This window comes from Schistocerca piceifrons, chromosome 3 (genome assembly GCF_021461385.2).
Source record: "Schistocerca piceifrons isolate TAMUIC-IGC-003096 chromosome 3, iqSchPice1.1, whole genome shotgun sequence".
Classification (NCBI taxonomy): Eukaryota; Metazoa; Arthropoda; class Insecta; order Orthoptera; family Acrididae; genus Schistocerca; species Schistocerca piceifrons.
The window spans coordinates 205,454,680-205,526,768 of NC_060140.1; the positions used below are offsets into that span (position 1 = coordinate 205,454,680).

Below are 72,089 nucleotides of genomic sequence, written 5' to 3' on the forward strand. Positions count from 1 at the left end.
GCTCCACCCAGAACATTATCAACATCTTCTATCCAAAGAAAACATGTGCTCATGAGTTTCCGAGACGCTGGTACCTCTCCACTCGGCAGTCACGACAATTGACGAACTGTGGGACAGAGATGAAACAGTATCCATAGACTTGCCGATATCTGTTATCCAATCTCAGTTCAACTCGATGCAGAGCTGGGTTGGAGCTGTTGTAGCTGCCAGAGGGGCCGTCTCTGTGTACTATATTTCGTACCCTCCATCTCCAAACCATCTATAAATTTAATCACTCATTATTCCTACTATGCTGAAGACGCATATCAAGAAAAATTTAGTTGCTTGTTGCCCTTCCTGGTGCTGCAGTTTCAATGGCCAGCAATATGAACAAACGTAGGAGGGAAGTAAAAAGCGTCAGACACAATCCACTTAAAAAGGGAAATATTTTATTACGATGAATACATTTAAATTCACAGTTTACAGCAGGTGCCTTCCAAGGTGTACACTATCTGATCAAAAGTATCCAGACCACCTACGTAATACGGAATTGACTGCTAGACGTCACGAGAAGCGGACCCACCAGAAAGAAAGTAGAGAAGCAGTGACAGTAGACTGGGTCACTCAGCACGGCTGTGTGACTTCGGATGTGGACCAGTCATTCGATGTCAGTTGGGTAACAAATCCATCATGCACATGTCAACTCTTCTAAAGCTGCCGATCTTGACTGCTGGTTTTGTGACTGCAAAGTGCAAATGCGATGGAACAACCACAGCTAAACTAAGACCTAATTGATCTCTTTTACTGACAGACACGGATGATTGTGAATGGCGTGAAATCAGCAGAAGGAATAACTTGAGAGTTCCAAAGTGCTATCAGCAGTCTAGCTAGTACAATGACTGTGCACAGAGAGTTAAAAATATTGGCATATCATGGCCGAGCAGCTCCTCACAAGTCACACATTTCAGCAGTCAGCGATAACCAACACAAGATGGTGCAAAGAGTAACGCCAGCAGACAGTGGCAGATTGGAAACGAGTATTTTGGGATGGTGAATCACACTTCACCCTGTGGCAGTTCGATTGCTGCGTTTGACTTTGAAGAATGCCTGCAGAATATTACTGTGTATCATATGTAGTGCTAACAGTGGAGTATGGACTATGTGATGTTAAGGTGTGGGCTTGTTTTTTGAAGTTAGGGTGTAATCCACTTACTGTGTTTAAGAAAACGCTAAATGCGGAAGGATATGGGCACATTTTACAGCACTGTGTAGTGTGTACAGTAGAGGAGCAGTTCCGAGAGGACGATTGTCTCTATCTGCACTACAATGGACCCCATCATAAAACAGCAGCTGTGAGGCAATGGTTTGTGGACGTCGACATAACCGAAATGGACTGGCCTCCCCAGAGTCCCAATCTGAACCCAATGGAACACCTTTGGAGTGAGTTAGAACATCTACTTCGCTCCAGACAGCAGCGTCCAACATCACTGCCGTCTCTGGTTTCGGATCTTGAGGATTAATGGACTGCCTGTCCTCAGCAGACATTCAGACACCTCATTGAAAGTGTCCCTAACAGAGTTTGCCGTCATAAGAGCGAAGGTTGGACAACCCCATATAATCGTCCTGTAATAGATGTCCATACACTTATGATCAGATAGTGTACATCGGCTGATATTTATTCCCACACTCCAGCCACACATAACCCATACACACACACACACACACACACACACACACACACTATATGTGTATCGACTTGATAAAGTCCCACACGTCATCAGCCAGCACTTTGGGTTCCTCGAATGCCGCGAAAAGTCCACCCTTGAAGACGTTGTAGCGTACCAGGTTGGGGTGGGCATCGTGAGCCATCGACTCGGGGGTGAAGAAGAGGTCGTTCTCGAACTGCGCCACGGCTGTCGGCGGGTACTTCTCGATGCTGGAACACAAGAGTACACACAGGCTGTCAACCCAGTATTGGACACTAATACGCTCACCGCAAACGATCGTTAGAGGACGCAAATAGAAATGCTTCAGTATTAACAAGGGGAGTTAAACAACGTCCCTTTCTCATTTCCTTCATACTTTGGAATTTCAAGGTCAGTGTACGCTGTCAACTTCCTACAGCAGTACGAAGCAGTACTAAAAAAACTCGAGAAAACCGCCTTTCAGGATTAGAAGATTTCCGAGCTCTGTTAAAATTTCATAATTGGTAATGGAATCCGTCGTAAGCTGAGAAAAACTCTTTAGCTTAATCAGATTGTAACACCAAGGTCTTTGCAACATTCTTTGTTATTTGAGTTCAATGTTTATTAACAAATGGAAATGTTAATTAATAAAGAGGAATCATAATTTTTTATAAAAATAATTTTTTTTCATTGCTGCTTGCATGCAAATTGAAAGTAAATTAAAATTTGGTACAAAAAATAAGAAACATCAAATAGAAAATGAATTACTTTTTATTTTTGAGACTCAACAGTATTACTGATGTATTCATTTAACAAAAAGGCATTTCGCGAGTCTGTATCAAATTTTAATCTATGTTAGCACAACCAGTAATTTCAAAAAGATGCTATTTCTGTTAAAAAGCTGAATTTATATTTGTTAAATTAGTTACAGTCGTTATTAAATATAGAATTTTTAAAAAAAGTAAATAAGTAGAATCCGACTGGAAAGATTCGAGCCGGTGGTCTATTGGTTACAACCAGATTAAGCTACGCTGTTTTTATACGTTGCTTTACTTTTTTCAAACAATTTACATTGGAATATACCAATTAACAGAAGTTATTGGTGCTGAGATACCGGCGAATGCCTCAACGGAGTACAGAATTTTGATGCTTAATAACGCTCGGAAATATTTAGGCTTGGATGGCGGCTTTTTCGCGTTTTTCATTCTGCGCATTACGCAGAAACAGAGGCGCCGTTGCCAACCTTTAAAGTCTAATATTTCACAGTGTATGAGGTTTACAACAGTGAAACCAAGTCTGGCATCTTTAACTGTACCTCTGGTTTTCATTTCTGTATGAAAAAATAGCCATATGCATTTAAAAAAACTTAAATATGTGTTGAAATTGATGTTCGTTGATATTTATTGGTTATGCAACCCTGCCCATTGTGTGAGCTCTTCACATAGGTGCATTACTGGCCAATTGCATTTTTCACACTTTGTTCCTTTTCGGAAATATGTGAGGTTTCAGAGCTGAGTGGGATTCCCCATATACTGGGTGGTCAGAGGCAGTCTGAAAAGCTTGTAAGGGTGTTGCAAATTGTCCTGCAGAGAAACAATTCTTACGAAAAGAATTCGACACATTCCACCGTTTCCGTGTTAATTAGCGCTGAAGTGAGCCAATCAGGGCGTTGTGCGAGAAAAACCAAGCGATTCGCCAGTGACGGTGCTGCCAGAAGTGTTCTTCATTTGGTTCCTAAAACCAAAAAAGAGAGCGACGGGATATAAAATGTAAACTGGCAATGATAAGGAAAGCAATTCTGAGGAAGAGAAATTTGCTAACATCGAGTATAGAATTAAGTGTTCGGAAGTCTTCTGATGATATCTGTCTGGAATGTACCCATGTGTGGGAGTGAAACATAGCCGGAAAACAGTTTGAAATATGGTGCTACAGAAGAATGTTAAAGATTAGTTGGATTGATAGCGTAATTAATGAGGAGGTACTGATCAGATCTGGGGAGAAATTTGTGGCACAACTTGACTAAAAGAAGGGATCGGTAGGTAGGACACATTCTGAGACAGAAAGGTATAAGAAATTTAGTACTGGAGGGAAGTGTGAGGGGTGAAAATTGTAGAGGGAGACCAAGAGATGAATACAGTAAGCAGATTCAGAAGCAGGTAGGCTGCAGTAGTTATTCGGAGATGAAGCGGCTTGCACAGGGTAGAGCAGCATGGAGTGCTGCACTAAACCAGTCTTCGGAATAAAGAGTGGCACAACAACAACAACAACATAGCACACTTGTCTGCATGTCAGAACAGTGAGATACTCAAGATTAACAAAACTTGTGATCAGCTCGTATGTACATTTCCTTTTAAATTTTTATCCGACTTTCACAGATTTCATCGACGGAGTTTCATTTAATGTGTGATGATTAATATCTAACGAGTTACTACTAGTTGTTAATCATTTGAACTTCCATATTCTTTGACTGTAAGATCAAGAGTCAATCTTTTTGTGTTGAACATATCATAAGCCAGTTCTACTATTATTGCGTCTGAAGTGTGTGAAATCTAAATAGCTCCGTAGTTAGCAAGAGCGCGTAATCTACACTTGAAAATAGCCGTTCTGTATTGATAAAGAACAGAAATGGGCCAAGTAAAGGTGTCTGAAGAAAGTCATACTTGACGTTCCTCAGTTTTGAGTATTACATTATTACTGCTGTGCTTCCCGTTAATTGGACTCTACATTTCCTGTTACGTAAGCAGGACTCGAAACACGTATGAGAGACGTAATCTGTGTCACAAAGTTGCAGCTTCCCTAAAAGAATGTCATCCCCTGTACAATCAAGGGCTTTGGCTAACCAGAATATACATCTCGTTTTTAGCTACAGAAATACGTTTGGCAAGAACTAACATTTGTAGAGAAGTCTATTCGGAACCAAACGTAGATTCCGTTAAGACTTTAGTTTCTCAAAGTACCTTTGTTCTCTGTCACAAACTACACTTTCAAACGGTCTTAGGAAAAGGGATCAGCCTTCTGTCAAAACTCGTGTGCTTACAGCTGTCCTTGTGGACAAATAATACAGGGTGACACAGAAAAACGGGTACATTTCCACATTCCAATAAAACTAGAAGCCATGAAGGAAAGAAATTTCATTCATGGTAATTGAAACCTTACAACTTTGCCATTTACGAAACATTGATGACATTTATCATTTTTTAGAAATTACGTCCTTAAATGGCGTCCTCCTGTACGAATACATTCGTGAAATCTTCTGTTAAGATTCCTCATTGACCGCTGCAACATCTCAGCTGGGATGCTGTGGATTTAATCCCGAATTCTCTGTTTTAACTCATCCAGGATTCTTGGTCGAGTCGTGTAGATTTTGCTCTTGAGGTACCCCCACAAGAAAAAATGACAAACGGATAAATCTGGCGATCTAGCTGGCCAGGGAATGTTACCGAATCTTGAGATCACACGGTTGCCAAACGGTTCTCGCACATATGCCATTGATTGCCGTGCAGTGTGTAATGTCGCTCCGTCTTGTTGAAACCCGGCTTCTTCAGCGTTTGGAAAGTTGTTCAATGCAGGTGTAACGATCGGCGTTGTGTTTCTCTGTCCATTTGCAAAAAAATACGGTCCGATAATCTCATGTGATGAAACGTCACATCATACTGTCTCTTTACTAGCGTGTAAAGGGCGCTCATGAACGTCATTGGGATTTGTGTTTGCCCAGTAACGATAGTTCTGTTTATTCACATAACCTGTGGGATGAAAATGTGCCTCATCCGAGATCCACGACTTGTGTAGAAATTCATCGTCATTGTTTAATTTTATCATTTGTTGACAGAATCCTAATCGTAACCGGTAATCGTTGTCCTTCAGTTGTTTGTACGGATGAAATTTTAAATGAAGATGAAGAATTCTGCCAACACTCTCCGGCGACATTCCAACCACTGCTGCTTGCTTACGAATTGAACGCCGTGGGCTCCGTAAGACAGACTCACGTACAACATCAATGTTCGCTGGAGAATGCACATTTCTTGGTCGTCCTGTTGGTTTCTTCTTGAGGGCAAATCCAGTCTCTTCAAAGTTATTAACCCAACATTTTATCGCGTGTGTGGACGGAACGGCATCATGACGTCCTAAATTATAAAACCGTAGAAATTACCTCTGCGCCGCTACCAAACTATAATTTTTTTATAAAACATTCGTATGGCTAACGCACGGTGTTGTCCGTTCCACTGGACCATGATTACTGAAATGGCGGACTGTTTACTCGCTAATTGTCACGAACCCGCAGTCCTGCCACCTGCCCGTGCCACTACTCATTTCAAACATTCTCGTTATTCTGTGTCACCCTGTATTTGGAAAATCGTAGGTTCGAGTTTGGATACGTACAAGCACAACATAGACGAATGATTTTCTGCCTTAAGGTGCTTCACAAAAGGGTAATAGCAATACTCACACTCTCTTTCGGCCGACTCTTGCTGCTTTCCCATAGAATTCAGAGTACAATCTTACGGCGGTGTTAATTGAATTGGTGACCCAGTAGATCATAACGTTATCCAGCAGGTCCGTCAGGTCGTACTTCTTTGTCAGACCTCCATCGGGTAGAGTCTTCCAAGATGGGTCTGTCCAGGTGGAGAATTTCTCCAGGATGTAGGCGGCCAGGCCAACAGGCGTAGTCTGCAGTACAATTCCTGGGGACACCACGAATTTTGAGTGGGCAGTAAAATATGGAAAGAACAGGATAATGACAGCAGTGGAAAATCAAAGTAGAGCAAATAAATAAAGAAAGTTAAATTAAAGAAAAAAGAAAACAAACACAGAAAGCCAAATAACAAATGAACTCAAATATCTTGACAGTGGTAAAGGAAATTTACATACTGTATTTCTCAGGAAAATAGAGATACTGTATTACTGGCTATCAGCAACAATTACTGCAATATATTCAGAAAAGTATTTTCACGGTACATGACTATGCACATCAAGACATATCTTAGAAACGCCAACAATATAATTAAAATTATGTGGAGCGTATTGAAACGACAGGCAGGAAACCCAACCACTGCACAACATACGAGGTGCATTCAAGTTCTAAGGCCTCCGATTTTTTTTCTAATTAACTACTCACCCGAAATCGATGAAACTGGCGTTACTTCTCGACGTAATCGCCCTGCAGACGTACACATTTTTCACAACGCTGACGCCATGATTCCATGGCAGCGGCGAAGGCTTCTTTAGGAGTCTGTTTTGACCACTGGAAAATCGCTGAGGCAATAGCAGTACGGCTGGTGAATGTGCGGCCACGGAGAGTGTCTTTCATTGTTGGAAAAAGCCAAAAGTCACTAGGAGCCAGGTCAGGTGAGTAGGGAGCATGAGGAATCATTTCAAAGTTGTTATCACGAAGAAACTGTTGCGTAACGTTAGCTCGATGTGCGGGTGCGTTGTCTTGGTGAAACAGCACACGCGCAGCCCTTCCCGGACGTTTTTGTTGCAGTGCAGGAAGGAATTTGTTCTTCAAAACATTTTCGTAGGATGCACCTGTTACCGTAGTGCCCTTTGGAACGCAATGGGTAAGGATTACGCCCTCGCTGTCCCAGAACATGGACACCAGACCGGATTGTGCGAGCCCGAGGTTGTTTCGGTTGGTTGTCACACGATGTTCTGCCTTCATTAAACTGTCGCACCCACGAACCCACTTTTGACACATTCATAACTCCATCACCACATGTCTCCTTCAACTGTCGATGAATTTCAATTGGTTTCACACCACGCAAATTCAGAAAACGAATGATTGCACGCTTTTCAAGTAAGGAAACGTCGCCTTTTTAAGTATTTAAAACAATTCTCATTCTCGCCGCTGGCGGTAAAATTCCATCCGCCGTACGGTGCTGCCATCTCTGGGACGTATTGACAATGAACGCGGCCTCATTTTAAAACAATACGCATGTTTCTATCTCTTTCCAGTCCGGAGAGAAAAAATCGGAGGCCTTAGAACTTGAATGCACCTCGTACTACAGAAATGAAGCCGAATGATTATAATACGACTGATAATTCACATACTGCATGTAAGTTTAATATTTCTTTTTTCTACATTTGTTAGCAGAAACAGGATCAAATAGTTCATTTGAGGAAGCAGACGGATACGATGAAGCCAATCCAAATTTTAAGCAACTAGAATTAGGACCAATCTCTTTGAAAAATTAATAACATTTATTAAATATTCCATCGGTAGTTGGAGCAAGGCGCGCGGAGTGGCCGTGCGGTTTGAGGCATCATGTGGCGGACTGCGCGGCACCTCCCGCCGGAGGTTCGAGTCCTCCCTCGGGCATGGGTGTGTGTGTTGTTCTTAGAATAAGTCAGTTTAAGTAGTGTGTAAGTCTAGGGACTGATGATCTAAGCAGTTTGGTCCCCTAGGAATTCACACACATTTTGAACATTTGAACTTGGAGAAACATAGATATATTAAAAACTGAAATACACGTTATTGGTGTTCCACAATAATATATATTTTATAGTTCAATATCATATAGTTTTCGGCTATCCTCAGACAACGTAGGGCTAAACAGATGTACCACTTAACACCAGTGAAAGTTTATAGCAGTAGAAAGATCGTTTTTCCATTGATATGTGACCTTTTACGACTGTGGTTTAATAAGAGAAACACAAGCATGTTGAAACAAACACAATAAGACGAATATGTTCCTGTTTAAAAGAATCTGACTGAAAAATGGGGTACCAGCTGCCTCATTCTACCTTCGTCAGCGCCCTTAAAAATTTTCCCAAAAATTTTGGGATGCAAACAAACTCGCGCTCTTTTTAACATCCAGCTCGCTTCTCATTCCCACGAGCACCACTAATTGTAACTCGTCACTAATACACTGCATAAGTCTCTCGTACTCATCTACTCCCACTTACCCATTCTCACTCACTCGTTCAGTTCAACTCAATGTCATTCTATCCTTGTGTTTAAGTAACTGTCACTGTCTCCGTGTCAGAGTCACTGTCTCCTCTCGTTGTCGCTGTCTTCCTCTTGCGTTATCTTACTGTTGCTACCTCATTCATTCCTTCCGACTGCTGCTGTCTCTTCTCACTGTCAACATCTCTTCCTCCTCGTTGTCATTGCCATAGGCTGTATCTCATCATCACTGGCTCTCACTCACTTCCAATTTCTCCTTCTCTTTTATCATGTCTCACTGACACTGTCTTCTTTACTCTTTTCGTAGTACTGTTTTGTCACTGTCAGCTATATTCCACTGTCGCTGTGTACCTTTCTTTCTCTCGCACTATCATTGTCAACTTCGCTCTTTCTACATCGCAATTACTGTCTACTATCTTATAGTATTTATGACTTTTCTGTCTCTTTCCCTCTGCTACTGTTTCCATATCAGCGTAAAAAGGCGCGAATATGTTCGTATGCCAAAATTTTTCGAAAAATTTTTAAAGCTGCTGAGGAAGGTAGAATGAGGCAGCTGGTATCTCACTTTTAAGTCAGTCTTCCAGTAAACATGAGCATATTCTCCTTTTTTATCCTCCGATAGGAGCTTTTTCCCGCTGGTTCCCTTCTTTTCCATGCCACGGCAGAGCATGTCACTTATATGAGAAAATCATCGGTCAGTAAAATTCAGATTGTTTGCTTACGTGAAACTGAAATAACGCAAAACTAATTTTACACCACAGACCGGATACTACAAGCACAAAAATTTTATTTGTACTTCAGTACTGCAAAATGGGCGTCCCGGAATCCTTGTGACAATAACAGGCACTTTCTAGCATTTTTCTCCGTGCTATGTCATTTTATAAGCTGCGTTTTCTCCTCACACCGTATTTTACGTGCGTATTTTACGCCTACAAGTAGGGTTCCTTTGAGCCTATATATCTCGGAAACGGACAAAGATATCAAGAAAATTTTCAACGTTGTTAGAGATCGGGGTTTTAGGAATATATCGTAAAAATTACACCCATTTGCTGTGCGTAGCCGTTATGAAATCAGCGGCTCGGTTTTGGTACCCAAAAACTATGTTTTTGGGGTGTTTCTCGATAGCGGAAAAATATTTTTGATAACGGAAAGATGTCACTTCTAGATAAATATAACGTTGAAATTTGAGCAATTTTCTGCGGTTATTTATTATTTAGATTTCGACTCACACAGGATTTTGTGTGCTTATTTTATGTGTACGTGTAAGGTAACTCTGAACCTCTGTAGCTTGGAAAAGGATAAAGACATCAGTAAAATTGTCAAGATTATTCGAGATCGGGATCTTACGAATTTAAGCGATTTGTTGTGCATAGCTGCCTCGGAATACGTGGCTCGGCTTTGGTACGAAGAAATTGTAAAAATTCCTTTTTTTTTGGTGTTTTCTAAGGCACCGCCCGTGGACTAATGCTGTTTCTACCTTAGACCACATCAAACGTAAAAAATAAAAAATAAAAACATTTTCTAAGAGCAGGAAGAGTGCAACCATATTTCCACTCTTTACTGTAGTATAGTGGCCCTAAGACGATCCTTCTATTAAGTATACAAATTATCCCAACCCCAAGGGCTATCCAAAACATTTAACTCTACCTTTCCATCGCCAACAGAACCCGAGGTACGAGTCCCGCAAGGATCCCGTTTTTATGCGCGGCGTTTTGGAACATATACTCATTAGACAGCACAAGCTGCCTCGTGCGTACCGATACATGAGGGAGCTATGGTAAAATTAACCTTGTATTACATTACACTAAGAAGTTAAAAGTATAAGAATGGAGAGGCCAAAACAGTACACAAGTGAGTACTGTTGCAGACTACTAGACTACTATGATATGTGGAAATAGATAAAAGAGGGGAGGGCAAAGGGGAGGGAGGACTCATAAGAATGCGGGTGAGGTACAGTTGTAGTATTTCAAACAAGCATCACATGGTAAGAAAAATATTAACTAGGTGCTGCTACGTTAGTAAGCGCAAATGATGAAGTGTATTTGTACCGAGCGGTTATAATTAAAGTGAAGCTACTCATAGAGTTACAGTGTGGACTGTAACTATCGTATGGCAACGAAGCTTCGTAGACATTCTAACGCATTAATGCGGAATCGATTTACGTTGGAAAAAAACATTAGTTCCAGTTGTGGACACCAGTTGGAAATTTCGCTCTGCGAATGCAAGAAAGACGTATAAAAAATTTTCCCTGTGAAATGGATTAGGAACGGGACGTGGGCAGAAAAGGTCAAACAATTGAGAAAGACATAGTGTTGGTTTCATTATTAACCACCGCTTACAAAATTTGTTCAAAACGAACACCGAAGGCGTCGACGACCTGCAGTCGCGAAACGAAGTGATCGACAATTGCTCGCAGCACTTCTGGTGGAATCGGAGCAATGTGTTCCTGTATACTGAGTTTCAGGAAGAGCATAAGGGAAAAATTGACAGGAATGGAGGAAAGAAATACAGTAGAAGAAGAATGGGTAGCTCTGAGGGATGAAGTAGTGAAGGCGGCAGACGATCAAGTAGGTAAAAAGACGAGAGCTAATAGAAATCCTTGGGTAACAGAAGAAATATTGAATTTAATTGATGAAAGTAGAAAATATAAAAATGCACTAAATGAAGCAGGCAAAAAGGAATACAAACGTCTCAAAAATGAGATCGACAGGAAGTGCAAAATGGCTATGCAGGGATGGCTAGAGGACAAATGTAAGGATGTAGAGGCTTGTCTCACTAGGGGTAAGATAGATACTGCCTACAGGAAAATTAAAGAGACGTTTCGAGAGAAGAGAACCACTTGTATGAATATCAAGAGCTCAGATGGAAACCCAGTTCTAAGCAAAGAAGGGAAGGCAGAAAGGTGGACCGAGCGAGGTGGCGCAGTGGTTAGCACGCTGGACTCGCATTCGGGAGGACGACGGTTCAATCCCGTCTCCGGCCATCCTGATTTAGGTTTTCCGTGATTTCCCTAAATCGCTTCAGGCAAATGCCGGGATGGTTCCTTTGAAAGGGCACGGCCGATTTCCTTCCCCATCCTTCCCTCACCCGAGCTTGCGCTCCGTCTCTAATGACCTCGTTGTCGACGGGACGTTAAACACTAATCTCCTCCTCCTCCAGAAAGGTGGAAGGAGTATATAGAGGGTTTATACAAGGGCGATGTACTTGAGGACAATATTATGGAAATAGAAGAGGATGTAGATGAAGACGAAATGGGAGATACGATACTGCGTGAAGAGTTTGACAGAGCACTGAAAGACCTGAGTCGAAACAGGGCCCCGGGAGTAGACAACATTCCATTAGAACTACTGATGGCCTTGGGAGACCCAGTCCTGACAAAACTCTACCATCTGGTGAGCAAGATGTATGAGACAGGCGAAATACCCTCAGACTTCAAGAAGAATATAATAATTCCAATCCCAAAGAAAGCAGGTGTTGACAGATGTGAAAATTACCGAACTATCAGTTTAATAAGTCACAGATGCAAAATACTAACGCGAATTCTTTACAGACGAATGGAAAAACTGGTAGAACCGGACCTCGGCGAAGATCAGTTTGGATTCCGTAGAAATGTTGGAACACGTGAGGCAATACTAACCTTACGACTTATCTTAGAAGAAGGATTAAGGAAAGGCAAATCTACGTTTCTAGCATTTGTAGACTTAGAGAAAGCTTTTGACAATGTTAACTGGAATACTCTCTTTAAAATTCTGAAGGTGGCAGGGGTAAAATACAGGGAGCGAAAGGCTATTTACAATTTGTACAGAAACCAGATGGCAGTTATAAGAGTCGAGGGGCATGAAAGGGAAGCAGTGGTTGGGAAAGGAGTGAGACAGGGTTGTAGCCTCTCCCCGATGTTATTCAATCTGTATATTGAGCAAGCAGTAAAGGAAACAAAAGAAAAATTCGGAGTAGGTATTAAAATTCATGGAGAAGAAGTAAAAAGTTTGAGGTTCGCCGATGACATTGTAATTCTGTCAGAGACAGCAAAGGACTTGGAAGAGCAGTTGAACGGAATGGACAGTCTTGGAAGGAGGATATAAGATGAACATCAACAAAAGCAAAACGAGGATAATGGAATGTAGTCAAATTAAATCGGGTGATGCTGAGGGAATTAGATTAGGAAATGAGACACTTAAAGTAGTAAAGGAGTTTTGCTATTTGGGGAGCAAAATTACTGATGATGGTCGAAGTAGAGAGGATATAAAATGTAGACTGGCAATGGCAAGGAAAGCGTTTCTGAAGAAGAGAAATTTGTTAACATCGAGTATAGATTTAAGTGTCAGGAAGTCGTTTCTGAAAGTATTTGTATGGAGTGTAGCCATGTATGGAAGTGAAACATGGACGATAACTAGTTTGGACAAGAAGAGAACAGAAGCTTTCGAAATGTGGTGCTACAGAAGAATGCTGAAGATAAGGTGGGTAGATCACGTAACTAATGAGGAGGTATTGAATAGGATTGGGGAGAAGAGAAGTTTGTGGCACAACTTGACTAAAAGAAGGGATCGTTTGGTAGGACATGTTTTGAGGCATCAAGGGATCAGAAATTTAGCATTGGAGGGCAGCGTGGAGGGTAAAAATCGTAGAGGGAGACCAAGAGATGAATACACTAAGCAGATTCAGAAGGATGTAGGTTGAAGTAGATACTGGGAGATGCAGAAACTTGCACAGGATAGAGTAGCATGGAGAGCTGCATCAAACCAGTCTCAGGACTGAAGACCACAACAACAACAACAACATACTGGGCGTTGGATCAGGTAAAGACCGAACGTGACCCTTGTAAACACGTTCTTCTACGAATCCCAGGGGCCAAAATTCACACCGATTCAGACCAGGTGATCTATCAGACCATGCCAACCTCTGCATAAAACACGTTCGTGGAAGGTTGCATTAATCAAATCCTTCACTGGACGAGCGACTTCAGGTGTGGCCCCACCTTGCATGAAATGAATGGTATCCACACGGTTGCACTCTTCCAAAGCAGGAATCACTTGCTGTCCAAGAGCTTGTGAATCCTCACCACACAGTCACATACAGCGAGTGCAATGGCTCTTCGTACACTACACGTGGTTTAACAGTACCCCAAATAGTTCCGTGTATTCACTGCATCCTGTAGTGTAAAATGTGTCTCGTTAGACCACCGAATACTGCCCGACCACATTTCATCAACTTCGATCCCTGCCAGAAATCGAAGAGCAAATTCAGAACGTTGCTGCGGATCATGAGGTTTCAGTTGCTGCACCGTCTGGATCTTATTGGTGGTTGATTGATTTGGGTGGTGGGGAGGGGGGAATGGGACTAAACAGTAAGGTCATTGGTCCCATTGGATTAGGAAACGATGGGGAACGAAGTCGACTGTGCCCTTTAAAAGCAACCATTCCGGCATTTGCCTGAAGCGATTTAGGGAAATCACGGAAAACCAAATAAGGATGGCCGGACACGGGTTCGAACCGTCGTCCTTCCGAATGCGACTGCAGTGTGCTAGATACTGCACCATCTCGCTCTGTCCTGGATCTTGTATGTGTTCCAGTGTAAAATAGACTGCAAACCTTTCCGTACTGTTGACCATGGGATGTACAATTCTCATAAAACTGCACGAGCACTAGCGCTATCCGGGACATGCGTTGCGCGGTCAGTTGTAGCAGTCAGCGGGATGCCTTCCTCTTCCAGGCGCCACACCAAGCTAACCCGTGTTTTCGAATTTCATTATAATCTTCTTTAAACCATTTAATGTCGTCGGCCCTCTTCTCAGACTTTTCAGTCGGCGATATTCTCTCAGTACAGCACTGTAATTGCATCCGTTCACATAAAACAGTTTCACACGGGCTCTCTTCTCGATAACCTCACTGCTCACTCATGTTATGGCTTGTCAAATGGCAGCGTGGGTGTCATACCGTCATACAAACAACGTTCAGCGCCAGCTCTGCACCTGGTGACCACAAGTGTAACTAATGCTTTTTTTTTAGCGTAAATTGGTACCGCATTAACGCATTTAGCATATCTACCAAGTTTTGCTGGCACACGATAATTATAGCCCACACTGGACCTCCGTGAGTAGAAGCGCTTTAATTATAACCGCACTGTATTTTATGATTAAAGAGTGAGTCAGGTTCTGTGATTGCTGTTTATTGATAGCTGGAATTTCAGGTAATGTTAATTTTCTGGCTTCATTTGCTCTATGGGGAACACATGCGCTGTTTCCTGGACTCAGGTAGGCTCGCCGGCCCTGAATAGCACCCGCCCGGCGGATTAACGACGAGGACCGGTGTGTGGGCCAGCCTGGATGTGGTTTTTAGGCGGTTTTCCACATCCCACTAGGTGAATACCGGGCTGGTCCCCATGTTCAGCCTCACTTAGACGACTTGCAGACATTTGGCAACGTTCGAACTATTTCCTGGCTTACACTAGATGCAGACAGCTGGGGTACAGTAACTCCATCCCAGGGGGTACAGGGTGGCGACAGAAAGGTCATCCGGCCACCCTCCGACATTAACATCGCCAAATCCATAGTAACAAGGCCGACCCCGCGTTGAAGTGGGACAAAGGCCCAAACCAAATGATGAAATGATGATTTGCTCTATGGAGATCAACATATTTAATCCAGTACAGAACTGCGATTCATCACTGAATACAATAAGACACTACTTCTCAACGGACTCTTACTTACCAGTCACGTAACCACGCCACACAAAGAGGTTTGTGTTGTGGTGTTAACACCAGTGTATGCATGTGATGGTACAGCCACAATCCGACTTCTGCTAGTCTTCAAACGATGGTGTGAGATGACAAAGAATGTTGGAAGGAGTTCATTACTTGCACAGACGTGATGGAATTACGACGTGCTTGGTGCACAAATACGGCGATTCTCTGCCAGCTGTAGACGAGGCAGTCCCACAGAGCATGGTATCTCCGTATCCTTCACAGGGATCACTTAACACTTGACGCTGTTCACGGCTCTTCTGCACCCTACCAGGCGTGTTAACAACACCGAACGCGGGCAACACTACTGCAGAATGAAATTTTCACTCTGCAACGGAGTGTGCGCTGATATGAAATTTCGTGGTAGGTGAAAACAATGTGGCGGATCGAGACTCTGTCTTTCGCAGGAAAGTGCCCTACCGACTGAGCTACCCAAGCACGACTCACGACCCGTCCTCACAAATTTGATTCTGCCAGTATCTCGTCTCCTACTTTCCAAACTTCACAGAACCTCTCCTGCGAACCTTGTAGAACAAGCACTCTTGGAAGAAAGGATTTGCAGTTGAGCACTTGCCCGTGAATAGAAAAGGTCCTGAGTCCGAGCCTCGGTCTGGCATACAGTTTTAATTTGCCAGGAACTTTCACTAGTGCATTCTGATGACTGTTCTACATGTCACAAAGAGTTTTTGAAACTTTAATCACTTACGTATTGACCGATGGTGTGTTCGTGTACGTAGTTACATTGACATCCGACCACGTCTTCTTGGTGTTTATTTTTTTATTTTTTATCTTTTTTTCGGGCAGTGTATATCCAGACGGTAATAGCTGGTTCCGAAATAATTGCCCTACTGTTATATAATCAATCTGAAGCTAGCTGTTGTCTCCAGGACTCTTCCATGTACACAATCTTCTTTCATGATTCTGAAATCAAGTGTTAGCGATGATTAAATCATGCTCTGTGCAAAATTCTACCAGACGGCTTCCTCTTTAATTTCTTTCACCCAGTCCACATTCATCTATTATTTTTTCTTCTCTTCCTTTTCCTACTATCGAAGTCCAGCCCCACATCACAATTAAATTTTCCTCTCTCTTTACTGATTGAATAGTTTCTTTTATCTGATCAGAAAGTTCTTCATTCTTTTCATCTGCGGAACTACTTGGCATATAAACTAATACTACTGGGATAGATGTGGACTTTGTGTCTATCTTGGCTACGATAATGCGTTCGTAGTAGCTTACCCGCGTTCATATTTTCTTGTTCATTGCCGCGCGGAGTGGCCGCGCGATTACAGGCGCCATGTCAAGGATTGCGCGGCCCCTCCCGCCGGAGGCTCGAGTCCTCCCTCGGGCATGGGTGTGTGTGTTGTTCTTAGGATAAGTTAGTTTAAGTAGTTTGTAAGTCTAGGGACGGATGACGCCAGCAGTTTGGCCCCTTAGGAATTCACACACACATCTTGTTCATCATTGAACCTACACGTGCATTACCCTTCTTTTGTGTTTATAAGCCTGTATTCTCCTGGCCAGAAGTCCTGTTCCCTCTGCCACCAACTTCACTAATTCCCACTATATCTATCTCCAGCCTATTCATTTCCCTTGTCAAATTTTCTAACCTACCTGCCAGATTAACGGATCTAACATTCCACGCTCCGAGTGTTTTTCCTGATGACGACATCCTTCTGAGTAGTCCCCGCCTAGGGATCCGAATGGGGGACTATTTTTCATCCGGAACAATATACTCAAGAGGGCGTCATCATCATTTAACCATCAGGTCCTCGGAAAAAATTACGGTTGTAGTTTCCTCCCGCTTTCAGTCGTTTGCAGTACCAGTACTGCATGACCGTTTTGGTTGATGTTACAAGGCCTGAACAGTCAATCAAGCAGACTGTTGGTCCTGCAGCTATTGAAAATGTTGCTTCCCCTCATCAGGAACCACACGTCTGGCCACCGAGCGAGGTGGCGCAGTGGCTAGCACACTGGACTCGCATTCGGGAGGACGACGGTTCAATCCCGCGTCCGGCCATCCTGATTTAGGTTTTCCGTCATTTCCCTAGATCACTTCAGGCAAATGCCGGGATGGTTCCTTTGAAAGGGCACGGCCGATTTCCTTCCCCAGCCTTCCCTAATCCGAGCTTATGCTCCGTCTCTAATGACCTCGTTGTCGACGGGACGTTAAACACTAATATCCTTCTCCTCCACACGTCTGGCCTCTCAACAGACACCCCTCCGTTGTGGTAGCACCTACGATATGGCTGTCTGTATCGCTGAGGCACCCAAGCCACCCAACCGACAGCAAGGTGCATAATTCAAGTGTGGGGGGTCGGGGAAGAGAGGGTGGAACAAAAATAGGTACACATTGCTAATGGCGACTCGATTAAATGCCAGAAAATACACTGTCTGACAAAGTTCCAACACGTACTCACCATCAGTGAGCGTGACAGGTAGAACAGACACAGCGCATTAGCGGTGTTCGTGTTTAGCGTTTCTACGGGGCACAATAGGGTATATAAAGCGCGTGAACAGCGTCGGATGTAGACTGATCACTATGAAGGACACAGAGAAGGCACATACTTGAGTGACACTGCGTCATGAGCACCTAACTGAGTTAGAAAGGGACCTCACTGTGGTTCTCTGTTTGCCCAGCTGGATGAATCGTGCAGTATCAAGATTTGTGTGGCGCTCAGAGTTGGATTGCAAGGGGATGAGGGCAGACATACTGGTCGTCCAAATTCTGGTCGATGACATCTGACCACCACAAGGAATGATCGCCGTATGTGCGCCAAACACTGCGTAGCCCTACTACATCTACTCCTGCCTTTCTACATCTACATCTACATGATTACTCTGCAATTCACATTTAAGTGCTTGGCAGAGGGTTCATCGAACCACAGTCCGAGACAATAAGTGGACTGTCTGCAACACTATGTGTCACCCCAGACCATATACCAGAGTACAGCAGCTGAAAGAATAGGAAATTACCGTCCCACACTTAGGCTGCCATTAACACGACACTGCAAGCGATTGTGAACAGCTAATGAACTGTTTCGAATTTAGCGATGAATCGAGGTTCTGCACCGCCCTGGTTCACTGTCGCCAGCGAGTACGGTGGCAAACTTGGCTGAGGACCCGTTCTTCCAATGTTTTGGGAAGGCACAGCGGTGTTAACTCGTGGAGTAATCATGTGGAGAGCCGTTCGATATGACTTGAGGTCATGGCTGGTAGCGATTGGTAACTGTGACGGCACAACAGTACGTCATGGACATCCTGCGATCTCTAATCAAGCTGCGGGCCTATGGGGTATCGTCTCAGTTGTGCGACTGGATTCGTGATTTCCTGTCAGGAAGGTCGCAGTTCGTAGTAATAGACGGCAAATCATCGAGTAAAACTGAAGTGATATCAGGTGTTCCCCAGGGAAGCGTCCTGGGACCTCTGCTGTTCCTGATCTATATAAATGACCTGGATGACAATCTGAGCAGTTCTCTTAGGTTGTTCGCAGATGATGCTGTAATTATCGTCTAGTAAGGTCATCCGAAGACCAGTATCAGTTGCAAAGCGATTTAGAAAAGATTACTGTATGGTGTGGCAGGTGGCAGTTGACGCTAAATAACGAAAAGTGTGAGGTGATCCACATGAGTTCCAAAAGAAATCCGTTGGAATTCGATTACTCAATAAATAGTACAATTCTCAAGGCTGTCAATTCAACTAAGTACCTGGGTGTTAAAATTACGAACAACTTCAGTTGGAAAGACCAAATAGATAATATTGTGGGGAAGGCGAGACAAAGGTTGCGTTTCATTGGCAGGACACTTAGAAGATGCAACAAGTCCACTAAACAGACAGCTTACACTACACTTGTTCGTCCTCTGTTAGAATATTGCTGCGCGGTGTGGGATCCTTACCAGGTGTGATTGACGGAGGACATCGAAAGGGTGCAAAAAAGGGCAGCTCGTTTTGTATTATCACGTAGTAGGGGAGAGAGTGTGGCAGATATACGCGAATTGGGATGGAAGTCATTAAAGCAAAGACGTTTTTCGTCGCGGTGAGATCTACTTACGAAATTTCAGTCACCAACTTTCTCTTCCGAATGCGAAAATATTTTGTTGAGCCCAACCTACATAGGTAGGAATGATCTTCAAAATAAAATAAGAGAAATCAGAGCTGGAACAGAAAGGTTTAGGGGTTCGTTTTTCCCTCGCGCTGTTCGGGAGTGGAATGTTAGAGAGATAGTATGATTGTGGTTCGACGAACCCTCTGCCAAGCACTTAAATGTGAATTGCAGAGTAGTCATGTAGATGTAGATGTAGATGTGTTACTGGTACCACCCATGTGCCATTTTTCGACTGGACAGTGCTTGTACTTACACTACACGTTTTTCTTTGAACAGTCTGCATGATATTGAGCTACTCCAGCGGCCAGCAAGATGCCCATGTCTGTCCAGGTGTGAGGCTTGCTTGTTCACTTAACCGAGCGAGCTGGCGAAGTGGTTAGGACATTGGACTCGCATTCGGGAGGACGACGCTTCAAACCCACATCCGGCCATCCTGGTTTAGGTTTTACGTGATTTCGTTAAAACGCTTCAGGCAAATGTCGGGATGCTTCCTTTGAAAGGGCACGACCGACTTCCTTCCCCATGCTTCCCTAGTCCGATTAGACCGATGACCTCGCTGTTTGGTCCCCTCCCCCAAATCAACCAATCAACCAACCGGACGCCACCTCCGTCCCAGTGTTTCATCGAGGACATCGAGGATCAGTTACAGGAGTTGTGGATCAGCTTGTCTCAGGAGAGACCCAACCGAATCAGTGCATACGTCCAGGTCAGAGAGGGTTCGACGTTGTACTGATGAGCGTATTCGTAATTTGGTTCGATATTGTAATCAATTTAATAACGTCATATACCTTTTCAACCCGTGAAGTTTCATTTCGTCACGTCCTCTCCTTTTGGGAGCTTGACTTTTTTTGTTGGGCAGTGTAAATATATGGAGACCTCAGTGTGAGAACTTCATCATCATCATCATCATCATTTAAGACTGATTATGCCTTTCAGCGTTCAGTCTGGAGCATAGCCCCTTTATAAAATTCCCCCATGATCCCCTATTCCGTGCTAACATTGGTGCCTCTTCTGATGTTAAGCCTATTACTTCAAAATCATTCTTAACCGAATCCAGGTACCTTCTCCTCGGTCTGCCCCGACTCCTCCTAGAAAGGGAAAACGAATCGCCAAAGTCCACTGCGGTGGCAAACTGCGTGTACATCACAGAGGCGCTGTCAACTGCTACTCACTGTATGAGTGAAAATCAGGACCACTTGTCGATTCGAAAGTGAACAACAAAAATATCCGGTGAAACTGTACCGTCCATAAGTACGTCCTCCGCATGGAGTACTTATTGTGATATAATTAAGTGGACCGGGCAGTATACTAACGGTTGTTCGAACTCATTTCATCATGATGGAACAACATTGCGTAGAACTGTTAATTAAAATGTGAGAGAAAGAGTGTCAGTACAAACGTGGACCACCCGCTACGAATATTAGTTCAGACGACTTATCTAGTTCGCACGTACAAATATACTCTCATTCCTGTTATTTGTAATTGAATCTCTGCACGAACATACACTGGCGCCTAGTAGCACCACATTTAAAATTCGTGCGAATGCCTGAGACAGAGTTCGGATCCACTGCTTCCGATGTACAAATGCAACACTATGACGACACAATGAGGACTGTCTACGCAGTTAGATGTGTGACGTTTGTAAATTGTGTGCAGTAGCGTTACAATTACACTGATGGCCAAGGAGTACCTGGCATTGAGACACGACTAAATTTGCTACAATTTAGCAAGACTCCAAGTCCTGATGGCATCTCTATCAGATGCTATGAAGAACCTACTGCTGAGTTGCCACCGATTTTAATAATAACGTGTCGTAGATCCCCTAAACACAAAACCGTGCCCATTAGTTGGAAAGAGGCAGAGATCACATCTGTCTTCAAGAAGACTAACAGAAGTGATTCACAAAACTACTGTCCAGTCTCAATAACATGCATCTCTTGTCGAATCCAAAAACATTGGTCATGCGAGAAAGTACTTGCGTTTTTCTCACATGGCGTCCTGAAAGCAATGGATCAAAGAAATCAGGCGAATGCATTATTTCTTGACTTCGAAAATCGTCAATCTTTAATAACAAAAGTACAGTCCTACAGGGTATCAAATAAAATCTGTGACTGGATTGAGGATTTCTTGGTAGGGAGTACGCAGCATGTTATCTCAGATGGACAGTCATCGACCTATTAATATACAGGCACACAGCATTAATAGCCTCAGATATTTCACTGATGATCCATTCGTCTATGATGGTGGCCTATTTGCAAAAGCTGCACAAATATTCAATATGATCTTGAAAAGATTTAGATTTGGTGCAACAATTTGCAGCTCGTTTTATATGTAGAGAAATGCAAAATTGTGCACTTCAGAAAAAGAAAAAAAAACTTAGTATCTTGTATAACCTCCCAACAGTTTAGTATTCCCCCAACAGTTTATTATTCCGTAACCTCGCTATAATAATGTGCGACTAATCTCTCAATAAAATTGTGGCTCACATATAACCCTTCAATAATTAACTGACTGTGAATCTAAACTGGTAAATTTGGACGTCAGCAAAAAAATGGCTCTGAGCACTATGGGACTTAACAGCTATGGTCATCAGTCCCCTAGAACTTAGAACTACTTAAACCTAACGACAGCACACAATACCCAGTCATCACGAGGCAGAGAAAATCCCTGACCCCGCCGGGAACCGAACCCGGGAACCCAGGTGTGGGAAGCGAGAACGCTACCGCACGACCACGAGCTGCGGACTGAACGTCAGCAGTGCTGCGTCATGGCCCTGAAAGATCATTCTGAATAAATTGAAAATTCTTACCTCAATGAAGTCGTCGGATAACGCGTATATATCTGCTTCTATAAGAAATTTTTCTGGCACAGCCCAGTGCAATGCTGGCCGTTAGATTTGTCATGTATAAAGAGAAACAACAGATTTTTCCTTACGATAATCGGGATGACCATGGATTGCAGAAATTAGCAAATTCTTTAAATTCAGATGAATTATTGTCAAAAAGTTAATTATATAAAAAAAATTACTATTAAAAGATTTTTTGAAACATTTACATGGGACTTGATATAACAATAGTACAAATTTAGTTTAACAAACTACATATGCGCGCGGGTGATTTTACGTTATATCACATCGCTCAGGCACCGCCATCCGTCCCCACGACCGGCCCAGCCAACTCCATGCACACGACTGCTCGCTACTACTACTTACTGCTACTGACACTGCTCTTACTGCAGCCAACACTGCTCCCTGGTCTGATTCTCTTATAGCTTACATATCGCAGGCAGCGCGTGAGCAATCCATCGAAATTACATTTGCTCGAGTGCGCTAGCAATAAATTCCTTAGTCATGGACCTCTTAACACTTGTAACTACATTATCAATGATTCTCATTTAGAATCAGTCAATTTGTGCGGGACATAGAATGGAATGGTCACGCACGCTCAATCGTAGGTGAGGCAGGTGGCAGACTTCGGTTCATTGGTAGGACACTAGGAAAATACAGTCAGTCTGCAAACGAAAATGTTTACAAGTCACTCACTTGTGCGTCCATCTTACATTTTTGGTCAAGTGGGTGGAATCGATATGATATAGGACTTAATATGGGATATTGAACATATAGAAAGAAGGGGCCACGAATGGTCACAGGTTTGTTTTCCTCACGGGATCGCGGCACGCAAATGTTGAAAAACTTGAATCGGTTGAGTCTTGAAGACACACGGCAATTATCCCTCGAAAGCCAATTTACAATTTTTAAGAACGAGTATTAAGAATCTAGAGGTATCCTTCAACTCAGTAAGTATCACTCTCGCAGCGACCATAAAGACAAAAATAGATTAATTTCAACATTCTCAGAGGCACTTACGCATTCATTCTTCCATCGCTCCATCTGAGATTTGTACAGAAAGGGATCTTAATATGTGGGAATTACCACGCCCAGTACTCTGTTCAGTGTATTTCACAGTGGTTTGCTGAGTATGTGTGTAGTTGTAGATGTAGATGGAAATGATGGAGCTACCTGCTAGCTGATAGTCGGTATGCTCTGGAACAGAAACGTTTTGCTTACCTATGGTGTCTGGTTTGGAAGCTTGAAGGTGCAAGTAGCCCATCTCCTGCAGAACCGTGTTGAGGATGTTCGTCCAGTAGGGAAACGCTTTGTGTGCGTAGCGGCGTTCCACGAACAGAGTCGGCCAGAAACTGCCGATCGTGCCTTTGATCATGGGCATCAGGCCTTCAGCGGGGCACATGTTTACATGTAATGCCAGTACTCTGTAACACACACATAAGCAAATATGTTATTGTTCCAATCAGTCACTTACGTTAGCTGACAAAATTGTGCTTGAAGTTCCCTTTTACTCTGTCTGGTCAAAATTATCCGGATATCCCTATGACTAGATGTCGAGAGGGCCATTCATGTCAGTATGAAAGAAGATGGGGAGTATCATGTTGCCAATATAGAGGCAGTAACGTCAGAATGGTTCGGTCAGGAGAGCTCAGACACTTCAAATGTCGACTAGATATTGGGTGTAACATGAGTAACAAATCCACCAGGGACATTTCAACCATTTTAAAGCTTCCCAAGCTGACTACTGTTATCATGATTGTGAAGTGGAAACTCGAAGGAACCAGCAAGTACTAGACCAAGACCTCATCTCCTGACAGCAGGGACCACCGAGAATTCCAGGGAGTAGTTGTGAAAAATCGCATGAAATCAGCAGAAGGAATCACTTTTCAGTGCGAAAGTGCTACCAGCACTCAGCAATCCATCTACCACATTGATGTGGGTAGGGAGTTAAAAATAATGGGGTACAATGGTCGTACGCTCCTCATGAGGGTTGGGTTGATTTGGGTGAAGAGACAAAACAGCGAGTTCATTGGTCTCATCGGATTATGGAAGGGTGGGGAAGGAAGTCGGCCGTGCCCAGTCAAAGGAACCATCTCGGCATTTACCTGAAGCGATTTAGGAAAATCACGGAAAACTTAAATCAGGATGGCCGGACACAGGATTGAACCGCCGTCCTCCTGAATGCGAGTCCATTGTGCTAACCACTGCGCCACATCGCTCGGTCCTCCCCAGGAGTGTCACATTTCTGTAGTCAATGCTAAGCGACGCTCAAGATGGATGACTGGAACGAGTGATTTGGAGTCATGAATCATGATATACCCTGTGGCAATCCCTTCGAAGGACTTGGGTTTGACAAATGCCTACACAACGTTACCTGCTATCATGTGTAGTGCCAGCAATGAAGTACAAAGGAGATGGTGTAATGATATGGATGATGGGTGTGTTTTTCATGGGTTGGATATGGTCCCCTTATTGCGCTTAAGAAAACGCTGAACGCTTAAGTATATGAACACATTTCACAGCGTTTTGTACTGCGTACAGTAGAGAAACTGTTCGGATGTGATGAATGTTTGTATCAGCATCTCATTGCTCCCTGTCATAAAGCAGCGTTTGTAAAGCAGTGGTGTGCGGAGAATAACATTGTTGAAATGGAGTTGCCTGTTCAGAGTCCAGACCTGTGCCCAATGGAATACCTTTGGGATGAGTTAGAACGTCGATTTTTCTCCGGATTACAGTGTCCAACATCACTACCTTCTCTGGTTTTGACTGTTGAGGAAGAATGGGCTGGCACTCTTTCATAGACATTCAGACACCTCATTCAAAGAGTTCCCACCAGAGTTCAAGACTTCAAAAAGTTGAAGGGTCAACACACGTCATATTAAGGCCCACTAATAGGCGCATGAATACTTTTGATCATGTCTCTTTGTACGTCCACCTTTTCAGAGATGGTTCAGGACCTTGGTTGTTTAGTACAGAATGTCAAATCAAACACCTTTCAGCAGTCTATTTCCAAACCGTTATTTTATTGGGGTACCAGCTTCAGCGAATTATTACGCCACTTTCAGACCCCCTGACCGACGTGTAGAAAGATTCTAACCTCGGTTCCAGTCAAAATAGGGGCCAGCGTTCAAAGACAGGTATCTGTAGATTTTCGTTACAGCGATCACTTCAAATGGCGTCTGCCGACTCTGATGACGTGTGAAGTGATTTCTGTAACGAAAATCTACAGATTGAATGTTGGCCCCTATTTTGGCCGGAACTGAGGTTGGAATCTTTCTACACGTCGGTCAGGGGGCCTGAAGGTGGCCTGAAGATTGCCAAAACTGGTAGCCCAGAAAAATAACAGTTTGGAAATTAGACAGCTGAAAGGCGTTTGATTTGACATTCTGTTTCGATCACATAGTGCATACCTGCTTCGACAGTCTTCACAATTTTGTTAAACATCGGGTACAAGTATCAAATACTCCCCATCACAAACGTTAAAGGTAATAATTACACTTGACACTTTTAGGACTAACGCTAATGATAGCAGTAGTAATAACCTCACGGGACAAAATATCGTACCAGCGATCATGTCACTCGCCACTGCTGTCGTAAGCCGTGGCAGTGAAGAGGTGTCTATGCAACAGGCACTAGCGAGGAATCAGTGCAAGATGATGGGTCGACTTGGACGCATGACAGAAAGGAGATATTGTCTTTGGTTGTGTACAAGACAACAGCGCGAACAAAGTTGCTCTATTTCTTGGTGGATCAACACTGGCTGTCCACCGTCTTTATGGGGAATGTTGCATCGCTCGCAGCGTGAGAATAGTGGTCCAAAAAAGGCCACAAGCGTCAAGGACTGGAGACGGGCTTCACGCCTTGTGAGAGTTGGCTCCAAACCAGAGAGGAAATGCTGCTTCAATGAATGCGTGTCCGTCTCAACCAGTGAACATTGCGAAGGGAACTGCTACATTGGACATTCGCAGTTGAGTCGCGAAGGCCGTGTGTGTTTGCCAGCCAGCAGCTCCGCCAGTTCTGGATTCTCCAACATGAACAGGAGGTCACAACAGAAATACCGACTACTCGCTTCAGGGAAACTCTGCCCCTGGTCTCAAGCTGCCGATTCGCTGTAACGTGCCAACCACCTGTCATAGAGTGCCACAGGCAACAGGCTACCGCACAGCCACCCATCCACACGTACCTTCCTTTCGAACTGTCCAGGGAAGTTGAGGGAAGTGATACAGGCTGTCACGTGACAACCGAAATAGAACGGTGTATTAAGGAGACCATGTGCTATACTGGAGATATTCAAGAAACTCGCTACACGACTCTACTCGAACTCGAGACATTCGAAAAACCCCTTCACCAAAATCTGGAAATTTCTCTCGCCACCATAGGGGGAAGGATAAAAAATCAAAGACACATTACCAGTGGCAACTGAACACCTATGTACAATTCAAAAACTGAGATAGACATCATAACGGCGAGCCACTGTACCTCAACAAGGCTGACTGGTTCTGACAGCTATACAGTCGAAACAACCAAACAACTGGTCACCACAGGGAAACTGGCAACACAAAAATCACAAACAAATTTCTCACGATAAATTACATTGAGTGGCTGATTTTGTAATCAAACTGACCACTCTGATAAAGGCCTTGGAATTTTACAGGATCGAGACCCCTACAGTTGGTCAAGGAGACGTCGTCTGCGCAGAGCAACAACCCTTGCACACTGAATGGACTGTCAATGTTAGCAGTACATGTCCACCGACAGTCCTACCATCCGTCCAGAACGTCGCAGAGGTTTAGTCCACGGCTCGCCGTGGCACTTTTTACCATCTGTCCTAAACTACTACCTTCAAACGTTTCTGCATGCTGTATCACTTACAGGACCATATTAATGGATCACCACATCAGACGTATGGGCAACATTGCAAACGTGTATTCTGCGATCCCCCGATTCGCAGAGGAGTCAGAGAGAGCTTTCTATGATGGTCACATGCAACCATGCAAGTGCAAGCCTAGAGGGGCTCCCCCTAAGATATTTTAAATGGGCGGGGGGGAGTCTGTTTTTCTAATTGTTTAGCCTTCAAATGACGCGGCCCGATACATAAAAGGACTTTATTCAAAATAAGCCACCATCTTAATTTCCACAATTTCGTCGTCCAAGCATCGCCCTCTCTTCTGTACCTTCATAATGGGCACCCTATGGACAGTCCCGTCTTCCAAGAACACAAAAGCCGTGTTCGCAAAGCTGGGTGCATACTTTCCAGATTTGACAAACACTCGGGCCTGCTAAATCGTACGATCTTGTCCCCATAGGAAGTGTTACGGTCTGCTTAGAGCAATGGGTGGAATGTGTTTGTGATACTCACTACTTGCAACAGGCGACTAAATGTATCTATTACGCATTATACAAATTATATTAAGTTAATTTTATGTTCTACTAAGTGTTAAATGTATATTTGCTGTGCATTTACAGAAATTCTGTTTTTTATTTTCAAATAACGACTGATATTTAGGAGAATGCGTGATGCCTCTGAAGACCGAACTATGCTGTCGATTGGCTGATCACCATATGCAGTGCGTCAATGGCCGTCGCTCCTCAGAGAAGAGCTCGTGTATTAGCCTTGTCACCCGTGACCTCCGATCATCGTCGTAGCACCAGAACAACGGCAATGAAACTTCCTGGCAGATTAAAACTGTGTGCCGGACCGAGACTCGAACTCGGGACCTTTGCCATTCGCGGGCAAGTGCTCTACCAACTGAGCTACCCCAGCACACTCATGCCCTGGGCCGTCAGTAGTGCTTGGGTAGCTCAGTTGGTAGAGCACTTGCCCGCGAAAGGCAAAATGAAAGCGAAATTAGTCCTTTCATTCAATGGTTAGCGTACTGAGAAGAAGCAAGTTTGAAAGCAGAAATTACATACGAGGGCTGCTGAAAAAATTCCGGAACATTCACAATTTCACGCCAATTGTGTATTGGATCGAAATGCGGTTGGCATCCCTGCGCACGGCTGTGTTTAATATGTAACTGCCGAAAGTTTTATTGTTGTGTGTTTGTTTGTTGTTGTTCTGTGCTGTATTAAGTAGAATATATCACACAGTTTGCGAATTTCGCGTTCGCAGATTTAGAGAAGCAATGTGCCTGTATTAAATTTTGCGTGTAACTCAAGAGACAGACCAAATGATGCAGGGAACCTACGGAGATGAGTGCTTAAGCCGTACTCGGTGTTACGAACGGTTCACACGGTTTAAAAATGGCCGGATGTAAGTTGAACATGACCCTCGTTCAGAACGCCTTTCGACGTCTAGAGACGACGCTCTTGCCAAGAACGTCAACGAAATTGTGCGTGGAAAACGAAGACTGACTGACCGAGAGATTGCAGAAGAATATACACTACTGGCCATTAAAATTGCTACACCACGAAGATGAGGTGCTACAAACGCAAAATTTAACCGACAGGAAGAAGATGCTGTGATGTGCAAATGATTAGCTTTTCAGAGCATTCACACAAGGCTGGCGCCGGTGGCGACGCCTACAACGTTCTGACATGAGGAATGTTTCCAACCGATTTCTCATACACAAACAGCAGTTGATCGGCGTTCCTGGTGAGCCGTTGTTGTGATGCCTCGTGTAAGGAGGAGAAATGCGTACCATCACGTTTCCGACATTGATAAAGGTCGGATTGTAGCCTATCGCGACTGCGGTTAATCGTATCGCGACATTGCTGCTCGCGTTGGTCGAGACCCAATGACTGTTAGCAGAATATGGAACCGGTGGGTTCGGGAGGGTAATGCGGAACGCCGTGCTGGATCCCAACGGCCTCGTATCACTAGCAGTCGAGATGACAGGCATCTTATGCGCGTGGCTGTAACGGATCGTGCAGCCACGTCTCGATCCCTGAGTCAACAGATGGGGACGTTTGCAAGACAACAACTATCTGCACGAACAGTTCGACGACGTTTGCAGCAGCATGGACTATCAGCTCGGAGATCATGGCTGCGGTTACCCTTGATGCTGCATCACAGACAGGAGCGCCTGCGATGGTGTACTGAACGACGAACCTGGGTGAACGAATGGCAAAACGTCATTTTTTCGGATGAATCCAGGTTCTGTTTACAGCAGGGTCGGCCAGAAATTCTGCATGCGTGCGGTGTTCCTGCACATGTGCCACTTCCGGGTCATAGCGTGCACGCCGCAGCCGTCAGCGTTCATGTAGTGCATGTTTCTACGCACAGATGTCGCTTCATCCACTTGCTAGGATACTCCGTACCGACGCATTCTAGTGCTCTTTCCACAGCTTGCAAGCCAACCATGGGAAGGTATTTCGCGTATTAAACACTTAAAATACTGTCACACTCTACTCATTGAGACATCTACTTTTATGTTAACAGTTTAACCCAGTAAGACAAGTAATACAGTTAACAACCGTGGGTTTTTATTAAGGCAGCTTGACTGACGGCTCGTAAATACGCGGAATGTTTTTGATGTAGTATTTAAGAAAGAGAGCAATTAGCGACTTCCAACGAACCTTATTCATGATTTCAAATAACATTAAAATAATGCAAGGTTTCCTATAACTAATTCTCGGGGCCCTCAGTTACACCCACATAATTTCTGTCTCACTGACCTCCGAACAGAATGATAACCGCAGACCTCTCGATAATCACCTGTTATTTCAATACCATTAGTGCTATATCTTTCATCACTTCCGTCTGAAATCTGCATAATAACCGACAATTAGATGAATGTTACGTTTTATCGACTTCAGCTGAGCGTAGCCCTTCACACATTAAAAAAACAAAAACAACCTAAATGTAAGTATACATTGGAACAGTCGGTTTAATGACCAGTTTTCCTGATAATAATGTAACATGGAGCAGAATGAGGCAGTAATGCACAGTTAGTAAACAATAATTTTTAATTATGAAAGGAATAAATCCAACCACGTTTATCATTGGTCATGAGAAATGATGTAGTTAATATCTGGCACAAAAGCACGGCTCATTGACAAACGCAAGCAGTTACGAAGATTTTCATCACTTATGCTTGATCGAAACCTTGATTTATTCATTTTCATCACCGAGAAAAATCTTTCACGAACGTATGTCGACCCGAACAGGGACATAACTCTCGCGGCTTCTCGGCGCAGACGTGGAAATTCTTGTTGTGAAAAATTTTCGTAGAATTCGTTTGTACTTCGCACTGCAAAGAACTTGTCCTTCTGTAGGTCGATCAGTTCCATCTGTAGATCATTCGGAGCATCTTCAACTGACGACGAGAACGGTCGAGCAAAGAGGCGAATGACAGGAGACAAACTCGTAACATCTGCAAATTGTGCTCGAAATTAATTTTTACAATTATTGACACGTATTCTTGAAATCTAGCACTTTCATGGACCAGTCCAAGAGTCGGGAAATATGCAGTGTTTTCTATCAATAGCCGGCTCTCCCAAAGCGCAAGCTCTCTTTCAAAGGCATTAACTTCTTCCAACATGTCAGAAATTAAATTATTTTCACCTTCCAATCTGACGTTCAGGCTGTTCATGTGAGACGTAATGTCCACGAGAAATGCAAGGTCTGATATCCAACAAGGGCCTTCCAACATAGGTTCACTTTTTCCCTTCTCGTGTAAGAAAGTTACTATGATCAAACGTAAATTAAAAAAAAAATATTTTCAGCATTTTACGTCGACTGAGCCAGCGTACTTCGGTATAGTAAGGTATGTCGCTGTACTCCGCTCCTAATACCTCCAAGAACCGCCGAAACTGGCGATGCGTAAGCTCATGTGCCTTCAGATAGTTTACAGTACGCACAACAATTTGCGTGACGTTAGCTAACGTTACTGATTTTGTACAAAGCGCCTCTCGATGAAGAATGCAGTGAATTCTATACAACGTCTCGTCTGTGCGCCCTAGCTTTTTGCGCATCCGTGCTATGTATGAGTCCTCTCTGATGGCCTTGCATTGATGGTGTTCCATCTGTGGTCACTGAGACTAACCGATTCCAGTCCATACCGACACCATCAATCGCTTGCTCGACAGCTTGGAGTAAGTCCGCACCTGTAGTAGTCCCTTTCAAAGGTACAAAGTCCAAAACGTCCTCTGTTACACAAAGTGCGTTATCGACACCTAGTATGTATATCACAACCTGGGCTGTATCTGTAAGATCTGTTGCTTTATCGAGCGCAACAGAGAAAGCAACAAAGTCTTTAGCCTTATTTATTATCTGCCTGTGCACATAGCCGACCATAGCACTGATACGTCTTGTCACTGTTCGTTTGGATAGACTGATTTCCTGACATCTGCTAACGTTCGTGGGACACACAAGTTCTGCAGCATCAGTCAGATATCCTTTCACAAACTCCCCTTCGGAAAAGGGCTTCCCAGATTGTGCAATTCTTAATGCGATTTTAAAACTTGCTCGCAGTGAAGATTTAGTGTGGTTGTCATTCTGGAAAATTGAAAACAGTACATTGTACAGCGTACAGTAAATTAGACATAAATGTAATACAAGAAACTAAGAGTTCAAGAAGTATCAGTTACTTTGACGTACAGTAAAATCGAGTTGATGTGTCTCATCCATTTTCTTAAGGACATTTAATTTTGCTTGCCGTTCTTCACTGTTGAGTACACTACACTCGTCTTTGTGATATGTATTGTAGTGTCTTTCAATTGAAAACTTACGCTGGCCGCCTATTATTCGGCGGAACAGCAAACACTGTGAGTTTTCACCAACGGCTATAAAAAAGAATTGTAGTTCCCAGTTGTTTTTAAACGACTGAGAACATAGATCTCCCGTCCTTTGCTTTTTCACAGAAGGCCTACCTGCCATTTCTCAATACTTCTCTGTTAAGGTTACGGTCACCAGGGGTAAACGAGACTGGGTATGTTGCGCTCTTGGCTTGTACCACATAAACAAGGAAGTGGAGCCGCCGCTGTTCATTTAGGTCTAATAACAGATGTCGCTATCGCACACGTGCGCACATGTGCAGCATTTTCGAGCGTCTGCACACTGTGCAGCGTTTCGCCGGCCCTGGTTTACGGCATCATGATGGTTGCATCCGTGTTTGGCGACATCGCAGTGAACGCACATTGGAAGCGTGTATTCGTCATCGCCATACTGGTGTATCACCCGACGTGATAGTATGGGGTGCCATTGGTTACACGTCTCGGTCACCTCTTGTTCGCATTGACGGCACTTTAACAGTGAACGTTACATTTCAGATGTGTTACGACCCGTGGCTCTACCCTTCATTCGATTCCTGCAAAACCCTACATTTCAGCAGGATAATGCACGACCGCATGTTGCAGGTCCTGTACGGGCCTTTCTGGATACAGAAAATGCTCGACTGCTGCCCTGGCCAGCACATTCTCCAGATCTCTCACCAATTGAAAACGTCTGGTCAATGGTGGCCGAGCAACTGGCTCGTCACAATACGCCAGTCACTACTCTTGATGAACTGTGGTATCATGTTGAAGCTGCATGGGCAGCTGTGCCTGTACACGCCATCCAAGCTCTATCTGACTCAATGCCCAGGCGTATCAAGGCCGTTATTACGGCCAGAGGTGGTTGTTCTGGGTACTGATTTCTCGGGATACATGCACCCAAACTGCGTGGAAATGTAATCACATGTCAGTTCTAGTATAATATATTTGTCCAATGAATACCCGTTTATCATTTGCATTTCTTCTTGGTGTAGCAATTTTAATGGCCACTGGTGTACCATTTCAGTTGGATCATGTCATGAAATCCAAACACAGCATCTTGGAATGCGTCGTGTTGAAACCAAGTTTCTTCCACGGCTCATGAGCCACGACCAGAAAGACCTTTGCCTTGCAATCTATTGCACGAAACGAAATAAAAAAACAAAAACAAAGAAAACGAAATCACTGTGTTGGCTCATCCTCCGTACTCTCCAGACCTGGACCCTGAGGACTTTTTTTATTTCCAAAGTTGAAAACCCCGTTGAAAGGACGAAGATTTGCAACGATAGACGAGATAAAAGAAAATTCGCAGATGGCGCGTCGCACATCCAGGAGGAGACGTATCAAGAGTGCTTCCGGAAGTGGAAAGGGCGTTGGGACTGGCGCAGCAATTGTGGAAGAGAGTATTTAGAAGGAGTCCATGCACAACAAGTGAAAGGTAAGCGCAGAAATTTTTTGTGGACAAAGTCCCTGGATTTTTTGAACAGACATCGTACAACTCAATTGAGTTTTCAGCCAACTGAGAAGAATTTGTGGGTTGTGGAAGTACACAGTCAATCTAAAATCTGCATTCATATTCACTGCCTGACAAAAACAGCGCACGGTACACATACACACTACCGGCGGCTGTGTGAATAACAAGAATTGCATTTCTGTAACAGAACGGCCACCAGAGTGTATAAATTGTGTTCGTCGTATTGTTGTTACCACGCCTAGTATGGTATATAAGATATAAGAGGCATGAACAGCGTCGGATGTTGGTTGACCACTGTAAAGGACGCATACTTGTGTGAGACAGCGTTATCAGCACCTAACATTGTTTGAACGAGGCGTCACAGTGGGTATCCATTTGGCCAGTTGGTCGAATCCTCCAATGTCCGGATTTTTGTGGCGTTTGGATGTGACACTAGTCCAGTGTTGGACTGCGTAGGATCATGATGCATGGCATACTCGTTGTCAAGGTTCCCGACCATGGCGAGGAGGGGGGGGGGGATCATTGTATGATGCACCAACGATAAGCCATCCACATCTGCGCCTGCCATCTGAGAATGGGGTTTGGACTCCCTGCAACATTCTGTGTCGACCTACAGAGCGGGGTAGCGCAGAGGTTAGCACACTGGACTCGCATTCAGTAGGACAACGGTTCGAACCCGCGTGCAGTCAACCAGATTTAGGTTTTCCATGATTTCCCTAAGTCACTTAAAACAATAGCCGAAATGCTTCCTTCGAAAGCACAGGACCGCTTTCCCTTTCTATCCTTCCCTAATCCGAGCATGTGCTCCTACTCTGATGACCTCATTGTCGACGGGACGTTAAACCCTGCACTCCTCGTCCTGTGTCAACTTGCACCATCGGTCGGAGATTAGCAGCAGATGGACTGGGAAATTACTGTCAACAACACAAACGGCTGCCGTGACCGGGAAGCTTGAACTGCTGACGATTGGCCCTGCAGCGTATCTAGTGACAGATCACGTTTCTACTGTACCTTGGATGACCACTGTCGGCGAGCATGGCGGCGACCCAGTGAGAGGTCCCAATCTTCCGATGTTTTGGAGAGTCAAACTCTTAGCCCCATGGTCTGGAGTCCCTTTGGGTATGATTTCGGGTCATGGCAGGTACTGACTGAGGGAAATCAAACTGTACAGTGGTATGTGACTGACATGTTGTAGCCGGCTGGTGTGGCCGAGCTGTTCTAGGCGCTACGGTCTGGAACCGCGCGACCGCTACGGTCGCAGGTTCGAATCCTGCCTCGGGCATGGATGTGTGTGATGTCCTTAGGTTAGTTAGGTTTAAGTTGTTCTAAGTTCTAGGGGACTGATGACCTCAGAAGTTAAGTCCCATAGTGCTCAGAGCCATTTTTTTGACATGTTGTGTTCTCATGTGTTACATCTCCTGCGAGAATATTATGCTGGTACACAAATGGCGCTTCTCGTTACGAACTGTCTACATGATGTTGAGGTACTCTTGTGTTCAACAAGATCCCCACATACGTCCCCTATAAAACACACGTGGGAACAGTTCGGACGTTAGCTCTGTCCCAGCGTCAGTATCCAGGTTATCAAGGACCAGTTTCCAACAGTTGTGGGCCACCTTGCCTCAGGGGAGGGTGCAATGGCTTTATAACACCTTTCCCAAACGAATAAGTGCGTGCATACACGACAGAGTGCGTGCAACACCATACTAATTAGTGGGCTCGTACTGCCAAGTTCTTTGTAAATTTGACTTAATATTGTAGTCACTGAAATTACATCACATTCTGTCTCAACCCATGAAGTTGCATTCCATTTCCTCCTCCCCTTCTGAGTGATTTTTTTTTGTTAGGCAATGCATATACAACACCACAGTAGCATTCGTCGCCACATCTTGATGGCTCTATGGTATTCATCATTGAATGATTTCATTTGGATATGGCATACCTACGTTTCTATCATTTGTAGACTTAGAGAAAGCTTTCAAATTCTGAAAATGGCAGGGCTAAAATACAGGTAGCGAAAGGCTATTTACAATTTGTACAGAAATCAGATGGCAGTTATAGGAGTCGAAGGGCATGAAAGGGAAGCAGAGGTTGGGAAGGGAGTGAGACAGGGTTGTAGCCTCTCCCCAATGTTATTCAATTTGTATATTGAGCAAGCAGTAAAGGAAAATTCAGAGTAGGAATTAAAATCCATGGTGATGAAATAAAAACTTTGAGGTTCGCCGATGACATTGTAATTCTGTCAGAGACAGCAAAGGACTTGGAAGAGCAGTTGAATGGAATGGACAGTGTCTTGAAAGGAGGGTATAAGATGAACATCAACAAAAGCAAAACGAGGATAATGGAATGTAGTCGAATTAAGTCGGGTGATGCTGAGGGAATTAGATTAGGAAATGAGACACTTAAAGTAGTAAAGGAGTTTTGCCATTTGGGGAGCGAAATAACTGATGATGGTCGAAGTAGAGTGGATATAAAATGTAGACTGGCAATGGCAAGGAAAGCGTTTCTGAAGAAGAGAAATTTGTTAACATCGAGTATTGATTTAAGTGTCAGGAAGTTGTTTCTGAAAGTATTTGTATGGAGTGTAGCCATGTATGGAAGTGAAACATAGACGATAAATAGTTTAGACAATAAGAGAATAGAAGCTTTCGAAATGTGGTGCTACAGAAGAATGCTGAAGATTAAATGGGTAGATCACAAACTAATGATGAGGCATTGAATAGAATTGGGGAGAAGAGGAGTTTGTGGCACAACTTGACTAGAAGAAGGGATCGGTTGGTAGGACATGTTCTGAGGCATCAAGGGATCACCAGTTTAGTACTGGAGGGCAGCGTGGAGGGTAAAAATCGTAGAGGGAGACCAAGAGATGAATACACTAAGCAGATTCAGAAGGATGTAGGCTGCAGTAGTTACTGGGAGATGAAGAAGCTTGCACAGGATAGAGTAGCATGGAGAGTTGCATCAAACCAGTCTCAGGACTGAAGACCACGACAACAACAACAACAACAACATGGCATACCTGAAGAAACTTGTGGACTCTCTTCCACGCCAAATTGAAGTCTTCACCAAAATTAGAGATGGTGTTATATAGTATTAGCGTGATGCCTCGTAGAAGTCTCTGATTTCTTGTGTGGTGTTAATTTCATCTTCTGTGTGTGAGCAATGTGTCATAACAGTTTGGATATACAGTTTGCTTACATTCTCTACAAACGATAGAACAGAGCTTCACTCTTGCGTATCTGTGATAGTACTTACGAGGTCGGAAAGTACTGCGCCATAGCGGTTCCTATGATGGCTCCCCAGTTTCCACCCTGGATGTAGAACTTGTTATGGCCGAGTCTCTCCATCAGCCTCTTCATGATGGCGGCCATCTGTACGATACCGAGACCTGGCTTTGCCGCGCCCTGTGAGAAGCCGAACCCAGGCAGAGAGGGGGCCACCACTTCGAAGACGAAGCCCTCCCCCTTCCTGGGGGTGGTCAGCAGGGGGATGAACGAATAGAGCTCCCTCACGGAGCCAGGCCATCCGTGCATCAGCAGCAGCGGGACCACCACTGTGCCCTGCGGGACCTCGGCCGGCTTCACGTGGATGAAGTGCAGCTCCAGGCCGTTCACCGTCGTCTTGAACTGCGGGAACTGGTTCAGGAACTTCTCGCGCTCCCTCCAGTCGTACTTGGTCCGCCAGAACTCCACCACCTCCTGCATGTAGTTGGAGTTGAAGCCATACTCGAATCCGACACCCTCCAATGGCGGCGTCAGCTTTGGCGTGGTTTTTAGTTTTTCGTGCAAGTCTTCAATCACCTACATGAAAAGAGCAATGTGATTAAAATAATGCAGACATTCGCAGGCTGCTTCCTCACAGTTCTATTACAGTGAGTATCTGAAGAATTCAAGGTTGCTTTTTTGCAGCTGATACATATATTGCAGAAAACAGCAAATCATGAATAGCTTCATCAACATATCCTTTAATTTCATTGGAATATTACGAAATAACAGCAAATTCCTCAAAATGGCTAAAATCGTGTGTCTCTGACAAGGAACAAACACTATCAATATTAAACAGTTCTGTATTATCTGTCGTCATCCAACTGGGAATTAATTGCATATCGTATCAGTTTCCCTCTTAGGGACTTACTTTTCCCTGTGTGGATTAATAACATTACCGGATTCCAATTTTATTTTGCTTACAAATGATACACGAATGGCAACAAACAGAAAAGCAAGCGTGGTTTCACAAAGACCAGTTAGTGAAAGTTTCGTGGACGCTAGTAGATGGTTGCTAATCTACTGTTTGTCATTAGAGTTTGAAAATACACAGACCAGTTAGTGAAAGTTTCGTGGACGCTAGTAGATGGTTGCTAATCTACTGTTTGTCATTAGAGTTTGAAAATACACACGGTACACATTTCAGAAATTGTAAGTAGTTTCTTCCTGGCATATATCTAAAAGATGATGACAAGAAGACTGAAGAGGTTAAATGTCTGAAATTCTTAGGAATACAACTAGATAACGTATTTAGTTAGGAGAAGCGTACAAAGAAATATTTCAGAGCCTAAAGAAAGATTTGTTTACAGTTCAGATGTTTGTATGCAGATTATAGTATTGCTGTCTGTCCAACCGCAGTATCGATAGTCGCTTCTCTCGAGAGCGTGGAGCGTAATTGTTTTAGTGATCTGTATGTGAACCTTGGTGGTGAGTTTCACGTGTTATGCTGGAGACGTGGCCTGCAGAAATGCAATTGCTGCATTTGATGATAACGGTTAAAGCTTTCATCACAAAAGGTGTTTTGTTTTACATCAGTTCCGATATCAGTGAGTTATTATGAAAAGCGAAAATTCTGCATCCATGTTTTGCTTCATCAAAGTAACAATGAACCACGTCACGATGGCTGCAAACGGAACAAACGTGGACTTGATCTTAATTCTGGGATTATTCGAGTTGAGGGAGAGTCGTAAGCTATGTAACTAAAACTCACAAGTGGAGGAACTTTCATTCGCATATTGTGTCACAAGGGCAACAACCAGTCGTAACGTAGAATGGTTACACTTTCACTCATGAAAATCATCGGTAGCATCGTTAGAATGAACTACTTTAATTGCGAGAACTTCGCTAGCTATTGCAAGCAGAGCAAACTGCTTGAACGTTGATTTTGTGTGATTTTTAGTGCTAGTACTCTAACAGAGCGACTAAACAGCATGATAATAGGTTTCATTGTACTCCCGAAAAACACGTGGCTGAAGTACCAATTATAGCTTACACCTACTGTGATCAAGCCAGTTGTGAACAGCGCAGCACACATTCTCGTGCTTTACTGTTAGTACGTACTTGGAAATGTTACCATATATTTCTGGTCCTTCCCCCATCTATTGTTAATTAATGAACAATTATAGGATTACTCTTACTTGGTGGTTGATGCATAAAGAGAATAAGCGCCCAGTTACGTGTTATCTAGGCACAAAGTCATTAAATATCTGACCCACGTGGCTGTGTGGAGAGCTCTGCGCAGCAATCTGTGTATGATTCTGTGTCCTTAACCATCTGAGCTGCTGGCATGGCGATTTGCGCTCCGGGACTTGTAATCTTCGGCGAAGGAGTACCGATTTAATTAAAAACTGTGAGTGACGTGTTTAACTGAGAACAATAAACTGATTTTCATGTGGCGTTGGAGTGGCTGCGTGCACAATGGTGCAAGGTGCTTTAGTGCGCAGAGATATTACCCAAAGCGTCCACCACCGGTAGCTGAGTGGTCAGCGCGACAAAATGTCAATCCTAAGGGCACGGGTTCGATTCCCGGATGGGTCGGAGATTTTCTCCGCCCTGGGACTGGGTGTTGTGTTGTCCTAATCCCCATCTACGCGGAAGTCGCCGAACTGGCTTCACATCGAAAGACTTGCACCCGGCGAACGGTCTACCAGACGGGAGGCCCTAGTCACACGAGATTTACATTTACCCAAAGCGCAACACAAATAACCTACATTTAGATGTGATGGTGACGGCAGAATCGTATTGGATACACACACAACGAATAAGTTCATAATTATACAGTGGATCAGACCCAGAAACATAGAATTGCTCCATAAGTTCCATGAGGCAACGATTTTTAGTAGTAGAGGCTTGGGATCAGGATGTGGCAACTGCTACTACCCAAAGATTGAAAACAGTACATAGCATTCTTGTATTGAAAAGTTGCTATTAATAGCATGTGTTACTGTTTGGTTTGAATATTTCGACTTCAGTTTTCGTAAGATCACTGAGCAAGGTTCTAAGTAAACAGGTAATTAAAAACTTGGCCATGTATGTAGATGATATTTTAACTGCAATCTCAACTTGCGAGGAACATGGCAAGGTAGTTGTAGAAACGCTCGGGCCTTCGAAAAGGCAGGTGTAACTGCGAAATTAATAAAGTCAGAATTTGGAAAGGATGAAATTAAGTTTCTACCATTCACTCTTCAACATTCTTCTGTGGCACCACATTTTGAAAGCTTTTATTCTCTTTATGTTTAAACTGTTTGTCATCCATATTTCACTTCCATACATGGCTACACTTCACTCAAATATTAAAAGAAATGACTTCCTAACACTTAAATTTATATTCGATGTTAATAAATATCAGTTCTTCACAAATGTTTTTCTTACCATTTCCCAGTCTACATTTTATATCCCCTCTACTTCGGCCATCATCAGTTATTTTGTTGCCAAAACAGCATAACTCATCTACTACTTTAAGAACCTCGTTTCCTAATATGATTTCCTTAGTATCACTTGATTTAATTCTATCATATTCCATTATCCTTGTTTTACTTTTGTTGATGTTCATCTTATATCCTCCTTTCAAGAGACTGTCCATTCTGTTCAAGTGCTGTTCCTAGTACTTTGCTACTCTGACAGAATTAACAATGTCGTTGACAGATCTTAAAGTTTTTGTTTCTTCTCCTTGAGTTTTAATTCCTACTTCAATTTTTTCTTGGTTTCCTTTACTGCTTGTTCAGTGTACATATTGACTAACATCAGAGGTACGCTACAACCCTATCTCACTCCCTCTCTGTATAAGTATAATAATCTAATTTTCTGTTTGATGACGCTTGGATACAATAGTCTGTGCTTAGTTGTGTTTTGCGGCAGAAATTGTGTAGTGCAGCAAGTGAGAGAAAAGTTTTCAGTCTACAACTAGACCAAAAGTGTTAATATGTCCAATTCTATGCCATGTTCTAAACTAATAAAACAAAATTCTTGTGCTAAAATAAATATCTGCATAGACGGATTAAAACTGCACTCAGTTATTTTTTTAGTTGTTGTTACAATAATTATTTCTTCAGATGACACCTCTCACATAACGAAGTTTATCACAAATATGATATTGTTACATGTACGAAGGAAAGTCATCAAGTTTTAATTATCACTCGAAAAAATAAATCTGCAACCATGAAGTTTCTTTAAACAAAATTATTATTAGTTTTACTTATAGTTTCTATGTATTGATTTTGCATAGGCCATTGCTTTGCTTGGATTGTCTGAAAGGTTGTTCGAGAAGCTGCGTCTATTGAAAACAATAAACCAAAACTGAAGTTAATCTGTGTGATTTGCAAGAAAATGTACTGAGTCGCCTAATAAAGAAAACCAGATTCTACATAAGTTCTCTCCAAAAAATAGTAACACATTGTTTCATACTGCTTCACTTCTCTGTCATGATATTTGACAAAACCTTAACTGATATCTGGTCGTATGAAAGGAAGTCCCTTGAAGTCTGAAATATTATTTTTTTCTTTTTCTCTTCTGGCTTTCCTGTGGCAATGAATAACTCTCGGGCACATACTCCCTGGAAACTGGTGTTGCTGTTGTTACTGAAAGCTACTAAATGGTTCAAATGGCTCTGAGCACTATGGGACTTAACATCTGAGGTCATCAGTCCCCTAGAACTTAGAACTACTTAAACCTAACTAAGCTAAGGACATCGCACACATCCATGCCCGAGACAGGATTCGAACCTGCGACCGTAGCGGTCGCGCGGTTCCAGACTGAAGCGCCTAGAACCGCTCGGCCACACCGGCCGGCGAGCTACTAAAAAGGTGCGTCTCACTTACTGGGTGACAAACTAACTACAGGTGCACTTCGTGCCCAATTATTCGACGTAACGCGTCTCCATTGTAAACTGCAATTGTGAAACTTTATCTAGATAATGACAGAGATTGGGAAAGGGATGATAATGTGGTAAATTACGTTAATGCTGATTTCTTTAAAAGGTGTACTGGCAAATTTAGAAAAGTCACTTTACAAAAATATTCTTCATTCTAATCAAGAATTGCAAAGAAATAATGACTCTGAAAATACTTTGAAGTTGTTTGTTCAACAGTGTCACGTTCATTGAATTATTAAAATATATATATATGTTCATCGCAGATTACACAAGGTTGCATTAAATGAGTTAATCTTTCCTGAATTGTTGCTAATGTTACCTAGTTAGAAGGAGGGGGAAAGTTCAGCTTTGCTTACTGAATTGTTATAATGGTGTGCAGGCAGAAGCTCGAGCGCAGTTAAAGCAAATTAATTATTAACTTATTATGAAGTCCTCATCAAATCAATCAAAAATCTTTCTCTCTCGCAGTAAAAACATCAAAAACCATATTCTAAAGTAAAGTTCATCAACAAATATGAATTTTTATCATACTTGGCATGCCACTCTCTCGGCTGTGGCTCACTTAACGATAACACGATGCCGATTGGCAGTTTCTGCGAGCAGCATCCACGAGGAGCGGCCGCCGCAGAGATGTTACTGCAGACCGGCAATGTCGCAGAGATGGTATTGCGCGCTGTCTGAGAAACAAAGTAAGGGCGACTGCCGCCTGTGTATGCAAGATATAAGGGAAGCTGATAGTGAACACCCCTTTCAAAGGTTATATTCGTTCGTCTCCACATGCTCAGCATTCAGCTGATACTTTTCTTTTCCAAAACGACGAATGACTTTGCGTAGACCTTGGGTGTAGAAGTCCGCGTTTTCGCTGTTTGGGAAAAATTTCACCTTATATTAATTACGTAACTTTAACCTTTCGAAGTGATAGTTAAAACTTCGTGTCTACCTATTTTAATTTCGTGACTGACTGGGAAAGTGTGTTAATTGCTATTCCTTTTCCAGCATGCCCTTTTGCAGTTTGCAGTGGTTTCACAACATCAATAAAACATGGCTATGGTCTTGCTATACACTCTGTTATAGCGAGAGGCACTGCTGCAGCTGCAGGGTGATGGTTGATGAACTATATGAAAAGAAACGTAAAGTAGTTGCAAACTACGGCGTGGGCGCAATTTATTCAACATGTAAACGTCACTATAGATGTTCGAATTTAGGTTATGACATGTTCGATATGCCTGCCATTATTGGCAATGATGTGGCGCGGACGAATAGCGAAATTCTGCATGAACCGCTGAAGTGTTGGAACATGCTGTCGATGACATCCTGAATGGCTGCTTCGAGCTCAACAACGGTTTTGGGGTTATTGCTGTACACCTTGTGTTTAATGTAGCCCCACAAAAAGGAGTCCCATGTGTTGAGATGTGGAGAATATGGCGGCCAATCGAGGCCACGCCAGTGGCCTCTGGGTACTAAAGAGCCACAATGTGGTTCCCAAAGTGCACCTCCAGAACATCACTCTTCTGCTTCGATGGGGGTCGAGTTCCATGAACCACATCTTGTCGAATACAGGATCACTTTGGATAACGGGGATGAAATCATCTTCCAAAACCTTCACGTATCATTCGGCAGTCACCGTGCCATCAATGAATATCGCACCGATTATTCAGTGAGTGGACACTGGACACCACAGAGGCACCTGCTGAAGGCGAAGAGACTTCGAGAAATGCGGATCCCCAGTCCCTCAAATGCGCCATTCTGTTTATTGACGAACCCACCCAAATGAATGTGAGCTTGTCGCTAAAACAAACCATACTACACTACTGGCCATTAAAGTTGCTACACCACGAAGGAATGCAGATGATAAACGCGTATTCATTGGACAAATATATTATACTACAACTGACATGTGATTACATTTTCACGCAATTTGGGTGCATAGATCCTGAGAAATCACTACCCAGAACAACCACCTCTGGCAGTAATAACGGCCTTGATACGCCTGGGCATTGAGTCAAACAGAGCTTGGATGCCGTGTACAGGTACAGCTGCATATGCCGCTTCAACACGATTGCACAGTTTATCAAGAGTGGTGACTTGCGTATTGTGACGAGCCAGTTGCTCGCCCACCATTGACCAGACGTTCTCAATTGGTGATACATCTGGAGAATGTGCTGGCCAGGGCAGCAGTCGAACATTTTCTGTAATCAGAACGGCCCGTACAGGACCTGCATCATGCGGTCGTGGATTATCCTGCTGAAATGTAGGGTTTCGCAGGGATTGAATGAAGGGTAGAGCCACGGGTCGTAAAACATCTGAAATGTAACGTCCACTGTTCAAAGTGCCGTCAGTGCGAACAAGAGGTGACCGAAACGTGTAACCAATGACACCCCATACCATCACGCCGGGTGATACGCCAGTATGGCGATGACGAATACACGCTTCCAATGTGCATTCACCGCGATGTCGCCAAACACGGATGCGACCATCATGATGCTGTAAACAGAACCTGGATTCGTCCGAAAAAATGACGTTTTGCCATTCGTGCACCCAGGTTCGTCGTCGAGTACACCATCGCAGGCGCTCCTGTCTGTGATGCAACGTCAAGGGTAACCGCAGCCATGGTCTCCGAGCTGATAGTCCATGCTGCTGCAAACGTCGTCGAACTGTTCGTGTAGATTGTTGTTGTCTTGCAAACGTCCCCATCTGTTGACTCAGGGATCGAGACGTGGCTGCACGATCCGTTACAGCCATGTGGATAAAATGCCTGTCATCGCGACTGCTAGTGATACGAGGCCGTTGGGATCCAGCACGGCGTTCCGTATTACCTTCCTGAACCCACTGATTCCATATTCTGCTAACAGTCATTGGGTCTCAACCAACGCGAGCATCAATGTCGCGATACGATAAACCGCAATCGCGATAGGCTACAATCCGACCTTTATCAAAGTCGGAAACGAGATGGTACGCATTTCTCCTCCTTACACGAGGCATCACAACAACGTTTGTGTATGAGGAATCGGGTGGAAACTTTCCTCATGTCAGCACGTTGTTGGTGTCGCCACCGGCGCCAGGCTTGTGTGAATGCTCTGAAAAGCTAATCATTTGGATATCACAGCATCTTATTCCTGTCGGTTAAATTTCGCGTCTGTAGCACGTCATCTTCGTGGTGTAGCAATTCAGTCCGGAAGCGCGCAATCTCTACGGTCGCAGGTTCGAATCCTGCCTCGGGCATGGATGTGTGTGATGTCCTTAGGTTAGTTAGGTTTAAGTAGTTCTAAATTCTAGGGGACTGATGACCTCAGATGTTAAGTCCCATAGTGCTCAGAGCCATTTGAACCATTTTTTGGTGTAGCAATTTTAATGGCCAGTAGTGTAATTCCCATCAAGCCCCGCGATCAACCGTGCAGTTTGAACGTCCTAACGCAAACCGTTCAGAAGTTATGACCATTTTATTTCATGTACTTCAGTAATTGTCACCCTGTACTTACGCTGTCTGGGACGGCGATGGTGAATGGCCGGACGGACTCGTCCACCTCCTTGGGTTCTCCGGGCCCCCACCACGCGTCCTCCAGCCGGCGCGGGTTGAACGGCTCCTCCTCTGCAGCCGTCAGCCTCTTCCATACCAACACTGCCAGGACGGCGGCCAACACCAACAACAGGAACATCTCCGGAGACCACGAGAGCAGCAGCTGCTGTGTAGAAGGTAAGATTCAGGTGTTATATCTACAACTACAGCTACAGTCATACTCTGCAAGCTGCTTTATACGCTTTACAGTGCGTGGCGGACGGTACTTTGCGTACCATTACCTTTTTCTTTCTTTCTTTCTTTTTCTGGTGTTACAGCACAGAATAGTAGGATCTAGAGTTTAGAAAAAAGTTTATTAAAACGCACTGACACTGCCCCAGGAAAAATTCGAATCATGTCAGAGACGGTGGTGGAAGCAAGAAGCGAGCGATTATGTCGCAGTTGGGTTAGGTCGAGGACACTGTTTGCCGAGTAAAGAATAAGCATTCAGCAAAAACAGGACGGAAAACCCAAGGAACACTGTCGACTTTGGGTCCACGGACAAGAGCCACGGTTGCCCAGCCGTTACCAGGCTGCAGGGTATCAGTGTTGCTTAGGGTGAAGTTAAGAACTCCACCAGAAAAGACCGATGGACCATGCAGGACGACTTGTGCACCCACATAGTTCTCCGTATTAACAGCATAAGTAATGAATCTGGTAAGAAGGCGTCAGTCTTCGTGTAGCCGAGCGAGCAACAGCATTAGACCCCTCACACAGAAGATGCCAAGATACGAGGTGCGGCTAGAAAAAAACCGGACTGATGCTGGAAAAAACATTTATTTACAATTATTTACAATTTCATGTTATCTCCTTCAATGTACTCTCCTCCTCGGTCTCTACACCGCTCCATACGAATTTTCCACTGTTCATAGCAATGCTGCAGATCATTTTCGGTAAGTCCATACATTACTTCCGTCGCTTTTTCTTTTACTGCTTCAACAGTCTCAAATCTAGTTCCTTTCAAAGCTGACTTGACTTTAGGGAAAAGAAAAAAGTCACAGGGGGCCTTACCAGGTGAGTAGGGTGGATGATCTAAGATGGGAATGTTGTGTTTTGCCAAAAACGTCTTCACTGACAACGCACTGTGAGCTGGGGCATTGTCTTGGTGAAGGATCCATGACTTTTTTCTCCACAAATCGTTCCGTTTTCTCCGTAATCGCTCACGTAGGGTAGCCAGGACGCTAATGTAGTAATGCTGATTCACTGTTTGTCCCTCTGGTACCCAATCAATGTGCACAATCCCTTTGATGTCAAAAAAAATCATTATTGCCTTGAATTTCGATTTTGACATTCGTGCTTTTTTTTGTCGTGGAGAACCAGGAGTTTTCCAATGCATCGATTGGCGTTTAGTTTCGGGATCGTAAGTGAAAAACCACGATTCATCGCAAGTAATAACATTTTGTAAGAAGGTGGGATCACTTTCAACGTTTTCCAGGATGTCAGAACAAATCATTCTTCGGCGTTCCTTCTGTTCAATTGTGAGACACTTTGGAACCATTTTTGAACACACTTTGTTCATGTTGAAACTTTCATAAAGAATCTGCCTAACACTTTCCTTGTCAACTCCTGTTAACTCAGACACTGCTCTGATTGTTAAACGGCGATCTTGTCGAACAAGTTTACCGATTTTTTCAATGTTTGCATCAGTTTTTGCTGACAATGGTCTGCCAGTGCGAGTGTCATCACTGGTGTCTTCGCGGCCATCTTTAAATCGTTTAAACCACTCAAACACTTGTGTTCGCGATAAACAATCATCGCCGTACACTTGTTGTAACATTACAAACATTTCACTTGCAGATTTTCCTAGTTTGAAACAAATTTTGATGTTTACACGCTGTTCTTTCTGTACACTCAACATTTTCCGACGCACAGACAAAACGTCAACTACTTAAAACAGACGCCACGGGCAGACTGAGTGCAGGAGGCAGATGAAACTCGAGCAGTAGGCGGAGCGAGAGTCAGGTGACAGGCCACGCGACTTTCAGCCTTATTGCATTCGTTTTATTGTTTCACCAGTACTAGTCCGGTTTTTTTCTAGCCACACCTCGTATAGTAGGAGAAAAAGGACACTTTTGGTCATTACGAACCGAACTTCGCATGATAACCTCATGATAGTTCCCTTTAAATACTCCATCCCTGCAGCTCTTGTTATGAGTTGATCATTGGGATCGAAAGCAAAAGCATCTACTGCCGGTCCATAGTGTCCAACGGGCACAATATTTCGGTGATCAGACATGTCGCCATCGTCAGGTGCGCTGACGAACTGAGCTCCTGTGTTTGCAAGCGGATAGCTGCCACCACCCTGCGCAGAGGAATGGGGTGCTAAAAACACTGGTGCACAGGGCGCGCACCATCTCGGACGCAGAGAGTCTGCCCCATGAGCTGGAACACCTCAAAACTGTATTCCGGAAAAACGGGTACTCGGAATGGCCGATCAGACGCGCTTTCCGCCCCACCTCAACAGTACAGCGTGTGGAGACGGAAGAAGTCACGGAGAAAGAGATAACCACTGCCTATACACCGTATACTGGCGCACTATCGAGGAAAATAGAACGAATATTGAGGAAACACCGAGTAGGAACTGTCGTTTGCCCACCAAATAAAACGCGAGCATTATTGGGAAGTGGCAAAGACGATCTCGGTTTCGGGAAGGCCGGCATATACCAGATTCCGTGTCAATGTGGGATGACTTATATTGGACAAACAGTGCGCACCATCAAAGATCGTTGCCGAGAAGATCAGAGGCACACTCGACTTGGGTATCCCAACAAGTCGGCGGTCGCAGTGCACTGTTTGTCCGAAAATCGCGAAATGGACTACCAACATACCAGGGTCTTGGCACAGACATCTAAATACTGGGACAGTGTCTTTGGAGAGGCTATCGAAATTCCTATCAGGGACGGACTCATCAACCGAGATTGCGGCTACAACTTCAGCTGGGCACGGGAACCAGCATGAGTCTAATTAAAAAGAGGCTCAGCAGAGGAAACGAACGGGCGACTAGGGCGGACGAGGCAATTACACCGGCGCCACCACAGACACCGACGCCAGCGTCTCACCGGCCGCTGACGCGCGGGCGCGGACCGCGGAGAGAACGCCTCGCGAGGCGAGGGGATTTAAGACGGCCGCCCGCCCTCAGGAGCTCAGTTCGTCGGCGCACCTGACGACGGCATGTCTGATCGCCGAAATATTGTGCCCGTTGGACACTATGAATCGGCAGTACACCCGTGGATTGTTCGAGTATTTCGGTAGTTTTAATCTGTCAGCTCGTAGGATTACAAAATTTCTGACGATACAGATTCTGTAGTAGTATTCTAAACATAAGCCGGCAACCCACAAACCCGGCGTTGCTCAATCATTTATTTATAGCTGTGCGTCCACGCCAGTACCAAGCAGCGTCTGGCCTTGTGCTAAATGTTTATCACGTCATATCTCCTGAACTATGCGTCGTACAATGATATAATTTTGTAGGTACATTTTGCGGTATATGTGGATACTGTCTGAAAAATTTATTGCAAATAGAGTTAGTATCAAAGAAGTAACCAAATTAAACGTCATGTGTGATGCATCAGTTTTTCACGCATCTCATTCTTTATGACGTCATATCTCCTGAGCTACGTGTTGTGCATTGATATAACTTTGCACTTAGAAGATTCATTGGTATACGTGCATATTGTCTGTAAAATGTGTCGCGAATACAGTAAGTAGTAAGGAAGTGATGAATTATAACGTTATACCTCATGCGGTAATTTTACTGCATGAACAGCGGAAAAGCAGTAAGCGATCAACACATTTGCCTTCACCATTCTCTTGGGGTTGTCAGCGACAAAAAATTTCGTAATTTTTTGAAATTCAGTATAAAGTTTGTTGCAAGTCACGAAATTCTCGCCGGCCGTGGTGGGCGAGCGGTTCTAGGCGCTTCAGTGCGGAACCGCGCTGCTGCTACTGTCGCAGGTTCGAATCCTGCCTCGGGGATGGATGTGTGTGATTTCCTTAGGTTAGTTAGGTTGTCTAGGGGACTGATGACCTCAGATGTTAAGTCCCATAGTGCTTAGAGCCATTTGAATGAAATGCTCATTCTCAAATACTGGATGAATAAAGCCTGGAAATTCACGCGTCGTTTCCTACGCTTCTCACCCGCACAGTAATTGTCACCTGACGGTAAGGTATGCGTGTACCAAGTTAGGTTGAAATCGGTCCAGTAGATCAGGAGGGGATGCGTGCGCGCACACACACACACCTTTATGACGCGTATGGGTATATTAACAATATGTAGGCTCTGTTCGTCTGAACGTTTATTATCACCTAAAAGTTTCAAGTAAATTGGTGAAGAACTTTTCCTGATATGTATATGGTAACAACGTTAACAACGATTGTCTTTATACGATAGTGTACCAGATAGATATATTTATATGTTATTTATTTAAAAAACGTAGCCTATGTCCGTCCGAACGATTATTAGAGTATCGTGTAGGAATCTGAAGCAAATCAGACTAGAACTTTTAGAGGTTTCTGTTAACAACGTTAAACAACGACTATTATTTATGTAGTAGTTTAGATTTCGTAGTTGATGATCTATCGAATTTTTACAATCCTTAATAGTCTCAGATTTCTTCGTACAAGAAAATTCGGAGTCAACAATCACACTCCGAAGACAAGGAAGCCAACGTATAAAACCACCTGAGTAGCAGATACGAAAACTATTTAATGCGAGCGGATACGCTTTTAAAATTCCACAAATTCACATACTGTACATCTGTAGCTAGATTTGTCCGTAGTGGTTTCACCTGTTACAGCATCTCCATGACGCTCTCGTTCTTGCGAAACGTAGCTGAGACAAAACGCGCAGCTCTTATTTGGATCTCCTCATTTTCCTCTGTCAGTCCTATCTGGAACGGATCCCCGATACGCAAGTCTTGGTAGATCAAGGGTTCTGTAAACAACCTCCTTTGCGAGTGGGCTTCACGACCTGAGATTTTTTCCACTGAATCTGTCTCGTGTTTGCCTTTCCTGTGAAGAGTTTCATCTAGTCGTTCCACTTTAGTTTACTCCATAGACATATTCGTATATTTGTGATCGGTGTCACTGCTTCCAACGTTCCGCGATCGTGTAATAATGCAATAACGGGTATCTCCGCCTGTTTATAAATAATACGTTACATTTGTTTATTCTGAGGATAAACTGCCAGTCCTTGTACATGCACAGGATAGGTCCTGTGCGTGTCTTCCTGCATTTCGCGACAATTTTCTAGCGTTGCGAATGCTCTGTATTTTTGGTCTCCACAAACGACTTCATAAGCGAGCATAAAACGTTTTCTAAAATTCTACAAGCGACCGACGTCAACAATACAGGCCTGTAGTTTCGTGCGTTCGTACGACGACTCACCATGAAAACGCATTTTTCCGATCACTAGGAACGAGCAAGTTCTTTCATATATTGTGTGTAGGAAGGTACTCGTATCCTATAAGGTTCAGTCGCCTTGCCTCAGCTGAGTGTTTGAGTTGATTTAGTAGCTCATGGTCACTCATTTCGATATCTGTCATTTTAACGTTGATGCATCGACTGAAAGGAGAGACCATAGTGCGTTCTTCCCCAGTGAAACAATTTCGTCAATAAGTAAATTTTGCAACGTCGAAATCTGGTTGAGTTCTCTAAACATAGTAATCATCCCTGCAGAACAAAGCAAATAAAAGTTTTGACTGGGAGCAATCACCTTAGAAACAATAGAGTTTCTTTCACAATACCAGCCAAGAAACATATCCTCATCAGCGATTGCTCCGCATGACATGACAGCTGTGACTCACATTTGTCTGATTCTTTGTTCGGTTGCAGTTTTCTAATAGTGCTACAAGATTCTGTTAAGTTGTGTGAATAACAACAAAATGAGAGAATAATACCACATTCTGCTTAAGCCTGCGATCACGGTGGCTGGCACGACTATCTATCTATGATCGTCTATGTTAATACTTCACGGTGTACACTCTGGGCCAATAAAATTGCAACACAAAAAAATATACGCAGAGAGCCGTGCTGCGGCTCGCGTTGGTGCTGTTTGTAGGTTTCCACCCTCTGTTGGAGGCCAGACCGTATCCTTTAGTAGCATAGTTCCCGTTGTTTGTCTACTTCTCGTCTTGACTGGCGCCACTCGTTTCGCAAGCGTTGCCTGTCAGCTAGTGGCAGCAGCGGTGGTTATCGATATGTAGTAACTGTTGCCCTATCTTTGGGGCGACAACGTTGTTTTTCCATGTCATGTCAGTGTGGCAGTTCGGTTGGAGATTCAGGAGAAGCCAGGTCCACGCAGTGCGAGGAACACGCCGGGACCACTGGCGGCGCGCATGGACTGCCAGATAGAAAGGGCTGTGGTCACGAGGGTGCACGACCTCGTTGTAAACCGGATCCTGCAGGCTTTAAGATGAGTGCATTTCAATCCAAGGAGAGAAACCTCCACCATTCTGACGTCTCGCGATTCTCCAGTGACTTCGGTTCGTGCAGCCGCTCGTAGTGTCGCCGAGGCGAAGAGCAGCGAGTGGAGCGCTTGGGGAAGGCGGATCTTACTAGCTTTCCTCGACTTCTTATTACTATTTACTGCGTTCAGCTTGTTATAATTTGTTAAGTTCAACCACTGGTATTTTTTCCTGCCTGGTGGCCGCTGACGCCCCAGTTACCTGCCCTGGGAGTTAGTGTATGTAATGGCAGTGTACGTTTCCTCGCCTTGTCGCTGCTGTCCGGTAATGCGTGTAGTTTTGACAGCTTACTTGATTGTAGGCCGTTTGTGATTGTTTAGTCTGGTAGTAGTGATTCCTTTGTCGTTTCGGGCGCTCTAAGCACAGCATTCTCGAGGTGTAGTGCAGTCCGACGGTTCCGGCTTTGACGTGTTGTTCCATTCTTGCATTTGGTTTATTGGACGTCAGGCAGCTTCAGCAAGATTGTCATTAGTCATTCGTTAGACTGCCACAAGTCTGAGTTACCATATTGTGAAGTGAATGCAACTCTTGGCTACCTATCTCATCACTTGCGTAAGTGTTTGTTGCCGGACCTTCTCAGAGGTCGATTACTGGAGCAGCGTGTGCCACTGGTCTTTGTGTTTTATTATTGTGTTATTTATTACATTAAAGGTTATGGATGTCTAGTTAATAGTTCCGGCCGCCTTTTGGAATAAATCTAGCAGTGTAAGGGTTGTGTTACAAGGTTACCATCATCTTATTTCATACGTTTGGTGGTCAGTTGCTTGTTGCTTTTAATTAACCTTTGCTTGTATACACTACTGGCCATTAAAATTGCTACACCACGAAGATGACGTGCTACAGACGCGAAATTTAACCGACAGGAATAAGATGCTGTGATATGCAAATGATTAGCTTTTCAGAGCAATCACACAAGGTAGGCGCCGGTGGTGACACCTACAACGTGCTGATATGAGGAAAGTTTCCAACCGATTTCTCATACACAAACAGCAGTTGACCGGCGTTGCCCGGTGAAACGTTGTTGTGATGCCTCGTATAAGAAGGAGAAATGCGTACCATCACGTTTCCGACTTTGATAAAGGTCGGATTGTAGCCTATCGCGATTGCGGTTTATCGTATCGCGACACGGCTGCTCGCGTTGGTCGAGATCAAATGACTGTTAGCAGAATATGGACTCGGTGGGTTCAGGAGGGTAATACGGAACGCAGTGCTGGATCCCAACAGTCTCGTATCACTAGCAGTCGAGATGACAGGCGTCTTATCCGCATGGCTGAACCGATCGTGCAGCCACGTCTCGACCCCTGAGTCAACAGATGGGGACGTTTGCGAGACAACAACCATCTGCACGAACAGTTCGACGACGTTTACAGCAGCATAGACTATCAGCTCGGAGACCATGGCTGCGGTTACCCTTGACGTTGCATCACAGACAGGAGTGCCTGCGAAGGTGTACTCAACGACGAACCTGGGTGCACGAATGACAAAACCTCATTTTTTCGGATGAATTCGGGTTCTGTTTACAGCATCATGATGGTCGCATCCGTGTTGGCGACATCGCGGTGAACGCACATTGGAAGCGTGTATTCTTCATCGCCATACTGGCGTGTCACCCGGCGTGATGGTATGGGGTGCCATTGGTTACGCGTCTCGGTCACCTCTTGTTCGCATCGACGGCACTTTGAACAGTGGACGTCACATTTCAGATGTGTTACGACCCGTGGCTTTACCCTTCATTCGATTCCTGCGAAACCCTACATTTCAGCAGGATAATGCACGACCTCATGTTGCAGGTCCTGTATGGGCCTTTCTGGATACAGAAAATGTTCGACTGCTGCCCTGGTCAGCACATTCTCCAGATCTCTCACCAGTTGAAAACGTCTGGTCAATGGTGGCCGTGCAAGTGGCTCTTCACAATACGCCAGTCACTACTCTTGATGAACTGTGGTATCGTGTTGAAGCTGCATGGGCAGCTGTACCTGCACACGCCATCCAAGCTCTGTTTGACTCAATGCCCAGGCGTATCAAGGCCGTTATTATGGCCAGAGGTGGTTGTTCTGGGTACTGATTTCTGAGGATCTATGCACCAAATTGCGTGAAAATGTAATCACGTATCAGTTCTAGTATAATATATTTGTCCAATGAATACTCGTTTATCATCTGCATTTCTTCTTGGTGTATCAATTTTAATGGCCTGTAGTGTAATAAGGCCTTCAGCCGTGATTGTGGTTATTTGCTTAGAAAAAAAAAATCGATATTTTTATTTTAGCAGTAAGCCTTAAAATCTCATTTACTGCCATTCCTGGCGCCTGATACCTTCTGCTGAGTTTGTGGCCACTTACTTTTTAGTATTTTAATACCTGTAAGTTGTAATTGCAGCGAGTTCTTAAACATTCTTAATTTATTGCCGTGATCTCAGTGGCTTTTTTTTACATTATCTGTATTTTATGGCGATTTGCTAAATTGTAATGCAATGAAAACACTATTATTCACACAGTTGTTTATAACTTCATTAATAACGTGTGGTAGTTTTTTAATTTATTGTTGAGTCTCGCATTACTGTTTTAAAAATAAATGCGTGTAAATGTAAAAGGCAACCAATAGTGACTGATTACGGTCCTGTCCACAATCGTAACCGAATCCTGCCTTCCCTTGACTATCGGGTCAGGAGGTAATGAAATTTTTTCTTACTGTGCGCCTACAATATACGAGGGGCGTTTAATACGTCCTGCAACTCATTTTTTTCGGTCGATTTATGTTGAAAAATGCGGAATTTGTCATGGGGGGACATCGTGGAATATTCTCGCTTCAGTCCCTATAGTTTCAAGAAGTTCCGATAGGTGGCGACGCTGTATGTAGCCTTCAAAATGGCGTGTGTAAAAGAGGTGCGCTCCATGCAGAGAGCAATCAGAATGTCTACGAAGACCTGGGATTGAATAAAATCACGATGAGTCGTTGGGAGAGGCGTGTTGGTTCATCGCAACAAGGTCGTTCAAACCTGTTCGAACTCGCGCTTGCCAGTCGGCCACACACAGCTATGACTCTTGCAATATTGAAACGTGCGGGGGCACTCTCGTTCGAGTTGATAGACAGATCACAGTCAAACACTTCGGTGAACAACTGGAGGTCCCTGCTGGTTGTGCTGATACATTCGTCGCCCAGTTGTACTCAAAGGTGTGTGCCCGTGGATTTCTCGCCGCGTAACGGAAGACCTTAAAGGCCAACGAAGGACCATTTGTGAGGAACTGCTTGCTCGTTACAAGGCTGATCGTGACAATTTTTTGTCGATCAACGTCACAGGCGATGAAATATGGGTTCATCACTTCGAACCTCAAACAAAACGGCAAATCGTGGATTGGCGCCACGCAACCTCTCCTCCGAAGGAAAAGTTCAAAGCCGCACTCCTATAGCGACGGTCTTCTGGGACTCCGAAAGGATCATTGTGTTTGATGTGCTCCATCATGGTGCAACGATCACCTCTGAAGTGTATCGTGCTACCCTCAGGAAATTGAAGAAACGACTCCAGCTTCTTCTTCACCAGAAAAACGCAAACGAACTTCTCCTTCTCTATGATGACACAGGACCTCACCCAAGTCTGCGCACCCGAGAGGAGCTGACAAAACTTCATTCGACTGTTCTTCCTCATCCACCCTGCAGCCCGGATCTCGCAACTTCAGACTTCCGACTGATTATCTGAGTGAAGGATGCACTCTGCGGGAAGAAGTACTCCAGCTGATTGTCTCAATGAAGGATGCACTCTGTGAGAAGAAGTACATGGATGATGATGAGGTTATTGATGCAGCAAGGCGTTAGCTCCGACGTCGACCAGTAGAGTGGTGCCATGCAGGCATACAGGCTCTCCCAGTAAGATGGAGTACATTCGTCGCATTGAATGGAGATTATGTAGAAAAATAGGGTTTTGTAGCCACAAGAGTAGGGTATAATATGGAGTAGTGCAATCCTGAATAAAACCAACATATTTCTAGGAAAAAAATGTGTTGCATTATTTATTGAATGCCTGTCGTAGAAGGAAGACTGCATGAAAACTATGTAGATGATTGGGGGTGTACAGGTTCGAAGTTAAGTATACAGCCTCTGTCAGCATGAGCGGCTCTAATTCTGCTGGGCACGAATACAACTCAGATTGTATGACAGAGTTTTCGATGAGTGAGACATCTGGAGAATGTGGTGTCCAGGATGCCTATTCTGTATCTTTCCGCCATTGTGCCGATCGTTTCGGTACTCAAGAGCGCCGAACGGTCTGATACTCGAATTAGAGCCCCTGCATTATTCAGTATGCATTTCGGTAGTGATACCGTTCGGGTCTAGACAACCGAAGCGCTGTTGTCGGTTCGCGTCGCGCAAGTCAATCAAAAGCAAGCGGCTGCAGATCCGCGCATGCACATTACAGCGCCACGAACACAAAGCGGCTAGCAGACGACACAGGCGCGCCATTCTTCCAAGTACCAAAAATTGCGTTTACGTTGCCATAACGCATGACGCCGCATACCATCGAGCTGATGTGCCCGCCTTCATCGCTCTTGCCTCCTCCTTAACAGTATAAGGCGCAATATATCCATTTCCATGATTCTCAGCTGAAATGCATAGAAATTTTTATAGTTTCCCTGACCGCATGTTTCCATGCATGCATAATAACGATAGCGTTTTTTATATTGGTAACGCCACATAGCGCTCTGTATGAAAATCACTGGCTGTGCTGTGCGCAGTCAGTGGCTGCTTGGCATTGTTGTAATACTCGCCATTGTAGTGTTGGGCAGCTGGATGCTAACAGCGCTTAGCGTTGCGCAGTTGGAGGTGATCCGCCAGCAGTGGTGGATGTGGGGAGGGAGATGGCGGAATTTTGAGAGCGGATGATCTGGACATGTGTCCATCAGAAACAGTACATTTGTAAGAATGGATGTCATGAACTGATATATATATTATGACTTTTGAACACTATTAAGGTAAATACAGTGTTTGTTCTCTATCAAAATCTTTCATTTGCTAACTATGCCTATCAGTAGTTAGTGCCTTCAGTAGTTTGAATCTTTTATTTAGCTGGCAGTAGTGGCGCTCGCTGTATTGCAGTAGTTCGAGTAACAAAGATTTTTGTGAGGTAAGTGATTTGTGAAACGTATAGGTTAATTTAGTCAGGGCCATTCTCTTGTAGGGATGATTGAAAGTCAGATTGCGTTGCGCTAAAAAATATTGTGTGTCAGTTTAAGCACAGTCATGTATAATTTTTCTAAGGGGACTTTTTTACCCTTAAGTAATGACAGAGATTATGTTACAACAAGACGCACACTTTAGCGCTACAGGACACGCATTTGAGTCATTAATTTTGTACTTAAAACATTTATTTTTAAAGATTTTTGAATTACAATGATACAGAGGTTTTCTGTGATACCTGAGGGTATAATTACATTAATCCTCAGGGGGGTACACGCTTACTTTGTGTACCATGTGTTTGGCAAGCACAAGGAGCCCTAGCTAATATGGTATTTGCTTATACAACTTAACACATCGGTACCATATTTCTCTATCACAGAATTGCACAGCTATCTGATTATTTAACAGAGAAACAAACATTTTTTTTACTATGTCAGTGACTCATGTTTACGTAATTACACGGTTTTATAACTTCACACTTATGAAATTGTATTTTGTCTGTACTTTGTGAACTGTTCATATTTTTTCAGAACCATTGTGATACTATGAGAGCTTTGAATGATGTATTTGGTATGGGATCATGATTTTTAAAGTACATTTGAGGTAGATGACACTATCGAAATGAGCAGAGAATTGTTTTTAGGTTTTGAAATTATTGCAGAAAGCTACGACGTTTTTGAGATTTGACTGAGGTGCTATGATGTTGTTGTTATGATGACAATGTGTATTATGCTGTTGAGGTATGTTTATGATTAATAAGCTGATGCTGTATGAGGAATTTGATTAAGCTATGTATTTATTATGATGAAATATTGAAGAAGTGTCTACAAATATGAATATGTGTAATAAAGTAAGGAATAATGAGTAGTGGTTAGGGACTCTGGCTTGTGAAAAAGGATGTTGGAACCAAGAATCGTACTTTAAGAGTAACAAAATGAGTGAATATGCGTGAATGTATCACAATGCTGGCGAAAATTTTTGCATACTGTTATATTTATAGGATTTTGTTTCTACACATTTGTAATGCAAATTTTCGACCTGTGAAAATTTTTATAAGAGACTGTCACTGTAGCGGAAATTGCTGTCGTAAATATTTCAGTAAGAAAGGTAAGTGACCTTGACGTAATGCGTTTTGGGCGCCCAGCTGAGAGATAGTTGTCTGACAAAAGATAGCCATTAGGTGGAGAAAAAAGGAGACCATTAACCTCGCTATTGACATTCCTTTACAGAAAGCATCGCAAATACGACATGCTCATTACTTGGAAACATATGGCGTGAAAACATATGATTACACTGTGGAGCTCTTAATCTGTGATATTTACTAAAATGCCTAATGAAATGATGAGAAACATTTTACATCTGTTGTTTTTCTAGTTGAGAGATTTTTTACTGCCTTTGGAGACGCCATTTGCCTAGTGAATGACGTTTCATGCCTTCCCTTATGTATTTATTTGCTCATTTTGTTTAATATCTAGTTTCTAGCTGCACTGCAGATTGGTTAGAATAAAATTTAATAGATGTTCAAAATGGTTCAAATGGCTCTGAGCACTATGGGACTCAACTGCTGAGGTCATTAGTCCCCTAGAACTTAGAACTAGTTAAACCTAACTAACCTAAGGACATCACAAACATCCATGCCCGAGGCAGGATTCGAACCTGCGACCGTAGCGGTCTTGCGGTTCCAGACTGCAGCGCCTTTAACTGCACGGCCACTTCGGCCGGCTTTTAATAGATGTATTAATATAGATATTTTATGCCTACAGATCCAGTAAATAATAACTTTATGATCTACTTAAAAACAAAAAAAAAACGAGGGAGCACAAAAAGACATTTCCTCTCACAGGAATTGCATACATAATTTTTGTCAATGCCTGGTAACTTTTTAGTAGTGTAAGTTAAGGTGATGCATCACTCTAGTATTAATATGTGACGTAGGTATTAAACATGGCCATTTTTACTGTAATATTTTGTCTGCTTGAGCTTTGTCATGTTTAGGAATAAGTTATAGCATTTGCAGCTGCTGTTTGCCGGGTTTAGTGCTACTGAATGTCACTTAGTATTACTCTGTTAAGCCTTTTTTACTACTGATTTATTTTTCTTGTTGCTGCACATTGGCTCATATTAGTTGTAATGTTGCATTTGCTCTGTTAATTTATACTGCTGCTTGCTTTGCCAATTTGCATTTTTTGTCATTGCTGTTTGTGTTAATTGTTTTGTGCTGCTGCATTGCCTCGTCCCTTAGTTTATGCATCTGAGCTCAGTAGATTTAAGTTAGCTTAAGATGGGGTAGGCTATATAAGAGAACGAGTTGTGATGAATTGGAAGAAATGCATTGGGAAGCTATAAGAAAATGGTTTGGCCATAAAAGTATTTTGAAAGAGGATATGAACAAAAAAGTAGGGTTTATAGACAACGGGTTTAGGTAGGATTTTCTTGGAAATAAATGATGAGGTAAAATAATGGAAAATAAATAATGAGGTAAGAAATATGTGAACATACAAATACAGAAAGCATGCTTGGATAGGATATTTTTGGTGGAAACAAATGTTGAAATAATATGAAAGATCTATGGAATGAAGTTTTGGGTTGGACTGCAGTGCCAAATGTTACACTGAAAACAAACCCTGTCCTTTCGTCCTGTGTTATTGTGCTATGTGTTTGTGTACTCTTGTGTATTTGTGTTTTTCCTGTCTTTGTGTGTTTAGCTAATAGATTTATGTTGTAGAATTTTTCTAGTACTAAGCTACATTCACTATGATGAGGAATACTATTATCCTCAAATATAATTTGCATTAATAATATGTCATTTTCTTTGTAAAGATGTTTACACATTATTAATTTTGTTCTGTTTCAATTCTCATGTGTGAAATTAATGTTTCGAAAACTATTCTCATTATTTTATATATTTACTTATATCATAATTCCTGTAACACTGATATATATATGTTTGTTTCTATTTTTTTGTAAAGCCTATGTTACTACAAATGTTATCTGTACTGTTATGTTCTTTAATTATGTATTTTGTACCTTTGTAATTGTATTCTTATGTTATAAAATTTTAATTGACACCTGTTCATCAAATTAAGTAACTTGTAAGCATTCATTTCACTGCACACGTTTCTGTTGGTCACAGTAATGCACAATATGTGAGAAGTTGGGATTGTTAGTCTTTGCACATGTGTTAATAATTCAGCAAGGGACTGTCTAAGGACAATTCCAAAAACTTTGTGAGTGCACAAGTGGTGGTTTATGGACTTGTTATATTCTCCGCAAGTCTCTTTGATGGTGATTGTGCGCCTGCACAGTTGCAACAGATAGCTGCTGGCCGTCTCTACAAGGACTGAAGTGGGTCTGCACCTTTGATGGCCCACCAATACCATAATTTCTACAAGGACTGCAGTGGGTCTGCACCTCTGGTGGCCCGCCAATACGATAATCTCTACCAGGACTACAGTGGGTCTGCTCTGTGATGACCTACCTACCAATATTCTTCTAAACTTCGGCTGACTCTGCTGTGGGTTTGCTCCGTTGTGGCCCATTACCTGTCTGCATGTCACAAGTCAGCACTGTCTTTCCGTTGGAAGGACAACACTACTTCTTCAAGACTGCATGGAAATCCACTACTTCCGTGTGCATTCTCTTTTACTGCTCAGACTTTGAGAAAAGAAACACTGCAACTTTACTGTGATGAATGATCAGGACTGTCTTTATGGACTGTGAGAAAATTTTAGCTTTTGACCAACATTGTCTCAATAAGTGTGTGCATTTGATTTCTTTGTTATTGTAATTATGAAAAAAATTTTCAAATCTGCATTGGCCACTGCCCAAAACAATTTGTAAAATTTTTTGTAGGGAGCATGGGGGCTATGTAAGTAGGCTGTTTAGGTTTTTTATATTGGTAACGCCACATAGCGCTCTGTATGAAAATCATTGGCTGTGCTGTGTGCAGTCAGTGGCTGCTTGGCATTGTTGTAATACTCGCCATTGTAGTGTTGGATAGCTGGATGTTAACAGCGCTTAGCGTTGCGCAGTTGGAGGTGATCCGCCAGCAGTGGTGGATGTGGGGAGGGAGATGGCGGAATTTTGAGAGCGGATGATCTGGACATGTGTCCATCAGAAACAGTACATTTGTAAGAATGGATGTCATGAACTGATATATATATATATTATGACTTTTGAACACTATTAAGGTAAATACATTGTTTGTTCTCTACCAAAATCTTTCATTTGCTAACTATGCCTATCAGTAGTTAGTGCCTTCAGTAGTTTGCATCTTTTATTTAGCTGGCAGTAGTGGCGCTCGCTGTATTGCAGTAGTTCGAGTAACAAAGATTTTTGTGAGGTAAGTGATTTGTGAAACGTGTAGGTTAATTTAGTCAGGGCCATTCTCTTGTAGGGATGATTGAAAGTCAGATTGCGTTGCGCTAAAAAATATTGTGTGTCAGTTTAAGCACAGTCATGTATAATTTTTCAAAGGGGACGTTTCATAGCGTATTTGACTGTATTCTGCAGATTGTCGTAAATGTCGCATTATGTCATCTTATTCTAATTCACGCTGATATCGTATTTTGGATTTTAGGTTTCGGAAAATGAGTTAGGAATAGTGTGTAGTACCACATTGTACTGACACATCTATAAAAACACCCGAAAAATTGATTCTGAGAGTTTCAAAGAATGTGGCTATAGCTCGCTCCTAGAGATCCAAATGATTAAGTAGCCCACTTCCCTATATGATACATCAACGATTTGGGTCTTGAAAACAAAATTGAAAAAACACATTTTCGAGAGCCCCTGCAGTTCGTCGAAGTTTATAACATGCATCTCATGAATGAAAATGTTTCGTATATGGTGCTACAGTCTAAAAATATTACGGCGGAGATCTTTCGTGTCTGCTGTTGTTGAGGATTCGATCGTTGATAAACAGTTGTGACAAGCAAGATTATGAAGATGACTGCTGCTAGTAACATTCCCAGTAATTTAAGTTGTGCTCTTAGATTCCTGTATAACTGCAACTCCGAAATCGCTACATATTGGGAAAAAATGGTGAATTATTTCTGACAAGAAAAAATATAAAGGTCACTGTTGGTTGTTTCAGTCACTGCAATTTCATCTCCAGCAATTTCATATTTCGTTTTTTAAACACACAGAAATCACGAAATCATTACTGAGGAAGTGCGCTCTTTGCGGTCGCAGGTTCGAATCCTGCCTCGGGCATGGGTGTTTGTGATGTCCTTGGATTAGTTAGGTTTAAGTAGTTCCAAGCTCTTGGGGACTGATGACCACAGCAGTTAAGTCCCATAGTGCTCAGAGCCATTTGAACCATTTTGAAGTGCGCTCTTACATGTAAGTAATAACGAATATTCCCTTGAGTATGTTATTCCCGCGGGCAAACCACTTGGCCACGCCAAACAACAGAGACATTGCGCTCTATTCTCGTACAATTGTGCAGAGGAACGTAGGCTGACTTCGTTGCCAAACGGTGCTGCGTAAGTCATAAATGGCCGGCCGGTGTGGCCGTGCGGTTAAAGGCGCTTCAGTCTGGAACCGCGTGACCGCTACGGTCGCAGGTTCGAATCCTGCCTCGGGCATGGATGTGTGTGATGTCCTTCGGTTAGTTAGGTTTAATTAGTTCTAAGTTCTAGGCGACTGATGACCTCAGAAGTTAAGTCGCATAGTGCTCAGAGCCATTTGATTTTAAGTCATAAATGAGTGATAGTTTGGAACGTTCCCAATATTAGGCTTCACATAATTGCTTTCCAATGTTAACTGAAAGTTGTAAACACGTTTCGATAATTACTAACTAAACCATTTGTTGGTAAAAGTACACGAAGTCACTAGTAACGTCAGTTCACACTCATGTAATATACGTAAGCAGAGCCGATGTCTTGATATTTAATGATCTTTAAACTCTTATTTGCATTAAAATAACACGTATTTTGAGAGGATATTGACCGAAAACTTTTTTTTATGTAATCATTCATAGTAACAACCTAACCTAACCATAGTTCTAACAAAGGAAAAAGGTCTATTATGAACTCAATTTCCAACCATATGCGTCCTCTGGTGATTCTTTAGTAACACAATCACTAAATCCAAAGCTAAAACCGATAAATATGTTTAAAATAACAAATTATAGGTGTACATAAACCACAGCTCACCGATCGACAGGGCTACACCAAAATCAAAAACCTCTCGGTACAATTGTCGTAAAATCGGTGAAGGGACCGTTCGGTAACAGGTGTCAGAAGCTTACTGAATAGGATATTTCGATAAAGAACCGAAAATGACGTCATTTCAGAGACTAACCTATTACACCGATCGGTATGAATGAAACAGAATATGGCCCCAGGGAAACAATCGAGGTAGGTCAGGACAGCATCGGAAACGTGCGGCCTTGCGTTGCATTGTTAAAAGAAGTCACGGAGATCTCGAAGATAGAGCACAACCACTGGTATGGTTCAATCTGATAGGTGTCTGTCAAGTGGCCACTTTCAAATTTTACTCACGTTCTTTATCTCGCGGAGTAGTATCTGCAATAATGTTTCTGTACGGAGCGTCGACTACAGATAACTGTAATGTTTGGGATGACTGTCTTTGTGATGCTTTGGGAAGCCTTCTTCACGCGTTTCCGGGGAACAGACCAATCAGCGCTCAATCAGTTGGGGGACACACTGCTGAGCTGCTTTCAAAACACACGCTCGTTCGAGGAGCCGCGGGGAGACAACTTAGTTGTGAAAAGATCGCCACGACTTTACAGTTTTCTTTGTGAGATTGCTGCGATTAGTGCGATATTCGAAGAGACCGTTGGTGTGTAACAGCGTGCTATTAAAACTTTCGTAAGATGTTCACATGCTACGGCTAGATTTTCATTAGCCTGGTACCGCTTAAGCGAATTATGTATTCATATGTGTTATGTTGCTAACGTTTCATTCTTTGTAGGTCAGTAGATGCTAATCTGGTGGGAGAATCGAACTTTCGTTACTCAATGTTGAACATAGTATAATAATTTCAATCATTCTTTCTCCCAGTTTAGTTTAGTTAATGATTTGTTGCTAGTCGTTTAACGATCAATGATTTGTTGCTAGTTGTGTACGAAAGTGATTTTATGCAATTGTATTGTACTTGACTTTTCGGATCAGGTGTCTTTGTATGGTCAAGGGCCAATGTTCCTTAGTGTTCTTCTGATTTTGGATCAACTATACAATTTAAATTGAACTACAGTATCTTATTTCTACCTTCCCGTGTTGTTTACTGAGTCTTTAAATAAGAATTGTCACAACAATTCGTGCTCCATTATTTCGTGATCGCATGTTATCAAACGCAACTTTTCCCTCAGATTACTGCTGCAGTTGATGAGTATGGCTAAATATTTCACTTCTCAAGTAGTATTCCACTCTTTTAGTAGTAAATATCCCGTGCTAACGCTTGTAATTTCACGTTTCAAGGTAGGTTGTGACGACGAATACTGTCATGATTCTACAAAACTATATTTATTTGTGTCTCATAAGCTATTTCAAGCAGAGTATTATCAACATGTGTTTAGTACGAGTGGGTAAACCGTGCTTACTCAAATCTTTCGAAATGTGTCATAATTTAACCGATTTTAAGTCGTATTACTAGTAATTGTTCCGTGTTTCATATTTGACGATTTTGCCTAGCATACCGCGTTCATATTCCGTTGCACAGTGAATAAGTGTAACCTAGATATTACCTCACTTTAAATGTTATTAGGATCTCGTGACTATTCATGTTCGTTATCATACGCATTCTTGTAATATACCTGATATCGTCCCGCTGGAGATTTAATGTGCTGCTCATGTAACATTCTTTTCTCTTATCGATATCAGATTGCGTTAATAGATGTGTTGTTTGAGTTCTTACTGAGCTGTTGAGGCATATTCCGAGATAAGACAGGTTTACTTGCGAGAAGTTAAACCGTTTGCGCAGCGGAGCACACCGCTTGCGATTTCAAAGACTGGTTTGATGCAGCTCTCCCCGCTATTTTATGCTGTGTGTGCCACTGAATCTCTGCATAACTACTGCAACCCAAACCATTTTAGTCTGCTTACTGTAGTCAAGTCTTGGACGCGCTTCCCAGTTATCAGCTCCCGTCACTTTGCTCTGTTACCAAATTGACGATTCCTTGATGCCTCGCCACCTGTGCTTTCTACCAGTGGAACGACGCAATGGAATCACCGAGGACGCGACGGAAAAGATGTGAAGTCGAGAAGAATGCTGCAGACAGCTGGTAAAATTCTATTGATGCACTACCGGTTCCGCGGTCTAAAGCAGCATCGTCAGGTACAGCCTACATGGTGTAGAGTAATATACAGGGTATCAACTTAGTGGATATTAAAATTAGTAAATGTAATATCTAAAATATACTCACAATGTTAAAAGGGTCATAGGTGTACCCATAGCGCCTAGTCAAGATATATTATTCAGTGACTGTCGTCTACTTTAACACAGGTGACCGAAGGATGGCAAAATTACTGGTGGTGCATCATGTAGACCCTTGTTTTAAAATTTGCCTGCATCTAAAAGAAGAAAAACTATTTTATAGTGAGAGGAAGCTATTTTTTTTAAATAGCCGAATTGGCAACAAAACAGTCACGTCATTAGACGGGACACAATGCAAATTACTCTGTGGAATGGAATAAGTTGGCACTTTTTTACGTGGAATGGAATAAGTTGGCACTTTTTTACTGCTGCGGCGACAGGGCAATCCAGTGTAGAGTCGGCCCACACACAAGCGAGTGAGACGGACTAAAAAACAGGCTGGCGGAACGGAAACGGTGTGACGTCATGTACTCATGACTAGAGGCGCTGCGTCGTTACCGTTACAAGCCAGAATAACAGGGAATTTTATTACATACTAATACTTAATCGTGACAACAATCAAAATTAGCCGGAACACTATCGTGCTTTAATTCTAACTGGTCATTCAACGTGAACTGTGCATTTTCTTTTTTGTATCTAAAATTTTCTACTTCCTCTAACAGATTCAAAATACGGCTTTTTACTTTTCTATTAAGTATTTTTAAATTTTTCAAAGGGGTTGTGATGCTGTGCCCCGCTTCGCGTAAGTGCGTTTTAATGCACATCAGAGGTTATTTCAAAAATGGTTCAAATGGCTCTGAGCACTGTGGGACTTAACTTCTGAGGTCATCAGTCCCCTAGAACTTAGAACTACTTAAACCTAACTAACCTAAGGACATCACACACATCCATGCCCGAGGCAGGATTCGAACCTGCGACCGTGGCAGCAGCGCGGTTCCAGACTGAAGCGCCTAGAACCGAGAGGTTCTACCACGAAGACGAATGCAATATTTCGACTTCTGAAATAAACAGCCACAATAACGTATAGTTTACGCAATAATCGATTGTTAGCACTCTTCTTCCAACATTTCAGTTTATTTCATCAGTGATGTTAGACGTTTCTCTTCGCAGTCTGCAAAATGACTTTACCGAATTGTGGAAGCATATGTGAAAACAGGTTCGATTAAGGAAACTCGCGAAATTTTTGGGGTCGAGCATCCAGTTACAGGACTACCAGCAAAGAGAGCAACACAGAGTCTGTATAAAAATTGACGCACCTACAGATCTGCGCAAAAAGTGAAACGATAATGAATTCCTTCAGTTCGCACGTCGGAAATTATCAGAGCCTGAAAAAGTCCACACATAAATCGACCCAGCAGGCCCACATAAGTTCCAAGGAATTGCCAGCGGATTCTGAAAAGTCTTAGTTTGAAGCGATATCGTGTTGCAGTTGTGCAGCAGTTACGGGAGGGTGACAGTCGGAAACGTGTAGACTACTGCACGTGGCTTTTGAATAACATCAACGATGGTTTGTTAGATCCTTTCCATTACATCACGAGTGATGAAACGTTGTTTTATCTTTCGGGTCATGTGCATTCACAGAACACCAGGTACTGGGCAACGGCGAACACTAACATTGTGTGCCAGCAATCAAATCATGATGAAAAAAATCGGCGTTTGATGCGGTGTAACAGGAACACGCATCACCGGACCGATATATTTTTATGCTACCCCCAAAACGGTTGCTTATATGGAGATTTTTGATATTTTTGTGCTCAACTCACTGAATATGAAAGACAGTACTGCTTTTTACAGCAAGGTGGGGCAACATGCCGCATGTCTAAGATATCCATTCACTGAGGAACGAATTGTCAACAAACATTTATGGCTACAACGTCAGCCGGGTCTAACAACATGTGATTTCCTTCCTGTGGAGACACTTGAAGAGCAAGGTCTATGAAAAAAATCCACACACAACACAGGAAATGAAAGACATCAGCCGTGCAGTTGCCGCAGTTGACATCCGGACCTATAAGCCGGTTGTATCTGAATATGCTTAGCCGTGCACAACTGTGCTGAGGTTGCAGGAATCAGTTTCAACATTTTCTATAATGTATTTTTGACTGTATTATTCATTGCAAATTAATGGTAAGTCCACTTCAGCTGTTCGTTTCTGCCGCGCGGTGTGGCCGCGCGGTTTGAGGCGTCATGTCACGGACTGCGCGGCCCCTCCCGCCGGAGGTTCGACTCCTCCCTCGGGAATGGACGTGTCTGTTGTTCTTAGCATAAGTTAGACTAAGTAGTGTGTAGGTCTAGGGACCGATGATCTAAGCAATTTGGTCCCTTAAGAATTCACACACAGTTGAACATTTTGTTCAAAAATGGTTCAAATGGCTCTGAGCACTATGGGACTTAACTTCTGAGGTCATCAGTCCGCTAGAACTTAGAACTACTTAAACCTAACTAACCTAAAGACATCACAAACATCCATGCCCGAGGCAGGATTCGAACCTGCGACTGTAGCGGTCGCGCGGTTCCAGACTGAAGCCCCTAGAACCGCCTGGCCAACATTTGTTCGTTTCTGTAATTTCACTGCATTTCCTTTATACAGGGTGACACACGAGGGACGGACGGTTTTGAACTGCGTAGTACTGAGGGCGCGGTGGTGGGAAGTGGTCGTGGTGGGTATAGTTCTGATCCACACAAGACGCCATTTCATTTACTCAGTCACTATGAAGCACTGGGACTTGCGACGTCGAGTGTTTGTCTATGACAGCTTCGTGAAAAGTGGGGACTCTATTATTGCTACGCAGCGATTGTTTCGTGCGCGGTTTAATGTCGGTCGACACGGAGCTGTTCCGAGCCGTAACACAATCCTCAGATGGGTGAAAAACTTCAGATCAACTGGAAACATACTGGACAAGAAGCATCCTGGCCGGAGACGCAGAGTAACGACACCAGAAAATGTTGAAAGGGTAAGGCAAGCGACAGTCAGAAGCCCAGGATTGTCATCTAGACGTCATGCTAGTGAGTTACGAATCAATCGTGAATCGGTTAGACGAATTTTGCATAAAGAATTAAAATTCCATCCCTACAAAATGCTCATTGTCCAACAACTTAAGGAAACTGATTTTGCTGTACGAGAAGACTTCGCTTACAGAATGCAAGTGATTTTGGGATCGAATGAAAATGAAATTTTAGAAGACGACGAACCCCTTTAAAACGCGTTTGGTTCCAGCAGGTTGGGTCAAAATCGCACACCGCAAACACTTCAATGACAGTTCTTAGACGCATGTTTCCTGACCGGATTATCTCACGTTTTGGCAATGTTCCTTGGCCTCCCAGGTCTCCCGACTTGTCAGTATGTGACTTTTTTCTGTGTCTATAACCACAAACTACGAAATTTGGACGAGCTGAAGAGTGCAATCATTCAAGAAACTGCTGCCATCCCTGCAGAGATTTTAGTCTGTGTGATGGAGAATTTTGAGAAGAGACTTGAGGACTGCATTCGAAATGATGGACATGACCTTGACGACATTATCTTTCGCAAATAACTTTGTTAACTAAAACGGCAAACAATGAGCTTTGATTTTGTGTAAATAAACATGCATTAATTTTAAAGTTGGCTGAGTATTAGTTCATCAAAATCCGTCCGTCTCCCATGTGTCACCTGTATTTACGTGAGCTACATTTATCTGCGCTACCCTGTACTTCTTAGGGCAATCGTTGCACGTAACGCAGTACATAGCCGCTTCATTATATTTGATTACCACAGACTTTTCCTTATGCCCGAGTTTACTACCTTCCTCTTCGGATCTAGGTAGCAAACTCAGGCACAAGGAAAAGTCTGTGGTAATCAAATACAATGAAGCGGGTGTGCACTGTATTACAAGCAGATTCGTCCACAAGATAATCTCCGTTTCGCTAGTCTCTTAGTGCGTCTTAATCGTTTGTGGGGCCGCTTCTACGGTAATCTCCCCAACACCTGGCTGCACTGCAGTCACACTGGTAAGAAACTGCCACCTTATACCACGTGCACAGTGATATGCATATTGTCCCAGCTAATCACGTTAGCAGTGACTATTTTTATTGCCAATCCTGCTTTTTTTTAAAAAGTTAGCGTTTCTTCACTAAACTATTTTTTAGCAGTATTACGAAAATAATAGTTGCTACTCTTGCGGATGATGAGATGAGCGTATGGCATCGTTGGCCGGGAGGCCCCTTCCGGGGAAGTTCGGCCGCCAAATGCAAGACTTATTTCAGTCGACGCCACACTGTGCGACTTGCCGGTGATGAGGATGAAATGATCATGAGGACAACACAACACCCAATCCACGAGTGGAGAAAATCTCCAACCTGGCCGGGAATCGAACCCGGACCCGCTGCGCGGGGGGCAAGCACGTTACCACCCAGCTAAGGAGGCGGAGATCCTGTGTCACAGAAAGGTACAACAAAAAAATTGTCGGCAAGTGAGGTTTCCGACACTCTTTTTGTTGTGCCTATCTGCGACTCAGAATCTCCGCAGTATGGTGAAGAGCAACTACGCTTTTCATAATATTTTTACATTTCATCCTGGATTTTCCATTGTTTAAAAATATTTTTCTTCTTTTAGATGAGGGTGAATTTTAAAACAAGGGTCTATAACTACATGATCCACCAACCAGTAATTTTTCATGATATATTTGGATCGCATACTTGTCGCCCTTCATTCGCCAATGTAAAGTAGAAAGTATTCACTGAATAATATATATTGACTAGGAGTGATGGGCACACCTATGAGCTTTTAACACTGTGAGTGCATTATAGATATTATCTTTATTAATTTTAATATCTACAAAGTCGAAACACTGTACATTACACTCTACCACGTAGGCTGCACCTAACGATGCGGCTTTAGGCCGCGAAACTGGTGGTGTATCAATAAAACAAGGATTTTTCCAGCTGTCAGCGGCATACTACTTAACATCCTGCCTTTCAACAGCTTCGGGTCCCCAGAATATAAAATACTTTGTGACGGAAGAGTCGTTTCAGTACTCCCAGAAACTGACATCGAATATGTACACTAATGACCATTAAAATTGCTACACAAAGAAGATACGCAAATGGTAAACGGGTATTCATTGGACAAATATATTATACAAGAACTGACATGCCATTTCATTTTCACGCAATTTGGGTGCATAGATCCTGAGAAATCGGTACCCAGAACAACCACCTTGATACGCCTGCGCATTGAGTCAACCAGAGCTTGGGTGGCGTGTACAGGTACAGCTGCCCATGCAGCTTCAACACAATATCACAGTTCATAAAGAGTAGTGACTGGCGTATTGTGACGAGCCACTTGCTCGGCCACCTTTGACCAGACGTTTTCAATTGGTGAGAGATCTGGAGAATGTGCTGGCCAGGGCAGCAGTCCAACATTTTCTGTATCCAGAAAGGTCCGTGCAGGACCTGCAACATGCGGTCGTGCATTATTCTGCTGAAATGTAGGGTTTCGCAGTGATCGAATGAAGGGTAGAGCCACGGCTCGTAACACATCTGAAATGTAACGTCCACTGTTCAAAGCGCCGTCAATGTGAACAAGAGGTGACCGAGAAGTGTAACCAATGGCACCCCATACCATCACGCCGGGTGATACGCCAATATGGCGATGACGAATACACGCTTCCAATGTGCGTTCACCGCGATGTCGCCAAACACGGATGCGACCATCATGATGCTGTAAACAGAAACTGGATTCATCCGAAAAAATGACGTTTTGCCATTCGTGCACCCAGGTTCGTTGTTGAGTACACCATCGCGGGCGCTCCTGTCTGTGATGCAGCGTCAAGGGTAACCGCAGCCATGGTCTCCGAGCTGATAGTCCATGCTGCTGCAAACGTTGTCGAACTGTTCGTGCAGATGGTTGTTGTCTTGCAAACGTCCCCATCTGTTGACTCGGGGATCGAGACATGTCTGCACGATCCGTTACAGCGATGCGGATAAGATGCCTGTCATCTCGACTGTTAGTGATACGAGTCCGCTGGGATCCATCACGGCATACCGTATTACCCTCCTGAACCAGCCGATTCCATATTCTGCTAGTAGTCATTGGATCTCGACCAACGTGAGCAGCAATGTTGCGATATGATAAGCCGCAATCGCGATAGGCAACAATCCGACCTTTACTAAAGTTGGAAACGAGATGGTACGCATTTCTCCTCCTTACACGAGGCATCACAACAACGTTTCACCAGGCAACGCCGGTCAACTGCTGTTTGTGTATGAGAAATCGGTTGGAAACTATCCTCATGTCAGCACGTTGTAGGTGTCGCCACCGGCGGCAACCTTGTGTGAATGGTCTGAAAAGCTAATCATTTGCATATCACAGCATCTTCTTCCTGTCGGTTAAATTTCGTGTCTGTAGCTCGTCACCTTCGTGGTGTAGCAATTTGAATCGCCAATAGTGTCCTTAACAACCTTCCTTTCTACGGCTTGGGGTCCCCAGAATATAAAATACTTTGTGACGGAAGAGTCGTTTCAGTATTCTCAGAAACTGATGTCGAATATGTAGATAACGGGTACATTCTCCACAGTGAGCGTGCTAACGTTTTCCCCCCTCCTGTGACCATGTTGCATCAGCTTCGCAAGTCACAACAGGCACAACTCGCAGCCGTGGGAGATCAGCGGAGCTGTAAGGTGAGAGCCATCAGCAGCCAGCTTCCAGATAAGGTATCGCAACGTCCGCTGGTGGGTGGCCGGTACTGGGAACAAGGTCCCGTCCCAGCTTCTGATGCGGTCTCCAGCCAGTGGGCACCGTATGTGGTTGTACATCGACATCTGTATCTGCGTCTAGATGGCTACTCTCCACATTTCACTCCAAAGGGTTTCGCAGAGAGTTCACAGAGCCACTTTCAGACCATGTCTTGACCAGTCCTTACTCAAATAGCAGATGGAAATATCAACACCTGATATTTCCGTGGAACGGTACAAATGTTACTACAAATAAGCGCGCCAGCAGTCTATAGTCATATGAAGGGCTTATTTCA

The 72,089-nt window shown here is 43.4% G+C and overlaps 1 protein-coding gene across 1 annotated transcript; it reads right to left on the reverse strand.

Annotated features, from left to right (window-relative positions):
• Nucleotides 1–411: 411 nt before the first annotated feature.
• LOC124789545 (juvenile hormone epoxide hydrolase 1-like) lies at nucleotides 412–45,240 on the reverse strand. The gene is made up of 5 exons (XM_047256944.1): nucleotides 45,036–45,240; nucleotides 36,679–37,223; nucleotides 23,478–23,680; nucleotides 6,112–6,346; nucleotides 412–1,915 (listed from the first exon to the last, which is right to left on the reverse strand). The coding sequence occupies exons 1-5, from the start codon at nucleotides 45,210–45,212 to the stop codon at nucleotides 1,720–1,722; spliced, it is 1,356 nt and encodes a 451-aa protein (XP_047112900.1). The 5' UTR covers nucleotides 45,213–45,240; the 3' UTR covers nucleotides 412–1,719.
• Nucleotides 45,241–72,089: the final 26,849 nt, after the last annotated feature.

What these genes read in the sequence shown, in the direction of transcription:
- LOC124789545 (XM_047256944.1), bottom strand. Translation starts at nt 45,212, where the DNA reads ATGTTCCTGTTGTTGGTGTTGGCCGCCGTCCTGGCAGTGTTGGTATGG. An exon ending in CCATCGCCGTCCCAGACAGC is followed by an intron (nt 37,224 to 45,035) that starts GTAAGTACAGGG and finishes CTTTTCATGTAG; the next exon opens with GTGATTGAAGACTTGCACGA. An exon ending in AGAGTCGGCCGAAAGAGAGT is followed by an intron (nt 1,916 to 6,111) that starts GTGAGTATTGCT and finishes CTTGTGTTCCAG; the next exon opens with CATCGAGAAGTACCCGCCGA.